Genomic DNA, 72089 nt, shown 5'->3' on the forward strand with positions numbered 1-72089 from the left:
CTCCCAGTTCAGGAAGCGGAAGTCCCAGATGAGGTCCCGGCAGATTCAGTTCCGGGCAAGGACTTTCCGCCTGGCTTTCGATGGCTGTGTCCCCACATCACAGGGAGTTCTGGTGTCTTTTCCTCTTCTCACACTCACAGGGACACAAATCCCATCACGGGGCCTCCCAATTATCTAATCTAAACCTGATGATCCCCAAAGGCTCCACCTCCAAATACCATCACATTGCAAGCTAGGGCCACAACATGTGAATTTTGGGGACACACACATTCAGTCCGTAACACACAATAATACTAAGGCCTCCAAGGGAAGTCAGAGAGGCCAAGCAGTCCCTTGGTGCTGAGGTTGACACATGTTGGTTGTCCTGGAGGCCGAAGAGCCCACACTGGGAGGACAGGCACAGGTGACAGGACAGGTGGGATGTGTGTGATGTGGCGGGGCACGGGTGTGGGCCGGTCAGCTGGGATGGGAGGAGGGCAGGGGCATTGTGACTGACACTGAGGACTTACAGCCCAGTGCTTCGGTCCCTGGCCCGGCTGAAGCCCACCATGAGCCTGGAGGACGGAGTGCGGCGGGCCATGCAGGAATGGCAGGGCACGAGCAATTATGACCGCATGAACTATTATGACATGGCAGCAAAGTGAGTCAGGGATGCAGGGCCTGAGGGGCTGTGGGGCGGGCTGAGGGTGGGTGAAAGGGGGAGGGGCTGGTGCGGTGGGCTCATCGGCAGGGATGCCGTGAGGAGGGGGATCCGCTAGGTCCGGCCCCTCCCTGGGGCCCTGCCTCCCCCGGGAAGCTCTCCATCCACCTGGGTGCTTGGGCTTCTCTCTCCTACCCACCCCGGAATCTCCGCCCTCCCCTGGCCTCGGGTCAAACCCTGCCCAGATGCTGAAACGGGGATGGGGAAGAGTAACCAGCACAGCCCAGTGGGGTTCGGCTCCAGCTGTGGGGACCCTGCAGGAGGGAAGCTAGTGACTACTGACAAAGTCGGGACCACGTCTCCTCATGAAAAGTGGCCAGAAATAGGTCACCTGCCATCCCAGAATGGGCTGGGGCAGAAGAGCTTGGGCAGGGGAAGCCAGCACCTCACACACCCCCAGACACGTCTCTGGCCTCCCTGCCTTTGCTGCACGGCAATCCACTCCGTGAACACCAATCACCCTCACAGAAAATGCCCCCTCTCCTCTCAGCTGAGCTCCCACTTCCTGCAACATCTCCGGGGCCCTTCTCTCCCAGGCTATTGTCAGGGGCTCACAGTACCAGCCCAGGATTCCCGGATCCGGGCAAGGATTCCTCATGTCATTTGCAGTCAGTCACATCCCTGACCTAGCTTCTGGCTGTCAGCTCTTCTGAGTGGCCCTGGGCAGGGATAGGAGGAGCAGGGTCCCCTGAGGGCCGGGCCTGGGTCACACAGGCCTTCATTCAGGAAGACCCCCTGGATGTTTTCTGCCCTGCAGGTGTAGGTGAGCCAGCGTACCCCTGCAACTGTTCCGCAGGTGGGGGAGCAGCCCGGCCCACCCAAAGCCCTTCCTCCCCCATCCCTGGCCAGGCCTCCCTCTCAGCATGGCTATGGCTCTCCCTCTGCCCGCCAGGTTCATGGAATTTGAAGCTGAGGAGGAGATGCAGCTCCGGGTGCTGCAGTGTGTGAAGGGGCCCCAGGGCCTGCCTCCTCCAGCCCCACCAAAGCTTGCTCCTCCAGGGCCACCAGTCCCCAACACTGTGCCACGGTCAGGTACGGCAACCATATTCCCACAGGAGCCAATACAAAGGCCTAAGGGGGCCTGCGGAGGCCTTGTGCCCTCATCTTGTCCCTTTCCTGTAAGGGGAGGGGGCGCTTGCTCTTTCAGCGAGAGCAGCCAGTGAGAACCTGGGGCTCCACTGCCCTGGATCAGGAACTAGGTATTGGCCTGGTCCAGTAGTTTCGTAGCTGCTATCGGCCTTGGCTGTCCAGGACCCAATGTACAGTCTTCCCAGGAAGCAGTGCTGGGTGGGGAGACGTCCCAGAATCTTGGTGGCTCCAAAGTCTTTCCAGGTAACTCAGTCTCACATGACCCACCTCGGGTAGTGTATCCTCCCACGGGGCCTGACGTGCAGCCTGGACCCATTTCATGGCCCTCAGTTCCAACCTCCCCCCAGTGTGGCTGGAGGTGGCCGCTACAGCCCAGCCACGCACCTGTCCTCCCTCCTGTCCTAGGGTGTGCTCCCAGGAAGGCTGGCCGCAGGGCACCATCCACTCGCCCGCTGTCATGCAGACCCCAGCAGCTGACCCAGGCCAAGGCACCCAAGGAGATCCCACCAGAAGCTGTCCAGGAGTATGTGGATATCATGGAGGCACTGCTGGGGCCTCATGCAAATTGGGAGGATGAAGATATCGAGGAGCAGCAGGAGCAGGACGGGACTGACCCGGACCCAGGTCTCCTGAGCTACATTAACAAGCTGTGCTCCCAGGAAGACTTCATCACCAAGGTGGGCTGGCTTGGAGCCCTCGTGTGGGGGAGGTTTTCTGGGGAACGGCAGTCCCAGCCCCATGGAATTCAGTTCTATTCATCCCTCAGCTACGGAGCAGTGTGTGTGTGAGAGACAGAGAAAGTCTGTGTGTAGCTGCTAGTGGCCATGAGTTAGAACGACCCTGCTGTGTGGACAGGAGAGACAGGCATTACTTTCTGCTTCTCCTCGAGGTCCCCCTGGCTGCAGTTCACTCCCTGCCAAAGACACTCATGCCCCTTTCCCCCTGCTCCAGGTGGAGGCCATCGTCCACCCCCGATTCCTGGCAGCTTTGCTTTCCCCAGACCCAAACTTGGATCCCTTGGCTCTGACTGAGGTGCTGGAGCAGGAAGAAGGACTCACCCTAGCACAGGTAACACACGGGAGACAGGGACACCAGGGCACCCAGGGGAGAAAGGGCCAGCAGATCTCCTAGGGGAGGGAAGGGCACCAGGCAAACGAGGGGGAACACGTGACCCTGTGCCCCTGAAGCCCACGTGATTTTGTCTAGTCTTACCCTGCTGGGGGTGCATGGCCTCCGGAGGGGAACCGCCTGGGTCAGAGGAGTAGGTGCAGAAGAGCAGGAACGAGAGGACAGAGCCAGGGAGGGAGGGCAGGGGGCGAAGCTGGAAGGAGGCCCAGCAGGGCACAGCACAGTCACAGTCCCTGCCTCTGACACCAAGCCAAGCCTCCTCTCACCTTCGCCACCTCCCGCCCAAATGCAGGGTTCTCCACCATCCTGCCAGCCCCTCCCCACACCTGGGGCAGAGCCAGTGAGTGCCACTTTGCTCCCCCCAGCTGGTGGAAAAGCGCCTCGCGGCCCCGAATGACGCAGGAGGTGTGGGGGCCACCCCAGCTCATGGCGCACCCCAATTGGAGTCACATCCTAAGACTGCAGCTGGCCAAGGAGGAGAGCGCGAAGACCGTGGCCCCCAAGGAGGGGTCATCACAGAAACCTGCCCAGCAGAGGCGGCTTCCCATGACCCTCGACCGCGCAGCCGAGACAACCCCGACCTGCCCAGGCCCAAGGAGCCTGCCCTCTGGCCAGATCATCAGGAGTCACGCAAGCTGAGGGCTGCCCATCTCAGCTCCCCTCCCCAGGGCCACAGACCCTCCTCGCCTGGTCTCCGGGGAGCCTGTCCTGTTATGCCTGCGCAGGGCCCGGCAGTCAGGTCCAGTGAAGTCGAGGAGGACCTCCCCAGCCTGGACTTCCTCCTGACCTTGCAGTACAGCCTGCAGCCCTGGGGGCTGTCCCTGAGCCCCGTCCCTGCTCGGCGTCTGGCTCGACCCTCACGTCCTCAAAAGCGGAGGGGCGACCCATTGGTCTCTGGGAGGAGGAAGAAGCAGCACTACAGCCAGTAGGGGCCGTGGGCCGGCCTCTCAGGGGTGCCAGTCCCTCTGGACTGGATTTGACCCTCACTGCATCCTGTGGCCCGAGGGATCCCGAGCTCCCATCACCCAGTGCTGACCCAGCTGCTCCTCAGCTACGGGCAGGGTGGGGGAGGCAGGACAGGGGAGAGAGGGTGGGGGGGTCTGGATGGGGAATTGGGGTGGGGGAGGGGGGCCTGTTTGGGGGATGAGGGTGGGGGAGAGGCGAGGCACAGGTCCGGGAGGCAGCACGTTGGGGGCGTTGTATGTAATGGGGGTTTGTATACAAGTGTGAATAAAAGTGGTATTGTTGGGAAATGCCCTGGGACTACTGCCTCTGTTCTCATGTCTGTGCCACTAAGTGGAGACAGGCCTGTGAGGAAGGAAGGATCTGGGAGATGCCAGGCTCCAAGGACCCACCGGTGCCCGACCATCAACTCCTTCTCTAGATTCTGAGATCTGATTCCTCCCCCAGGACCCATGTGGGATCCTTGACTAAAAGGGTGTCGGCCCCCACATGCAGAGCTGTGGTCATGGGGTGGGGGTGTCCCAGCAACAGTGGCAGGTGGGCAAAACCGTCCAGCACCACGGTGGCCTGGCTGTCTGCTAGGGGGAGGAAGGGGCCATGTCTGGGCGTCTCCTGCCCATCCACCCACGGAGCTCGCTGCTTAGCCCCCAGATGCTCCTCTGCACCTTTCCTCCCCTGTCCCACGTCAGCAGCATCCATGTCCCACCCGCCCCTGTGCCTTTGTGAAGTGTGAAGGAAGCTAACTCTTGGTGGCGGGTCAGCTGGCTGCTGCCCCTCCTATTCCCAGGTGGGTCTCCACATTGGAGAAGGCCTCAGAGCTTGGCTAGATTAAGACGGCGTGGTGTGAAGCCGCACACCACGGCCCTCAAGCCCAGAAGCTTCCAGAACATCATGCCATGCAGGTCCTCGTTGGGGGCATCCTCACGGGAACCCACTACTGTCCCTGCTGTCCAGCTCAGCGCACACATCAGGCGCTGAGGGAAAACGCGGGGATCGAAGGCTGGAGCCCTGGACCCACTCCTCACTAGTTCCCTGACTCTTCCACATTCAGAGCTGTCCTCAGGAGCCCCTCTTAGGTTTTAGGAATGTGGAGCAAGTCGTGTTTGGAGGGGACTTGGCCCATGCCCTAGTACGTGTGGGCACTCAGTCGAGCACAGGCATCATCTCGGTCACACCTCGGGGCTCCTGCTGCTACTCCTGTCCTCGCCACCTGACTGCTGTCTGTCCTGGGGCCCTTTTGTGGTTGAACAGTTCCCAGGAGGAGGCACAACCTCTGCTTCCCCAGCACCGTGCCCTGCCTCAACCTTACAATCTGCCCCTGACCCTGTACAGTGGGGCCAGCTGGAGGGCTGTTACAGTCACAATGTCGTGTCCCCCAAATCCGCATGTTGAAGCCCTAAGCCCCATCGTGATGGTATCTGGGGGTGGTGCCTTTGGGAGGTTGTTGGGGTAAGAGGAGATCAGAGGGTGGAGCCCTAATGACGGGGATTAGCGCCCTTATAAGAAGAGGAGGAGACACCAGAACTCTCTCTTCCCCATGTGATGACACAGCAGGAAAGGGAAATCAAAACGGAAAACCAACAATTATAACTCTCACCATGGTCCACAGATTCTCAGTAATGAATCTCGGTATTAATTCCATAGTATCTAACTTTCACCTATACTTTGGAGTAGTGTAAAATTCCCCGAACTAGAGGCAGGCTAGGTGTTGTGAGTGGTCATGTTTTCAAATGCAAGTTCAAGTTCTCCTGACTTTGGATTGGACTGAGGAGGAACATGGGCACTCGACAATAGCTAATGCACACTGCAAGGAGCCAGTTGGCCAAATCCCCATCTCTCTCCCGTAACTGCTTAATAGCCTTTACTTACTATGACGTGGTCTCAAGTGACTCCGGGGGTTCATAAAGGTAAATGAGAAGTAGTCACCCAACCTGGTGTGAGAATACTGCATGCAAATGACAGTCAGGAATCGAGGCTGTCTGGATCACAGCCCTCTGAAACCTCATTCACCGTGGCAACTGCATTATTTTAAATGGAGACAGCAAAGTAACTAGGTCCTACATCCAGAAGTCACAAGATTAGCTCACCGGTGAACCGGCAGTTTGAGAGTTGTGGGAGTTCCAAAGCTCCATAAAGACTTGGTACCTTCTACAGATTTGAGGTCTAGTTTGAAGTCAGGTAGTATAATGCCTCTGGTTTTATTTTATTTTTTTGCTCAGGACTGCTTTGGCTATTGGGGTCTTTTGTTGTTCCATATGAATTTAGGATTGTTTTTTCTATTTCTGTGAAGAATGTCATTGGTATTTTGATGGGGATTGCACCGAATCTGTAGATCACTTTTGGTATTATGGACATTTTCACAACATTAATTCTTCCAATCCATGAACAAGGAATGTCTTTCCACCTCTCTTGGTGTCCTCTTTCTTTCAGCAGAGTTTTGTAGTTCTCATTGTAGAGATCTTTCACCTCTTTGGTTAAATTTATTCCTACGTATTTTATTCTTCTCAGAGTTATTGTAAATGGGCTGGCTTTCTTCTTCTTCTTTTTTTTTTTTTTCCCCTGCTTATTTGTTGTTGCCGTATAAGAATATTCCCAATTTTTATGCATTGATTTTGTATCCTGCACAGTACTGAATTTGTTTAGGAGCTCTAGGAGTTTTTTGGTAGAGGTTATGGATTTTTCTATATGTAGGATCACGTCCAATCCTGTGAAACGTGACGTTTTGATTTTGTCTTTTCCACTGTGGATGCCCTTTCTTTCTTTCTCTTGCCTGATTGCTCTGGCTAGTACTTCCAATGCTATGTTAAATAGGAGTGGTGAGAGTGAGCATCCTTCTCTTATTCCTGTTCCTGAAGGAAAAGCTTTCAATTTTTCCCCATTCAGGACAATGTTGGCAGTGTGATTTTCATATATGGCTTTTATTGGGTTGACATATGTTCCTTCTATACCTACTTAGTTAAGGGTCTTTATCATGAAGGGATGATGCTGAATTTTCTTTTTTTCTTTTTTTTTTTTTTTTTTCGTGACCGGCACTCAGCCAGTGAGTGCACCGGTCAGTCCTATATAGGATCCGAACCCGCGGCAGGAGCGTCGCTGCACTGCCAGCGCAGCACACTACCAAGTGCGCCACGGGCTCGGCCCATGATGCTGAATTTTCTCAAATGCTTTTTCTGCATCTCTTGAGACAATCGTATAGTTTTTATCCTTGCTTTTGTTCATGTGGTGTATCACATTTATTGATATATGTATGTTGAACCATCCTTGCATCCCTGTGATGAAACCCACATGATCACAGTGTATAATCTTTGTGACGTGCTGTTGTATTCTGTTTGCTCATGTCTTGCTGGAGATTTTCGTGTCTATGTTCATCAAGGTTACTGACCTGTAATTTTCTTTTCGGTTGTTGTGTCTTTGTCTGATTTGGGGATCGGGATGATGCTGGCCTCATAGAATTAATTTAGGAGAACGGCCTCTGTTTCAATTTCTTGGAGTAGTCTGAAAAGGATGGTTGTTAATGCTTCTTTAAAACTTTGGTAGAATGCAGCAGTGAAGCCATCTGGTCCTGGGCTTTTCTGTGTTGGGGTACTGTTGATGACTGCATCATTCTCATTGCTTCTTATTGGTCTCTTCGGGTTCTGCATTTCTCCTTGGTTCAGTCTTAGTAGTTTACGGGTCTTCAGAAATCTATCCATTTCCTCCAGGTTTTCAAATTTGTTGGAGTATAGTTGTTCTGAACAATCTCTAATGATTCTTTGTATTTCTGTGGAATCGGTTGCAATGTCTCCCTTTCCATTTCTGATTTTTGTTATTCGGGCCTTCTCTCTTCTTTTCTAAGTAGTCTGGCCAACAGCTTGCGTAGTTTGTTTTTCCCCTGGGGAAAAAAAAAAAAAGCATTTTGCTTCATTGATTTTCTGCATCATTCTTTTGGTCTCTACTTCGTTTAGTTCGACTCTGTTCTTAATCATTGCTTTCCATCTACTAGTTTGGTGCTTAGATTGTTCTTGGTTTTCTACTTACTTGAGATTTAATGTTAGATTGTTTGAAGTGTTTCCATTCTTTTGATGTAAGCGCTTTTTACCGGCAACTCATCTTTGACAAGGCCACCAAGAATATACACTAGGGAAAGGACGGCACCTTCAATAAATAGTGCTGGGGAAACCGGACATCCATGCGTAGAAAAGTCAAACTAGGCCCATACCTTTCACCATACACAAAATCAACTCGAAATGGATTAAAGACTCAAATATAAGAACTGAAACTATAAAACTCCTAGATGAAAACACAGGGGACATACTTCAGGATGTAGGACTGGACAAAGACTTTATGAATAAAACCCCAAAAGCACAAGCAGTAAAAGTAAACATATTGCAATGTATCAAACCATAAAGCTTCTGCACAGCAAAAGAAGGCACACAGACAAGGGGCTAATATCCAGACATATAAGCAACTCAAACAACCCAAGAGCACATAAACAAGTTATTCAATATTAAAATGGGCAGAGACAGTTTTCAAAGAAAGACATGAATTTTCATGGCTTTCCAGCAAAGGGGATCGTAAGTAAGGCCAGTCCACGGGAGTCTGCAGAGGTCGCAGCAACAGACCGTAGCTGAGCGTACAAGGACTGCTTCCTACAGAATGATGTGCATACAGCAACCCAGCCCGCTGGAGGTGCTGAGACAATCCAAACCTATTTCCAGACACTCATTCCCCCTACCTCCCTTACAAACCCTGTATTTATCGGATTCCTTGTTCTGACCTACCTTCGGGAAGTGCAGCCACTCTACAGCAGGGTTGGCTGAGGGGCACAAAAACAGGTTTATTGATAAAGAAATGGAGTGAGTAGAACACCAGGTAGAAGCTTTGTGCTGTGAATCTGAGAAACAATTTGAAACTTGCCTCAGAGGCACACACCCACTGTGCTGCCCCTGTATAATCTGAGGGACCTTCAGAATCCTGCCTACCTGCCAGAACCCTGCACGGCATGTCTCCCCACCCCCACCAGCCCAACTGCCCCCACCCCTCCCCCACTGCAGAATTCTGGAGAGCTACATTCTAAGCCTGTTGACATTTAAAATTGGACCCTGAGCATCTGCAGTTGACAGTTTGCTGTCCGGGTCCTGCGCTAGACTTTTCTCACTGTGGAGACTGCCGTGCCACTGTGGTCAGTCCCCAAGCCTATGGGGATGGCTTCAAAGGGAGGTAAGTCTGCAGGGTCTGGGGTGTGTTATCACACCCGTCACCCCTCAAACCCATGGGAGTTCAAATGTGACACTTGCCCTGGGACAGCTGGTTGGGTGGAAATAGAGGAAGAGAGAGCACCGGACTTACCCAAGGACATCTCACCCGGGAGACGGGGGAAGCCACTGGCATCCTGAGGCTGCAGGGGGAAGGGGGCTTCTCACAGGTGGATCCAGATGCCTCAGGAGAAACCTACCGGGTGATGAGAAAGGACACAGCAGTTGTACTGACTCTTTCCAGAAGGGAAACAGGTGACTTATGTTTCTAAGTCAACACAGGTCAACGTGTGTTTGTAGGCAATGGTGGACTGTGTCGTGCTTGTGCCACAGGGGGGCTCAAGAAGAAAGCCTGAGTCCTGCGTCCTTTCTTCAGACACCTGGGGCTTGTGCTATGGTACTGTCCTGAGGGATACAAACCGGAGTATTCCAGATCTTAGAGGAGTAGCGGGGAGAAACGGTCTCAGCCAGAAAACCGTTCAGTGGAACAGTTCTCTCTGACCAAGATTACCGTGAAATATCCCCTCCGTCAGTGAGGCTGGAGGTCACTCTAACTGCAGCAGTCCAGTCTCGGCTCACGTCTGCCCAGAGATGGCTTCTCATTCGGTCCAGATCGCTGTTGTCTCTGTTCACCAGGGACAGGGCAGCCAGAAACTGCAAACAAGATGGGGCTTGCTCTTCGCGGAGCTGTTCTGAATTGCTGTCCCTTTGGGGGACGCTCGGGTCTTCAGACCCATTCATCTTCCACCCTGTCTCATGGCCTGTCCTCTGCCCTTCGTTTCATGTGGAGATGAAGACTTTGTTCATACTCCATGTCTAGCCCATCGTGAACAGGGGACAGATGAGGCGTGCTGTCGGCTTTACAGTGGAAGGTTCTGAAAGGCTGGTTTCCTTCCCGAGAGAGGAAGCAGAGCAGCACACCATTAGGAAGATCTTCTATTATTATGACTGTTGTTATTCAAAGTTAGGACATATGTCCTGATCAGTTAGGACCATGTCCTATGGACCTTGCTCTCCGTGACTACGGTTGACCTGAAACCCTAGTGAACAGGGATGTACCCAGACAACTTTCCTGTCACACTGGCTCATGCCTGGTTCTTTGTGGGCCATCACTGAGAGCTCAAAGGAGAAGGATCACAGAAGGTCTCCATTATCCACGGCCAACTCTAACCATCAGCAGCTATTCAAATCTCTACGAACCTCCACTGGGAGCCGCAGGGCTCCGCATTTCCTGGCCTTTCTAGTCCTCTGCAGCCCTCTCTGGCTGTGCAGTGACAGGGTCTCAGGGAATTCATCATCTAACTCACAGACCACCTCCTGAGAACAGAGCTGCCTCAGTGACAGCACGAACGAACCACTGTGCATGGGGACAAGTGTGCCCCGAACCTGGCCTCTGTTCCATGCTTGCTGTGGGTGGTACCAGGAGAAGCACATCCTCACTGGGCTGCTGCATTATGGGGTTCCCTCAGGGCTCCTGGGCGATAGTTGAGGCACAGATTTTGTTCAAGTTCATTTGTTTGGGTTGTGAGGGCTTTATGAGGAGCATCAGGAAAAGGAGCACTGAGAAAGAGAAGGGCTCATAACCTTGTGAATCTGCTGGCTTCACATAGGTCACGTGGGGGGCGCCTGCAACTGGCACTGGAGAAGGTGCCCTTCATGGGGGTGTGCACACTGAGGGGCGTTGTGCCGCCAAGCAGAGTCCACCCCAACTCACATCTAGGGGCAATCCCACGAGGCTGGCGGGTCCACGTGCCGGGGACACCCTGGGGAGCTTCTCAGAGGCAAGGGAAGCTTAGGTGTTACTTCTTGACTGACGGGGGTCAGAGGATCTCAGTGAATGAGAAGCAAGTTCTCTAGTAGAATGATCCCCAACCCAAGGGGGAGCATGACATTCACTTGGGGGCAAACTGCACAATTCCCCGTCCTATGGCCCTCAAATGCTGGGATGCCTCGCTCTGGTTCACACTGACTCTAAGGGAAGGGAGAGCCTCCGTCCTGGTGGCCGCGTCCCCTGCTCATTCGCCCCTCTCCTTTGTCTCCACAGCATCTGCAGTGCTGGGGCCCAGCGTGACCCTGAACCCTCCGTTCACTTCCTTCCGTCCGCTGTTTCCCACGCCTGCTTCCGGCCCAGTCCCCGGGCCGCCCTGCGAGCAGCCCCCACCTGCCCTAGTGATGTCAGCGTTGCCTCCTGGTGGCCCCCTGGTGCGGTCTGCTTTCCCCAGGATGCCTCAGGGGACCGGAGCCGCTGGCCATGGCCCGAGTGGGGCCGGGGCTTTCAACATCATTGTCCCAGTCAGGACGCAAGGGGCTCCAGCAGAGCCCTCTCACACTCAGACCACTGTCCTGGCTCAGGCCCCCCTCAACTGGAGTGCTCCAGGGGCCCTCTGCGGGGGTGCTCAGTGTCCTGCTCCCCTGCTGTTGGCAGCTCCCGCTGTAGGGACCGTGATGCCTGCTGCATCCATCGGGGGCACGTGGGCTGGAGAGGGGTACTGGTTCCCAGGCCAGCCCCTTCCAGCTCCCCTTCCAGCAGCCCAGCTGGGTCCGACCGTGGTCCCAGGGAATGACGGGCCACGTCCACATGGGGCTGGTGGGGAGGGCGGCAAGGCCCCCTCCCAGGCCAAGGCCGCGCCAGAGGACTCCTGTAACCCCAGGAGTGTTTACGACAACTTCCGACGCTGGCAGCGCTTCAAGTCCCTGGCCCGCGGGCACCTGCCCCAGAGTCCTGATGCTGAAGCTCTGTCCTGCTTCCTCATGTGAGTGCCCTCCTTGGGGGATGGAGCTAATCCCACCGCTCCCACATGAAGGGGAACGAAGGACGGACGAGGAGGGCAGCCTATTTAGGGGAACTTGGATGAAGGTCACGTGGGCGACGGCCCATGCATTCTCAGCAGTTTAACTAATGTCCCACTCCGGTTCACGACGTACATTCATGAGCCTTAGGTCGACTGATCCCCAACACCCTGTGAGTCCACCAAACTTGGTTTTTAACAGTTACCATAATATGCACAGAAGGTAAAGGCCAGAGTGAGTTTCCGGTGTGACATGAGCCACAACTTGGATTCAGGTCTCTGCCTTCACCCGTGATTCCTCCCCGTGTCCTCTCATGCCCAGCACAGGACCTGAGTGAGGATGGCTTCGGGACGTCACATGGAGGGACTGGGGGGAGAAGGCACAGGCCACAGGAGGAGCCTTACACATGTACCCCCTCACTCTTCTGGAAAATTCTAGCGAGGAGACTGAGGTAGTCAAGCCACACATTGGGACCTGGTTGGGCCCCCATCACTGGGTTTGGATCCTGCGCAGAGTCGCCTTCTTTATCCCTGAATGCCTCCTAGACAGAGAGACAATTCCGCTTCATTCGGAGGGTGGGAAGATTGTCTGACTCATGTCTGATGCACTCAGCAGGGTCTCTGGCATGTGCTGTCCCTCGTTATTGTTGTTTTCGTATTATGATGATGATTACTATTACCGTCAACACTAAGAACAGGCAACCTAGAAGAGGACAGTGTTCCCAAAGTCACATGTCCCACCACAGGGAGTGAGGGGACCGTGAGCCCAGGAGCCCAGGACCAGGGGCTGAGGTGATGGGAGGCAGCGACGTCCGTAGCCAGGAGCGTTTGTCTTTCCCTCCCCAACACCTGCCTCCTTCCACCTGCAGGCCCTCGTGTTCCTGGGGCCATCACATGGAGCACGTATCCTAGTCCACGGGACACGGGACATGGCTGCATACCTGCCCCGCTCCCACACTGGCTGCCCTCCACGGGAAGCTGCACACAGTGTATAAATTAAAGGGGCCCCCAAATCCTTGTCCCCAGTGATTTCAGTGTCCCGCACATGCTGAGCAGTCGGAGTTCCCCTTGGACCAAAGTCCCAGGTGCCCTAGGCTGTCCTGAGTCCCTAAATGGAGCCACCGCCCCCAGGCCTTGCCCGGTCAGCTCAGGCACCGGTCTCCTTTGGCTCTGGATCCCCGCGCCTGCTCTGCACGCTGAGGGACTCTGACGCTGTGTCCCCAAGGGCTGCCTCTCTAGAGAGTCACCAGGAGCTGATTAAGTGCTCAGTCCTGGGGCCTTGGAACGGCCATTCTAGGCAGTTCTCGGTCAGCTCAGGCTGCCATAACAAAACGCCACAGGACAGGTGCTTTAGACAACAGACTTTCACGTCTCCCAGTTCAGGAAGCGGAAGTCCCAGATGAGGTCCCGGCAGATTCAGTTCCGGGCAAGGACTTTCCGCCTGGCTTTCGATGGCTGTGTCCCCACATCACAGGGAGTTCTGGTGTCTTTTCCTCTTCTCACACTCACAGGGACACAAATCCCATCACGGGGCCTCCCAATTATCTAATCTAAACCTGATGATCCCCAAAGGCTCCACCTCCAAATACCATCACATTGCAAGCTAGGGCCACAACATGTGAATTTTGGGGACACACACATTCAGTCCGTAACACACAATAATACTAAGGCCTCCAAGGGAAGTCAGAGAGGCCAAGCAGTCCCTTGGTGCTGAGGTTGACACATGTTGGTTGTCCTGGAGGCCGAAGAGCCCACACTGGGAGGACAGGCACAGGTGACAGGACAGGTGGGATGTGTGTGATGTGGCGGGGCACGGGTGTGGGCCGGTCAGCTGGGATGGGAGGAGGGCAGGGGCATTGTGACTGACACTGAGGACTTACAGCCCAGTGCTTCGGTCCCTGGCCCGGCTGAAGCCCACCATGAGCCTGGAGGACGGAGTGCGGCGGGCCATGCAGGAATGGCAGGGCACGAGCAATTATGACCGCATGAACTATTATGACATGGCAGCAAAGTGAGTCAGGGATGCAGGGCCTGAGGGGCTGTGGGGCGGGCTGAGGGTGGGTGAAAGGGGGAGGGGCTGGTGCGGTGGGCTCATCGGCAGGGATGCCGTGAGGAGGGGGATCCGCTAGGTCCGGCCCCTCCCTGGGGCCCTGCCTCCCCCGGGAAGCTCTCCATCCACCTGGGTGCTTGGGCTTCTCTCTCCTACCCACCCCGGAATCTCCGCCCTCCCCTGGCCTCGGGTCAAACCCTGCCCAGATGCTGAAACGGGGATGGGGAAGAGTAACCAGCACAGCCCAGTGGGGTTCGGCTCCAGCTGTGGGGACCCTGCAGGAGGGAAGCTAGTGACTACTGACAAAGTCGGGACCACGTCTCCTCATGAAAAGTGGCCAGAAATAGGTCACCTGCCATCCCAGAATGGGCTGGGGCAGAAGAGCTTGGGCAGGGGAAGCCAGCACCTCACACACCCCCAGACACGTCTCTGGCCTCCCTGCCTTTGCTGCACGGCAATCCACTCCGTGAACACCAATCACCCTCACAGAAAATGCCCCCTCTCCTCTCAGCTGAGCTCCCACTTCCTGCAACATCTCCGGGGCCCTTCTCTCCCAGGCTATTGTCAGGGGCTCACAGTACCAGCCCAGGATTCCCGGATCCGGGCAAGGATTCCTCATGTCATTTGCAGTCAGTCACATCCCTGACCTAGCTTCTGGCTGTCAGCTCTTCTGAGTGGCCCTGGGCAGGGATAGGAGGAGCAGGGTCCCCTGAGGGCCGGGCCTGGGTCACACAGGCCTTCATTCAGGAAGACCCCCTGGATGTTTTCTGCCCTGCAGGTGTAGGTGAGCCAGCGTACCCCTGCAACTGTTCCGCAGGTGGGGGAGCAGCCCGGCCCACCCAAAGCCCTTCCTCCCCCATCCCTGGCCAGGCCTCCCTCTCAGCATGGCTATGGCTCTCCCTCTGCCCGCCAGGTTCATGGAATTTGAAGCTGAGGAGGAGATGCAGCTCCGGGTGCTGCAGTGTGTGAAGGGGCCCCAGGGCCTGCCTCCTCCAGCCCCACCAAAGCTTGCTCCTCCAGGGCCACCAGTCCCCAACACTGTGCCACGGTCAGGTACGGCAAGCATATTCCCACAGGAGCCAATACAAAGGCCTAAGGGGGCCTGCGGAGGCCTTGTGCCCTCATCTTGTCCCTTTCCTGTAAGGGGAGGGGGCGCTTGCTCTTTCAGCGAGAGCAGCCAGTGAGAACCTGGGGCTCCACTGCCCTGGATCAGGAACTAGGTATTGGCCTGGTCCAGTAGTTTCGTAGCTGCTATCGGCCTTGGCTGTCCAGGACCCAATGTACAGTCTTCCCAGGAAGCAGTGCTGGGTGGGGAGACGTCCCAGAATCTTGGTGGCTCCAAAGTCTTTCCAGGTAACTCAGTCTCACATGACCCACCTCGGGTAGTGTATCCTCCCACGGGGCCTGACGTGCAGCCTGGACCCATTTCATGGCCCTCAGTTCCAACCTCCCCCCAGTGTGGCTGGAGGTGGCCGCTACAGCCCAGCCACGCACCTGTCCTCCCTCCTGTCCTAGGGTGTGCTCCCAGGAAGGCTGGCCGCAGGGCACCATCCACTCGCCCGCTGTCATGCAGACCCCAGCAGCTGACCCAGGCCAAGGCACCCAAGGAGATCCCACCAGAAGCTGTCCAGGAGTATGTGGATATCATGGAGGCACTGCTGGGGCCTCATGCAAATTGGGAGGATGAAGATATCGAGGAGCAGCAGGAGCAGGACGGGACTGACCCGGACCCAGGTCTCCTGAGCTACATTAACAAGCTGTGCTCCCAGGAAGACTTCATCACCAAGGTGGGCTGGCTTGGAGCCCTCGTGTGGGGGAGGTTTTCTGGGGAACGGCAGTCCCAGCCCCATGGAATTCAGTTCTATTCATCCCTCAGCTACGGAGCAGTGTGTGTGTGAGAGACAGAGAAAGTCTGTGTGTAGCTGCTAGTGGCCATGAGTTAGAACGACCCTGCTGTGTGGACAGGAGAGACAGGCATTACTTTCTGCTTCTCCTCGAGGTCCCCCTGGCTGCAGTTCACTCCCTGCCAAAGACACTCATGCCCCTTTCCCCCTGCTCCAGGTGGAGGCCATCGTCCACCCCCGATTCCTGGCAGCTTTGCTTTCCCCAGACCCAAACTTGGATCCCTTGGCTCTGACTGAGGTGCTGGAGCAGGAAGAAGGACTCACCCTAGCACAGGTAACACACGGGAGACAGGGACACCAGGGCACCCAGGGGAGAAAGGGCCAGCAGATCTCCTAGGGGAGGGAAGGGCACCAGGCAAACGAGGGGGAACACGTGACCCTGTGCCCCTGAAGCCCACGTGATTTTGTCTAGTCTTACCCTGCTGGGGGTGCATGGCCTCCGGAGGGGAACCGCCTGGGTCAGAGGAGTAGGTGCAGAAGAGCAGGAACGAGAGGACAGAGCCAGGGAGGGAGGGCAGGGGGCGAAGCTGGAAGGAGGCCCAGCAGGGCACAGCACAGTCACAGTCCCTGCCTCTGACACCAAGCCAAGCCTCCTCTCACCTTCGCCACCTCCCGCCCAAATGCAGGGTTCTCCACCATCCTGCCAGCCCCTCCCCACACCTGGGGCAGAGCCAGTGAGTGCCACTTTGCTCCCCCCAGCTGGTGGAAAAGCGCCTCGCGGCCCCGAATGACGCAGGAGGTGTGGGGGCCACCCCAGCTCATGGCGCACCCCAATTGGAGTCACATCCTAAGACTGCAGCTGGCCAAGGAGGAGAGCGCGAAGACCGTGGCCCCCAAGGAGGGGTCATCACAGAAACCTGCCCAGCAGAGGCGGCTTCCCATGACCCTCGACCGCGCAGCCGAGACAACCCCGACCTGCCCAGGCCCAAGGAGCCTGCCCTCTGGCCAGATCATCAGGAGTCACGCAAGCTGAGGGCTGCCCATCTCAGCTCCCCTCCCCAGGGCCACAGACCCTCCTCGCCTGGTCTCCGGGGAGCCTGTCCTGTTATGCCTGCGCAGGGCCCGGCAGTCAGGTCCAGTGAAGTCGAGGAGGACCTCCCCAGCCTGGACTTCCTCCTGACCTTGCAGTACAGCCTGCAGCCCTGGGGGCTGTCCCTGAGCCCCGTCCCTGCTCGGCGTCTGGCTCGACCCTCACGTCCTCAAAAGCGGAGGGGCGACCCATTGGTCTCTGGGAGGAGGAAGAAGCAGCACTACAGCCAGTAGGGGCCGTGGGCCGGCCTCTCAGGGGTGCCAGTCCCTCTGGACTGGATTTGACCCTCACTGCATCCTGTGGCCCGAGGGATCCCGAGCTCCCATCACCCAGTGCTGACCCAGCTGCTCCTCAGCTACGGGCAGGGTGGGGGAGGCAGGACAGGGGAGAGAGGGTGGGGGGGTCTGGATGGGGAATTGGGGTGGGGGAGGGGGGCCTGTTTGGGGGATGAGGGTGGGGGAGAGGCGAGGCACAGGTCCGGGAGGCAGCACGTTGGGGGCGTTGTATGTAATGGGGGTTTGTATACAAGTGTGAATAAAAGTGGTATTGTTGGGAAATGCCCTGGGACTACTGCCTCTGTTCTCATGTCTGTGCCACTAAGTGGAGACAGGCCTGTGAGGAAGGAAGGATCTGGGAGATGCCAGGCTCCAAGGACCCACCGGTGCCCGACCATCAACTCCTTCTCTAGATTCTGAGATCTGATTCCTCCCCCAGGACCCATGTGGGATCCTTGACTAAAAGGGTGTCGGCCCCCACATGCAGAGCTGTGGTCATGGGGTGGGGGTGTCCCAGCAACAGTGGCAGGTGGGCAAAACCGTCCAGCACCACGGTGGCCTGGCTGTCTGCTAGGGGGAGGAAGGGGCCATGTCTGGGCGTCTCCTGCCCATCCACCCACGGAGCTCGCTGGTTAGCCCCCAGATGCTCCTCTGCACCTTTCCTCCCCTGTCCCACGTCAGCAGCATCCATGTCCCACCCGCCCCTGTGCCTTTGTGAAGTGTGAAGGAAGCTAACTCTTGGTGGCGGGTCAGCTGGCTGCTGCCCCTCCTATTCCCAGGTGGGTCTCCACATTGGAGAAGGCCTCAGAGCTTGGCTAGATTAAGACGGCGTGGTGTGAAGCCGCACACCACGGCCCTCAAGCCCAGAAGCTTCCAGAACATCATGCCATGCAGGTCCTCGTTGGGGGCATCCTCACGGGAACCCACTACTGTCCCTGCTGTCCAGCTCAGCGCACACATCAGGCGCTGAGGGAAAACGCGGGGATCGAAGGCTGGAGCCCTGGACCCACTCCTCACTAGTTCCCTGACTCTTCCACATTCAGAGCTGTCCTCAGGAGCCCCTCTTAGGTTTTAGGAATGTGGAGCAAGTCGTGTTTGGAGGGGACTTGGCCCATGCCCTAGTACGTGTGGGCACTCAGTCGAGCACAGGCATCATCTCGGTCACACCTCGGGGCTCCTGCTGCTACTCCTGTCCTCGCCACCTGACTGCTGTCTGTCCTGGGGCCCTTTTGTGGTTGAACAGTTCCCAGGAGGAGGCACAACCTCTGCTTCCCCAGCACCGTGCCCTGCCTCAACCTTACAATCTGCCCCTGACCCTGTACAGTGGGGCCAGCTGGAGGGCTGTTACAGTCACAATGTCGTGTCCCCCAAATCCGCATGTTGAAGCCCTAAGCCCCATCGTGATGGTATCTGGGGGTGGTGCCTTTGGGAGGTTGTTGGGGTAAGAGGAGATCAGAGGGTGGAGCCCTAATGACGGGGATTAGCGCCCTTATAAGAAGAGGAGGAGACACCAGAACTCTCTCTTCCCCATGTGATGACACAGCAGGAAAGGGAAATCAAAACGGAAAACCAACAATTATAACTCTCACCATGGTCCACAGATTCTCAGTAATGAATCTCGGTATTAATTCCATAGTATCTAACTTTCACCTATACTTTGGAGTAGTGTAAAATTCCCCGAACTAGAGGCAGGCTAGGTGTTGTGAGTGGTCATGTTTTCAAATGCAAGTTCAAGTTCTCCTGACTTTGGATTGGACTGAGGAGGAACATGGGCACTCGACAATAGCTAATGCACACTGCAAGGAGCCAGTTGGCCAAATCCCCATCTCTCTCCCGTAACTGCTTAATAGCCTTTACTTACTATGACGTGGTCTCAAGTGACTCCGGGGGTTCATAAAGGTAAATGAGAAGTAGTCACCCAACCTGGTGTGAGAATACTGCATGCAAATGACAGTCAGGAATCGAGGCTGTCTGGATCACAGCCCTCTGAAACCTCATTCACCGTGGCAACTGCATTATTTTAAATGGAGACAGCAAAGTAACTAGGTCCTACATCCAGAAGTCACAAGATTAGCTCACCGGTGAACCGGCAGTTTGAGAGTTGTGGGAGTTCCAAAGCTCCATAAAGACTTGGTACCTTCTACAGATTTGAGGTCTAGTTTGAAGTCAGGTAGTATAATGCCTCTGGTTTTATTTTATTTTTTTGCTCAGGACTGCTTTGGCTATTGGGGTCTTTTGTTGTTCCATATGAATTTAGGATTGTTTTTTCTATTTCTGTGAAGAATGTCATTGGTATTTTGATGGGGATTGCACCGAATCTGTAGATCACTTTTGGTATTATGGACATTTTCACAACATTAATTCTTCCAATCCATGAACAAGGAATGTCTTTCCACCTCTCTTGGTGTCCTCTTTCTTTCAGCAGAGTTTTGTAGTTCTCATTGTAGAGATCTTTCACCTCTTTGGTTAAATTTATTCCTACGTATTTTATTCTTCTCAGAGTTATTGTAAATGGGCTGGCTTTCTTCTTCTTCTTTTTTTTTTTTTTCCCCTGCTTATTTGTTGTTGCCGTATAAGAATATTCCCAATTTTTATGCATTGATTTTGTATCCTGCACAGTACTGAATTTGTTTAGGAGCTCTAGGAGTTTTTTGGTAGAGGTTATGGATTTTTCTATATGTAGGATCACGTCCAATCCTGTGAAACGTGACGTTTTGATTTTGTCTTTTCCACTGTGGATGCCCTTTCTTTCTTTCTCTTGCCTGATTGCTCTGGCTAGTACTTCCAATGCTATGTTAAATAGGAGTGGTGAGAGTGAGCATCCTTCTCTTATTCCTGTTCCTGAAGGAAAAGCTTTCAATTTTTCCCCATTCAGGACAATGTTGGCAGTGTGATTTTCATATATGGCTTTTATTGGGTTGACATATGTTCCTTCTATACCTACTTAGTTAAGGGTCTTTATCATGAAGGGATGATGCTGAATTTTCTTTTTTTCTTTTTTTTTTTTTTTTTTCGTGACCGGCACTCAGCCAGTGAGTGCACCGGTCAGTCCTATATAGGATCCGAACCCGCGGCAGGAGCGTCGCTGCACTGCCAGCGCAGCACACTACCAAGTGCGCCACGGGCTCGGCCCATGATGCTGAATTTTCTCAAATGCTTTTTCTGCATCTCTTGAGACAATCGTATAGTTTTTATCCTTGCTTTTGTTCATGTGGTGTATCACATTTATTGATATATGTATGTTGAACCATCCTTGCATCCCTGTGATGAAACCCACATGATCACAGTGTATAATCTTTGTGACGTGCTGTTGTATTCTGTTTGCTCATGTCTTGCTGGAGATTTTCGTGTCTATGTTCATCAAGGTTACTGACCTGTAATTTTCTTTTCGGTTGTTGTGTCTTTGTCTGATTTGGGGATCGGGATGATGCTGGCCTCATAGAATTAATTTAGGAGAACGGCCTCTGTTTCAATTTCTTGGAGTAGTCTGAAAAGGATGGTTGTTAATGCTTCTTTAAAACTTTGGTAGAATGCAGCAGTGAAGCCATCTGGTCCTGGGCTTTTCTGTGTTGGGGTACTGTTGATGACTGCATCATTCTCATTGCTTCTTATTGGTCTCTTCGGGTTCTGCATTTCTCCTTGGTTCAGTCTTAGTAGTTTACGGGTCTTCAGAAATCTATCCATTTCCTCCAGGTTTTCAAATTTGTTGGAGTATAGTTGTTCTGAACAATCTCTAATGATTCTTTGTATTTCTGTGGAATCGGTTGCAATGTCTCCCTTTCCATTTCTGATTTTTGTTATTCGGGCCTTCTCTCTTCTTTTCTAAGTAGTCTGGCCAACAGCTTGCGTAGTTTGTTTTTCCCCTGGGGAAAAAAAAAAAAAGCATTTTGCTTCATTGATTTTCTGCATCATTCTTTTGGTCTCTACTTCGTTTAGTTCGACTCTGTTCTTAATCATTGCTTTCCATCTACTAGTTTGGTGCTTAGATTGTTCTTGGTTTTCTACTTACTTGAGATTTAATGTTAGATTGTTTGAAGTGTTTCCATTCTTTTGATGTAAGCGCTTTTTACCGGCAACTCATCTTTGACAAGGCCACCAAGAATATACACTAGGGAAAGGACGGCACCTTCAATAAATAGTGCTGGGGAAACCGGACATCCATGCGTAGAAAAGTCAAACTAGGCCCATACCTTTCACCATACACAAAATCAACTCGAAATGGATTAAAGACTCAAATATAAGAACTGAAACTATAAAACTCCTAGATGAAAACACAGGGGACATACTTCAGGATGTAGGACTGGACAAAGACTTTATGAATAAAACCCCAAAAGCACAAGCAGTAAAAGTAAACATATTGCAATGTATCAAACCATAAAGCTTCTGCACAGCAAAAGAAGGCACACAGACAAGGGGCTAATATCCAGACATATAAGCAACTCAAACAACCCAAGAGCACATAAACAAGTTATTCAATATTAAAATGGGCAGAGACAGTTTTCAAAGAAAGACATGAATTTTCATGGCTTTCCAGCAAAGGGGATCGTAAGTAAGGCCAGTCCACGGGAGTCTGCAGAGGTCGCAGCAACAGACCGTAGCTGAGCGTACAAGGACTGCTTCCTACAGAATGATGTGCATACAGCAACCCAGCCCGCTGGAGGTGCTGAGACAATCCAAACCTATTTCCAGACACTCATTCCCCCTACCTCCCTTACAAACCCTGTATTTATCGGATTCCTTGTTCTGACCTACCTTCGGGAAGTGCAGCCACTCTACAGCAGGGTTGGCTGAGGGGCACAAAAACAGGTTTATTGATAAAGAAATGGAGTGAGTAGAACACCAGGTAGAAGCTTTGTGCTGTGAATCTGAGAAACAATTTGAAACTTGCCTCAGAGGCACACACCCACTGTGCTGCCCCTGTATAATCTGAGGGACCTTCAGAATCCTGCCTACCTGCCAGAACCCTGCACGGCATGTCTCCCCACCCCCACCAGCCCAACTGCCCCCACCCCTCCCCCACTGCAGAATTCTGGAGAGCTACATTCTAAGCCTGTTGACATTTAAAATTGGACCCTGAGCATCTGCAGTTGACAGTTTGCTGTCCGGGTCCTGCGCTAGACTTTTCTCACTGTGGAGACTGCCGTGCCACTGTGGTCAGTCCCCAAGCCTATGGGGATGGCTTCAAAGGGAGGTAAGTCTGCAGGGTCTGGGGTGTGTTATCACACCCGTCACCCCTCAAACCCATGGGAGTTCAAATGTGACACTTGCCCTGGGACAGCTGGTTGGGTGGAAATAGAGGAAGAGAGAGCACCGGACTTACCCAAGGACATCTCACCCGGGAGACGGGGGAAGCCACTGGCATCCTGAGGCTGCAGGGGGAAGGGGGCTTCTCACAGGTGGATCCAGATGCCTCAGGAGAAACCTACCGGGTGATGAGAAAGGACACAGCAGTTGTACTGACTCTTTCCAGAAGGGAAACAGGTGACTTATGTTTCTAAGTCAACACAGGTCAACGTGTGTTTGTAGGCAATGGTGGACTGTGTCGTGCTTGTGCCACAGGGGGGCTCAAGAAGAAAGCCTGAGTCCTGCGTCCTTTCTTCAGACACCTGGGGCTTGTGCTATGGTACTGTCCTGAGGGATACAAACCGGAGTATTCCAGATCTTAGAGGAGTAGCGGGGAGAAACGGTCTCAGCCAGAAAACCGTTCAGTGGAACAGTTCTCTCTGACCAAGATTACCGTGAAATATCCCCTCCGTCAGTGAGGCTGGAGGTCACTCTAACTGCAGCAGTCCAGTCTCGGCTCACGTCTGCCCAGAGATGGCTTCTCATTCGGTCCAGATCGCTGTTGTCTCTGTTCACCAGGGACAGGGCAGCCAGAAACTGCAAACAAGATGGGGCTTGCTCTTCGCGGAGCTGTTCTGAATTGCTGTCCCTTTGGGGGACGCTCGGGTCTTCAGACCCATTCATCTTCCACCCTGTCTCATGGCCTGTCCTCTGCCCTTCGTTTCATGTGGAGATGAAGACTTTGTTCATACTCCATGTCTAGCCCATCGTGAACAGGGGACAGATGAGGCGTGCTGTCGGCTTTACAGTGGAAGGTTCTGAAAGGCTGGTTTCCTTCCCGAGAGAGGAAGCAGAGCAGCACACCATTAGGAAGATCTTCTATTATTATGACTGTTGTTATTCAAAGTTAGGACATATGTCCTGATCAGTTAGGACCATGTCCTATGGACCTTGCTCTCCGTGACTACGGTTGACCTGAAACCCTAGTGAACAGGGATGTACCCAGACAACTTTCCTGTCACACTGGCTCATGCCTGGTTCTTTGTGGGCCATCACTGAGAGCTCAAAGGAGAAGGATCACAGAAGGTCTCCATTATCCACGGCCAACTCTAACCATCAGCAGCTATTCAAATCTCTACGAACCTCCACTGGGAGCCGCAGGGCTCCGCATTTCCTGGCCTTTCTAGTCCTCTGCAGCCCTCTCTGGCTGTGCAGTGACAGGGTCTCAGGGAATTCATCATCTAACTCACAGACCACCTCCTGAGAACAGAGCTGCCTCAGTGACAGCACGAACGAACCACTGTGCATGGGGACAAGTGTGCCCCGAACCTGGCCTCTGTTCCATGCTTGCTGTGGGTGGTACCAGGAGAAGCACATCCTCACTGGGCTGCTGCATTATGGGGTTCCCTCAGGGCTCCTGGGCGATAGTTGAGGCACAGATTTTGTTCAAGTTCATTTGTTTGGGTTGTGAGGGCTTTATGAGGAGCATCAGGAAAAGGAGCACTGAGAAAGAGAAGGGCTCATAACCTTGTGAATCTGCTGGCTTCACATAGGTCACGTGGGGGGCGCCTGCAACTGGCACTGGAGAAGGTGCCCTTCATGGGGGTGTGCACACTGAGGGGCGTTGTGCCGCCAAGCAGAGTCCACCCCAACTCACATCTAGGGGCAATCCCACGAGGCTGGCGGGTCCACGTGCCGGGGACACCCTGGGGAGCTTCTCAGAGGCAAGGGAAGCTTAGGTGTTACTTCTTGACTGACGGGGGTCAGAGGATCTCAGTGAATGAGAAGCAAGTTCTCTAGTAGAATGATCCCCAACCCAAGGGGGAGCATGACATTCACTTGGGGGCAAACTGCACAATTCCCCGTCCTATGGCCCTCAAATGCTGGGATGCCTCGCTCTGGTTCACACTGACTCTAAGGGAAGGGAGAGCCTCCGTCCTGGTGGCCGCGTCCCCTGCTCATTCGCCCCTCTCCTTTGTCTCCACAGCATCTGCAGTGCTGGGGCCCAGCGTGACCCTGAACCCTCCGTTCACTTCCTTCCGTCCGCTGTTTCCCACGCCTGCTTCCGGCCCAGTCCCCGGGCCGCCCTGCGAGCAGCCCCCACCTGCCCTAGTGATGTCAGCGTTGCCTCCTGGTGGCCCCCTGGTGCGGTCTGCTTTCCCCAGGATGCCTCAGGGGACCGGAGCCGCTGGCCATGGCCCGAGTGGGGCCGGGGCTTTCAACATCATTGTCCCAGTCAGGACGCAAGGGGCTCCAGCAGAGCCCTCTCACACTCAGACCACTGTCCTGGCTCAGGCCCCCCTCAACTGGAGTGCTCCAGGGGCCCTCTGCGGGGGTGCTCAGTGTCCTGCTCCCCTGCTGTTGGCAGCTCCCGCTGTAGGGACCGTGATGCCTGCTGCATCCATCGGGGGCACGTGGGCTGGAGAGGGGTACTGGTTCCCAGGCCAGCCCCTTCCAGCTCCCCTTCCAGCAGCCCAGCTGGGTCCGACCGTGGTCCCAGGGAATGACGGGCCACGTCCACATGGGGCTGGTGGGGAGGGCGGCAAGGCCCCCTCCCAGGCCAAGGCCGCGCCAGAGGACTCCTGTAACCCCAGGAGTGTTTACGACAACTTCCGACGCTGGCAGCGCTTCAAGTCCCTGGCCCGCGGGCACCTGCCCCAGAGTCCTGATGCTGAAGCTCTGTCCTGCTTCCTCATGTGAGTGCCCTCCTTGGGGGATGGAGCTAATCCCACCGCTCCCACATGAAGGGGAACGAAGGACGGACGAGGAGGGCAGCCTATTTAGGGGAACTTGGATGAAGGTCACGTGGGCGACGGCCCATGCATTCTCAGCAGTTTAACTAATGTCCCACTCCGGTTCACGACGTACATTCATGAGCCTTAGGTCGACTGATCCCCAACACCCTGTGAGTCCACCAAACTTGGTTTTTAACAGTTACCATAATATGCACAGAAGGTAAAGGCCAGAGTGAGTTTCCGGTGTGACATGAGCCACAACTTGGATTCAGGTCTCTGCCTTCACCCGTGATTCCTCCCCGTGTCCTCTCATGCCCAGCACAGGACCTGAGTGAGGATGGCTTCGGGACGTCACATGGAGGGACTGGGGGGAGAAGGCACAGGCCACAGGAGGAGCCTTACACATGTACCCCCTCACTCTTCTGGAAAATTCTAGCGAGGAGACTGAGGTAGTCAAGCCACACATTGGGACCTGGTTGGGCCCCCATCACTGGGTTTGGATCCTGCGCAGAGTCGCCTTCTTTATCCCTGAATGCCTCCTAGACAGAGAGACAATTCCGCTTCATTCGGAGGGTGGGAAGATTGTCTGACTCATGTCTGATGCACTCAGCAGGGTCTCTGGCATGTGCTGTCCCTCGTTATTGTTGTTTTCGTATTATGATGATGATTACTATTACCGTCAACACTAAGAACAGGCAACCTAGAAGAGGACAGTGTTCCCAAAGTCACATGTCCCACCACAGGGAGTGAGGGGACCGTGAGCCCAGGAGCCCAGGACCAGGGGCTGAGGTGATGGGAGGCAGCGACGTCCGTAGCCAGGAGCGTTTGTCTTTCCCTCCCCAACACCTGCCTCCTTCCACCTGCAGGCCCTCGTGTTCCTGGGGCCATCACATGGAGCACGTATCCTAGTCCACGGGACACGGGACATGGCTGCATACCTGCCCCGCTCCCACACTGGCTGCCCTCCACGGGAAGCTGCACACAGTGTATAAATTAAAGGGGCCCCCAAATCCTTGTCCCCAGTGATTTCAGTGTCCCGCACATGCTGAGCAGTCGGAGTTCCCCTTGGACCAAAGTCCCAGGTGCCCTAGGCTGTCCTGAGTCCCTAAATGGAGCCACCGCCCCCAGGCCTTGCCCGGTCAGCTCAGGCACCGGTCTCCTTTGGCTCTGGATCCCCGCGCCTGCTCTGCACGCTGAGGGACTCTGACGCTGTGTCCCCAAGGGCTGCCTCTCTAGAGAGTCACCAGGAGCTGATTAAGTGCTCAGTCCTGGGGCCTTGGAACGGCCATTCTAGGCAGTTCTCGGTCAGCTCAGGCTGCCATAACAAAACGCCACAGGACAGGTGCTTTAGACAACAGACTTTCACGTCTCCCAGTTCAGGAAGCGGAAGTCCCAGATGAGGTCCCGGCAGATTCAGTTCCGGGCAAGGACTTTCCGCCTGGCTTTCGATGGCTGTGTCCCCACATCACAGGGAGTTCTGGTGTCTTTTCCTCTTCTCACACTCACAGGGACACAAATCCCATCACGGGGCCTCCCAATTATCTAATCTAAACCTGATGATCCCCAAAGGCTCCACCTCCAAATACCATCACATTGCAAGCTAGGGCCACAACATGTGAATTTTGGGGACACACACATTCAGTCCGTAACACACAATAATACTAAGGCCTCCAAGGGAAGTCAGAGAGGCCAAGCAGTCCCTTGGTGCTGAGGTTGACACATGTTGGTTGTCCTGGAGGCCGAAGAGCCCACACTGGGAGGACAGGCACAGGTGACAGGACAGGTGGGATGTGTGTGATGTGGCGGGGCACGGGTGTGGGCCGGTCAGCTGGGATGGGAGGAGGGCAGGGGCATTGTGACTGACACTGAGGACTTACAGCCCAGTGCTTCGGTCCCTGGCCCGGCTGAAGCCCACCATGAGCCTGGAGGACGGAGTGCGGCGGGCCATGCAGGAATGGCAGGGCACGAGCAATTATGACCGCATGAACTATTATGACATGGCAGCAAAGTGAGTCAGGGATGCAGGGCCTGAGGGGCTGTGGGGCGGGCTGAGGGTGGGTGAAAGGGGGAGGGGCTGGTGCGGTGGGCTCATCGGCAGGGATGCCGTGAGGAGGGGGATCCGCTAGGTCCGGCCCCTCCCTGGGGCCCTGCCTCCCCCGGGAAGCTCTCCATCCACCTGGGTGCTTGGGCTTCTCTCTCCTACCCACCCCGGAATCTCCGCCCTCCCCTGGCCTCGGGTCAAACCCTGCCCAGATGCTGAAACGGGGATGGGGAAGAGTAACCAGCACAGCCCAGTGGGGTTCGGCTCCAGCTGTGGGGACCCTGCAGGAGGGAAGCTAGTGACTACTGACAAAGTCGGGACCACGTCTCCTCATGAAAAGTGGCCAGAAATAGGTCACCTGCCATCCCAGAATGGGCTGGGGCAGAAGAGCTTGGGCAGGGGAAGCCAGCACCTCACACACCCCCAGACACGTCTCTGGCCTCCCTGCCTTTGCTGCACGGCAATCCACTCCGTGAACACCAATCACCCTCACAGAAAATGCCCCCTCTCCTCTCAGCTGAGCTCCCACTTCCTGCAACATCTCCGGGGCCCTTCTCTCCCAGGCTATTGTCAGGGGCTCACAGTACCAGCCCAGGATTCCCGGATCCGGGCAAGGATTCCTCATGTCATTTGCAGTCAGTCACATCCCTGACCTAGCTTCTGGCTGTCAGCTCTTCTGAGTGGCCCTGGGCAGGGATAGGAGGAGCAGGGTCCCCTGAGGGCCGGGCCTGGGTCACACAGGCCTTCATTCAGGAAGACCCCCTGGATGTTTTCTGCCCTGCAGGTGTAGGTGAGCCAGCGTACCCCTGCAACTGTTCCGCAGGTGGGGGAGCAGCCCGGCCCACCCAAAGCCCTTCCTCCCCCATCCCTGGCCAGGCCTCCCTCTCAGCATGGCTATGGCTCTCCCTCTGCCCGCCAGGTTCATGGAATTTGAAGCTGAGGAGGAGATGCAGCTCCGGGTGCTGCAGTGTGTGAAGGGGCCCCAGGGCCTGCCTCCTCCAGCCCCACCAAAGCTTGCTCCTCCAGGGCCACCAGTCCCCAACACTGTGCCACGGTCAGGTACGGCAAGCATATTCCCACAGGAGCCAATACAAAGGCCTAAGGGGGCCTGCGGAGGCCTTGTGCCCTCATCTTGTCCCTTTCCTGTAAGGGGAGGGGGCGCTTGCTCTTTCAGCGAGAGCAGCCAGTGAGAACCTGGGGCTCCACTGCCCTGGATCAGGAACTAGGTATTGGCCTGGTCCAGTAGTTTCGTAGCTGCTATCGGCCTTGGCTGTCCAGGACCCAATGTACAGTCTTCCCAGGAAGCAGTGCTGGGTGGGGAGACGTCCCAGAATCTTGGTGGCTCCAAAGTCTTTCCAGGTAACTCAGTCTCACATGACCCACCTCGGGTAGTGTATCCTCCCACGGGGCCTGACGTGCAGCCTGGACCCATTTCATGGCCCTCAGTTCCAACCTCCCCCCAGTGTGGCTGGAGGTGGCCGCTACAGCCCAGCCACGCACCTGTCCTCCCTCCTGTCCTAGGGTGTGCTCCCAGGAAGGCTGGCCGCAGGGCACCATCCACTCGCCCGCTGTCATGCAGACCCCAGCAGCTGACCCAGGCCAAGGCACCCAAGGAGATCCCACCAGAAGCTGTCCAGGAGTATGTGGATATCATGGAGGCACTGCTGGGGCCTCATGCAAATTGGGAGGATGAAGATATCGAGGAGCAGCAGGAGCAGGACGGGACTGACCCGGACCCAGGTCTCCTGAGCTACATTAACAAGCTGTGCTCCCAGGAAGACTTCATCACCAAGGTGGGCTGGCTTGGAGCCCTCGTGTGGGGGAGGTTTTCTGGGGAACGGCAGTCCCAGCCCCATGGAATTCAGTTCTATTCATCCCTCAGCTACGGAGCAGTGTGTGTGTGAGAGACAGAGAAAGTCTGTGTGTAGCTGCTAGTGGCCATGAGTTAGAACGACCCTGCTGTGTGGACAGGAGAGACAGGCATTACTTTCTGCTTCTCCTCGAGGTCCCCCTGGCTGCAGTTCACTCCCTGCCAAAGACACTCATGCCCCTTTCCCCCTGCTCCAGGTGGAGGCCATCGTCCACCCCCGATTCCTGGCAGCTTTGCTTTCCCCAGACCCAAACTTGGATCCCTTGGCTCTGACTGAGGTGCTGGAGCAGGAAGAAGGACTCACCCTAGCACAGGTAACACACGGGAGACAGGGACACCAGGGCACCCAGGGGAGAAAGGGCCAGCAGATCTCCTAGGGGAGGGAAGGGCACCAGGCAAACGAGGGGGAACACGTGACCCTGTGCCCCTGAAGCCCACGTGATTTTGTCTAGTCTTACCCTGCTGGGGGTGCATGGCCTCCGGAGGGGAACCGCCTGGGTCAGAGGAGTAGGTGCAGAAGAGCAGGAACGAGAGGACAGAGCCAGGGAGGGAGGGCAGGGGGCGAAGCTGGAAGGAGGCCCAGCAGGGCACAGCACAGTCACAGTCCCTGCCTCTGACACCAAGCCAAGCCTCCTCTCACCTTCGCCACCTCCCGCCCAAATGCAGGGTTCTCCACCATCCTGCCAGCCCCTCCCCACACCTGGGGCAGAGCCAGTGAGTGCCACTTTGCTCCCCCCAGCTGGTGGAAAAGCGCCTCGCGGCCCCGAATGACGCAGGAGGTGTGGGGGCCACCCCAGCTCATGGCGCACCCCAATTGGAGTCACATCCTAAGACTGCAGCTGGCCAAGGAGGAGAGCGCGAAGACCGTGGCCCCCAAGGAGGGGTCATCACAGAAACCTGCCCAGCAGAGGCGGCTTCCCATGACCCTCGACCGCGCAGCCGAGACAACCCCGACCTGCCCAGGCCCAAGGAGCCTGCCCTCTGGCCAGATCATCAGGAGTCACGCAAGCTGAGGGCTGCCCATCTCAGCTCCCCTCCCCAGGGCCACAGACCCTCCTCGCCTGGTCTCCGGGGAGCCTGTCCTGTTATGCCTGCGCAGGGCCCGGCAGTCAGGTCCAGTGAAGTCGAGGAGGACCTCCCCAGCCTGGACTTCCTCCTGACCTTGCAGTACAGCCTGCAGCCCTGGGGGCTGTCCCTGAGCCCCGTCCCTGCTCGGCGTCTGGCTCGACCCTCACGTCCTCAAAAGCGGAGGGGCGACCCATTGGTCTCTGGGAGGAGGAAGAAGCAGCACTACAGCCAGTAGGGGCCGTGGGCCGGCCTCTCAGGGGTGCCAGTCCCTCTGGACTGGATTTGACCCTCACTGCATCCTGTGGCCCGAGGGATCCCGAGCTCCCATCACCCAGTGCTGACCCAGCTGCTCCTCAGCTACGGGCAGGGTGGGGGAGGCAGGACAGGGGAGAGAGGGTGGGGGGGTCTGGATGGGGAATTGGGGTGGGGGAGGGGGGCCTGTTTGGGGGATGAGGGTGGGGGAGAGGCGAGGCACAGGTCCGGGAGGCAGCACGTTGGGGGCGTTGTATGTAATGGGGGTTTGTATACAAGTGTGAATAAAAGTGGTATTGTTGGGAAATGCCCTGGGACTACTGCCTCTGTTCTCATGTCTGTGCCACTAAGTGGAGACAGGCCTGTGAGGAAGGAAGGATCTGGGAGATGCCAGGCTCCAAGGACCCACCGGTGCCCGACCATCAACTCCTTCTCTAGATTCTGAGATCTGATTCCTCCCCCAGGACCCATGTGGGATCCTTGACTAAAAGGGTGTCGGCCCCCACATGCAGAGCTGTGGTCATGGGGTGGGGGTGTCCCAGCAACAGTGGCAGGTGGGCAAAACCGTCCAGCACCACGGTGGCCTGGCTGTCTGCTAGGGGGAGGAAGGGGCCATGTCTGGGCGTCTCCTGCCCATCCACCCACGGAGCTCGCTGGTTAGCCCCCAGATGCTCCTCTGCACCTTTCCTCCCCTGTCCCACGTCAGCAGCATCCATGTCCCACCCGCCCCTGTGCCTTTGTGAAGTGTGAAGGAAGCTAACTCTTGGTGGCGGGTCAGCTGGCTGCTGCCCCTCCTATTCCCAGGTGGGTCTCCACATTGGAGAAGGCCTCAGAGCTTGGCTAGATTAAGACGGCGTGGTGTGAAGCCGCACACCACGGCCCTCAAGCCCAGAAGCTTCCAGAACATCATGCCATGCAGGTCCTCGTTGGGGGCATCCTCACGGGAACCCACTACTGTCCCTGCTGTCCAGCTCAGCGCACAGATCAGGCGCTGAGGGAAAACGCGGGGATCGAAGGCTGGAGCCCTGGACCCACTCCTCACTAGTTCCCTGACTCTTCCACATTCAGAGCTGTCCTCAGGAGCCCCTCTTAGGTTTTAGGAATGTGGAGCAAGTCGTGTTTGGAGGGGACTTGGCCCATGCCCTAGTACGTGTGGGCACTCAGTCGAGCACAGGCATCATCTCGGTCACACCTCGGGGCTCCTGCTGCTACTCCTGTCCTCGCCACCTGACTGCTGTCTGTCCTGGGGCCCTTTTGTGGTTGAACAGTTCCCAGGAGGAGGCACAACCTCTGCTTCCCCAGCACCGTGCCCTGCCTCAACCTTACAATCTGCCCCTGACCCTGTACAGTGGGGCCAGCTGGAGGGCTGTTACAGTCACAATGTCGTGTCCCCCAAATCCGCATGTTGAAGCCCTAAGCCCCATCGTGATGGTATCTGGGGGTGGTGCCTTTGGGAGGTTGTTGGGGTAAGAGGAGATCAGAGAGTGGAGCCCTAATGACGGGGATTAGCGCCCTTATAAGAAGAGGAGGAGACACCAGAACTCTCTCTTCCCTATGTGATGACACAGCAGGAAGGGGACTATCTGCAAGCCAAGAAGAGGGCCCTCACCAGAAACCGGCCTTGCTGGTACACTAAACCTCATACTTCCACTCTCCAGACTGTGAGAAAATAAATTTGTGTTGTTTAAGCCCCCGGCAATGGTGTTTTGCTAGAGCAGCCCAATCTGACTAAGACAAGGTCCATAATCTCCAGAACTTTCTTCCTGACAGGCAGCTGGAAATCGTGGGTCACGGGCCACCAGAAAAATGAAGAAAGGCTTAACATCTTACTAGTGTCAGTACATCTCCATCAGAGAAAAATAAACAAGACATGAAACTCTGCAAATATGGTGTATGAGATAGGGTTCGGGAAAGTGGTAAAACAAACTGATAGAGAATGATAAAAACTGGCCATGTCACTGCATCCAACCTCAAGGAAAATCATGATGCTTGTACACAGCAGACGCTTCATGTGTGCTCAGTGCTCTCCTCTATGCTTCACCTCCTCACTCATGGAGTCTCCACAAAGCCTGTGGGGAAGTGATACTTATTGTTCTGTGAGGAAAACTGGTCTCTGGAGGTCAAGTGACACTGGGAGCCAGTCACACTTTAGGAACTAGCATGGCCAGGTGGCTCCAGAGAGGTTTAGCTCCAGAGCCCTCTCGCTTTCCTGCTGGACAAGATCCCTGGAAGAGGCAGTGACATCCTAGGGAAACTCCAACTGACAGCACGAGCGAGACCCCCACCATTACTGAACACACTATGCTTTCTGACAGTGACAGGGGTGGACCATCTCTATGCAGCCACCCTCTTTTAGCCACACGTTTGTTCTAACTTCAGCGTTGCATGGTGGCCTACAGGTCCCTGTCCTGGGCAGTACTGGTGAGAGTCACGTAGTTTGGGGGACCTTGGCCAGGCTGCCCCATCCTGGCCTAGCAGCTGATGAATGGCTAGACTTGCCCACGTCTGCTCAGTCAGTCACTGGCCAGCCTGGGCACAGGTCTCACAGGAGGCTCGTGGCAGAGGTGACACTGGGTCAGGGGCTGATGCCGACACAGCGTGGCACGCTAATGCCCTTCTACAACCTCCCAAAGTACTTGTGTGAATATTCTGGGCTGTAAACAAAAGAGCTTGGCAAGTCCCCACTCGGGAGCTCCCATGACCTGTCAAGACCCTCACCCTACACAGACTCTCAAGAGTCCCCATCGCCTTAGCACATCCGCTATTAGGCACTTAATGAGCTGTTTACTGAATTCTGAGTTCTGATGCCACTGAGAATGCTTTATGTGCAAATCTGTGTTCTTTGAGTTCATTTTAGTCGAGTGTATCGTCATTAAGCCTATAGTAGCCAATGGTTCACTTCCCGTGCTCATCTCTGTTCTTTGAAGAACCAGGTCTCCCTCTAATACCATGATCCTTCCTTTAAAATATCTTACTTCATTCCAAAGATCAAGATTAAGGGAGTTGTACTAGGTGAACTTATAAACGTGTATGGTGATTTAAAAGACGTTCTCTGACAACAAACACAAATAACAGAATAATACCCAAGGTGAACATAGGATCCTGAAGTTCCTGAAAAATACAGAGGTATTGGTCATGGTAAATTTCTCCTGCCTCTTGCAATGTGCTCATATGAAACTGTCCAAACACAGATTCTTCTCCTCATTAAAATGCAGAAGCAGAGCCTCAGAACTGTCAATGGTACAAGCCAACTCACACCACTGGAGCCCTTTGGAACTCATCAGAAATGGCTGGGTGATACCAGGACATTTCCCATCCTCCTACTCCTGTGTCCTTCTTGCACACTGACCCTGGCTTTGCTGGATCCCTGTGTGCTGGCTCAGAGAGCAGCGTACAGTGGGACCCACAGCCTTCCCACTGTTCCTGTCTCTGTGAGCTTCTCCTCATAATCATGTCTCCAGCAGCCATAGGGTCATATTTTCTGGGCCTCCCTACTGGTTACGTTACTAGTGCAAAAGACTGAGAACTGCTACATAATATTAGTACTGGGAAAGTATACTTCATTGATATTTGAAGAACCTATAAAAAGTAACTAAGTAGAAACAAAAGTAACTAAGAAAACATAATTGCATTTTACTGTAATATGTCAATAGCCATAGGCTTCAAATTATATAAAAATGAAAATGAGATAAAGAAAGCCTCTGAACACTCGGAAATTAAATGCACACTTCTGAACAATTCATGATTAAAGAGGAAGTCCCAAAGAAAATTTAAAAACACATAGAAGTGAACGAAAATGAAAATAAACATATAAAACATGGTAAAGTCCAGATAAAGTATTACTATGAGGGAAATAAATGATGCTGAAGGCTTATATTTGAGAAAAAGAAAGGTCTGAAATCAATAATCCATGCCTTCACATAAGGAAACCAAACCAAAAAAACCCAAAAAACAAAAAACAAAAAAATGTGCAAAGTAAATCCAAACCATTCAGAAGAAAGGAAACACATAATAATACACTATGACCAGAGGAATTTATTCAAGGAATGCAAGCCTGGTTCAATATTCAAAACTCATCAGTGTAATCTACCGTATTAATCTCAAGAAGAAAATGCAAATGTTCACAAGTTAATGCAGAAAAAGCATGGACAAAATTCAACAAGCATTCATGTTAAAACTTCTCAGCAAAACTAGGAACAGAAGGGTACTACCTCAACCTAATAAAGAACATCTACAAAACATTTTATAGCCAACGTATACTTAATGGTGCAAGAATGAATGCTTTCCTTCTAAGTTCAAAACCAGCAAGCTACAGGGTGCAAGATCACATGGCAAACGAGGAAGCAAGAGAGAGGGGGGGAGGTGCCAGGGTTCTTTAAACAACCATTTCTCATGGGAACTAACAGAGCAAGAACTTACTCACTATCCCCTCCCAGGGCATTAATCTATTCATGAGAGATCCGGCCCCCCACAACCTAAACAGCTCCCAACGCTGCCACATTTGGCACCAGATTTCAACCTGAGTTTTGAGGGGATAACATACCCAAACTATCAGCAGCTGACAGGCTGACAGCTTGGCAAACTAAGGAGACAGGACTGTAATCCAGGAACTACAAAGGGGGGGTTGGTGGGGGAACTGGTAAATCCACCTCACTTTCAGTTAAATCCTCAATTGTTGAACTCAGAAGCTGCGGGAAAGGGGAAACAGCCAGTTTCTAAGAAGTGTAGTGTATCTAAACTTCAATTCATCTTTATCCCTAAAACTGAACCAAGGTGATCCCAGACTGCACACTCCCTCACATGCCTGGCAGAAGCAAGCACAAATCCTTTCTGAGAATATCACCCTAGATCCCAAATTATTCAACCAATACTTAAAATGTAATCTACTAGATGTGTGTGCATGCATGCACACAGACAGAAACTAGGCACACAAGGAGACAGAATGAATAAAAACCAGCAGAAACAACAAATAAGACAAGAGAAAAATAGACCCATAGGGCTGCCAGGTACTGGGGTTGCAAAATCACAATTTCAAGTAAGCTGGGAGAAGAATGGTACATGAATAAATAAAATTATTAAATGAAAAATAGAACACCAAGGTCAAGGATTTGGATCCCTGTACCAGTCAGCCACTGGAAAAAAAAAATAAATAAATAAATAAAATAGCTATAATTACTATGTTCAAAAAATTAAAACATAATATTGAATATTATGGAAGAAAACTATCAAAGAACCAGATATTCCACAAGTGAAAATATACAACAAACTTAATGAATGGGATTAACAGCAGGTTTACCTTGTTAAAAAATTTAGTGAACAAAGAATATCAGATGAAAACATCCAGAATCAAGCATGGAGAGAGTAAGAGACTGAAAAGATCTAACATGCATTTAAATGGATTCTCAGAAGGAGAAGGGGGAGGGTGAAAGGGGGTAGCGGACAACTTGAAAAGATAATGCCTGCAAACTCTTCACAACTAATGAAAGATATTCCCCTACAAATTCAATGAGACCTAAGAATTCCAAGCTGGATAAATGAGAAGAAACATGTACCTAGACACATCATAATAAAACTGCTGAAAACCAAAGACAGAAAGAAAACATAAAAAACCAGTAGTAGAAAAGAGATTCCATTCATAGAAATAAATATTAAAATGACAGGTTACTTCTTACAGAACAAACAGAACCTAAGGATACCATTTCAAAATTTCTTTTAACACATTAGAAGAAAACTGACAACTTTGACTTCTATATACATCAAAAATATCCTTCAAAAAGGAAAATCAACTTCAGACATTTCTAGACTAACACATACTCAGAGAATTCACTATTAGAAGTCACACAATAGGTAGAAAACAGAAAGGGTGTTCAATCAGGTGGAAGGAAAATGCTCCAAGGTGGAGGACCAAGTTACAACAAGGAATAAAGACCAATAAAAAGACTAAATTTTGTGAGTAAATCTGAATGGTTACCGACTGTTCAAATTAATAATGCCTTAAGATAAAAACATATACAGAATTAAGACAGCACTGTAATGGCATATAAGTAAAAATGAGCTAAATGGACTTTAAATATCCAGGAAAAGGGGGAAAGTACCAAATATTATTAGATTTTGACAAGTCCGAGACATATGTTTTGAGTAACTTCCAAATTAACAGAGAAAAATAGACAAATAAATAAGCATCCAAAAGAAGGCAAGAAAGAATGGGAAAAGGCACAATAAAACAGGTATAATAAGCAGAAAGCACTTACTAACAGATTTAAACCCAACTACTGTATGTCAGTTACTTTTGTTAAATGCCAATAGGTCAAATGCTCCAATCATAAGAAACACTGTCACAGTCAAGATTTTTAAAATTCTACTATGTATTATTGACAAGAGAATCAACCAAAATATAAGTATATGGAAAGATTGAAAATAAAGAGTCGGGCTGGAGACTCTGCACATACTAACGAAAGGAAAGATACTGCAGCAACATTAATATAAAGCTAAGTAAACTTTACCTCTAATAATACTTTTGCCCAAAAGGACACTTAACAGTGATTTTAAAGGACTCAAATTGATGACGATTTACAATTCTAAATATGTCTGCGCCTAATAACATACCCATATCCTCAAAATATATAAAACAAAAAGTATCAGAACTAGAAAAAAAACAGGCAAAGGCAAAATCAAAGTATTAACATCTCTCTCAGTAGAACCAACAGACCAAAAAAAGGATACAGAAGAATGCAACATGATTAACCAACTTGACCTAACTGACAAACATAGAACACTGCATCCAACAAATGCAGAAACACATTCTGTCCAAGCACACACAGAATATTTATAAAAAGTGTCCATATGATGGGCCATAAAGCAAGCTTTGAAGTAGTGCTATGTTTTCTGACCACAATGGAAGGAAAGGAAGGAAGGGTAGAAAGAAAGGAAGGAAAGGAAAGAGAGGGAGCTGAAGGAAAGAGAGGAACAGAGGAAGGGAGGAAGGCAAGCAGACAGACATGCAGGTACTTCAAAACATCTGTGGAAAAACAGCATTAAAAGATGATATGAATGTTTCCATGAACTTTTTGAAGTACCCTCAAAGGCAGAACATAGACGATTCTTAGGGCAGTCAAACTATTCTATATCATACTGTAACAGTGGACACACGCCATTACAGGTTTGTCAAAACCCACAAACAACAAGAGAGAACCGTAGTGCAAATTATAGACTTTGGATGATAGTGACATGTCAATGTGGGTTCATCAGTTGTAACAAGTACTGCACTTAGGTGCTGGATGCTCACAGGGAGGCTGTGCATATGTGGGGGCAAGGGACATATGGGCATTCTGTCTTTTCTGCTCAATTTTGCTCTGAACCTACAGTTGCTCTTAAAAAATAGTCTATTTTTCAAAAAGTTTGTCAGGATAGGTTAATACATATGCTGTGGCTACAGACAACCCCCAAAATCTCTGCTGCTTAAGACAAAAAAAAATTCTCTCCTCCCTCCACCTCCCTGTCCTTGCCCTACCACTACCCCTACCCCCACCCCACTCCCCAAGGCAAATCACATGGCCAGACCTAACTTAGAAGTCAGGAACCACAATAAGATACTACCACACACTCTCTGGAATGACTAAAATTAGAAAAACTAACAATACCGAATATTGGTGAGATGTGGAGCCACAGAATGCATTCACTGCAGTATGAATGAAAATTTGTATATCCATTTTAGAAAAGGGTTTGCATTGCCGAGCCCGGGGTGCACTCGGTAGAGTGCTGCGCTGGGAGCATGGCAACGCTCCCGCCGCGGGTTCGGATCCTATATAGGAATGACCGGTGCACTCACTGGCTGAGTGCCAGTCACGAAAAAAAAAAAAACGACAAAAAAAAAAAAAAAAAAGAAAAGGGTTTGCATTATCTACTAACACTGGTCACAGGCACAATATAATGATGACCCTGCAATTCCACTCCTAAGTCTACCCAACAGAAAATCACACAAGAAATATGCACATGAATGTTTACAGCAATGTCACTCACATTAGCCCTGTGAAGGTCACAAAAATGAGCCTCCAGACCACCTACCACGGGGAGTAAGACTGAGTGACTCGGGCTCTGCTGAATCCACCGCTGCTGTCCCTCTGGCCCCACACTTCCCTCAGGCTGTTTCTAGCCAGTGACTGACCACAGGTGGGGTACTAAAAAAAAAAAAGCAGGCCCATTCACCCAGGACAAGGGACTCCTCTAAAGGGCAACCAGCTGAATGACTCCTTATTGGCCTTGCCTAAACTTTCACACAACCTCACTGCACTTCTAAGACTTTTCCTACCTGTTTTCCCTCCTTCCTTTTCTTCTCCACAAGCATCACACGTGCATGGGTCTGATGGCTCCCTCACAAGTCCTTCCCCCAATAAATCTAAATCTAATCTTGAACTTGCAGTCTTCTTGTTCTTAGGGGAATTGAACTAACACAGTCTCAAACTGCGAACAACTCAATATTGATCAACAGGAGAATGAACAGCATGTCATAAGAAATGAGTAACAAACTACAACTACAAATAATCCTTTGGATAAAATTCATGATGAAATGAGTGGTAGTTACACAATTAGGGTCGGCCAAAAACCATGAATCTGTAACTACTCTGTATTTACAGTACATTTCACAATAAGAAAAAATATTTTTAAAGGAAAGGCAAAACTGAGAAGTCAACAGTGCTCAAACCAAAGGGGAATTTGCTACTATTCACTCAAAGTTTAAGAAGATATTGGAGCAAAGCAAACAATGCACTGTTACCATTTTCCACAATGCTCTCCTCCCCACATGCATCCCCAAGAAGTCATCAAGGTTAAAAGATTGCTATGAATCTAGTAACATATTTTTATGCAAACACTTAAAGGGGAAGGAAATCAACATTTACTGGCACCAGCTGCTATATTTCAGGAACTGTACTGTGTGGGGGAGATTGCACAGAGGAATCCAAGTCCAGCATCAGTGTCGCAGTTTTACAGCTCTTTATTTGGTGTTACAGCTCTTTGTTCGGTGTTACAGTGCCTTTTTGCTTGCAAGCAAGGACAGCGCTGGGGAGTGAAGACTCCTAGACCAGTGTCTCCCCGAACAAAGGGAAGAGGCAGTCTTATATAGCCAAAATTCGCACCCTAACTTCCCACCCAAGTTACCATTTAGGTCCTCTTAGGTAAATGTGGGATGCAATCCTGCTAATTTGTATTGGCCGGTTATGGGACACAGTCCATTGGTCAGCTCTGGAGCCTAATTTGCATCCAGACCTTAGGGTGGTGTGAGACTGTTGTCTCCAATTAGCACACAGATACAGGTGGGTGCAGGAAGCAGGCAAGCTAAGTTGCAGGAGCCAGAGTTTGCTATTAAGACAGTCAAGCATAAAATTTCTAAAATGGTTTCTCGAGTGGAAAAAAAAGGGAAAGTTTTAACAATTAGAAAATGTTCAGGGTTCTCTGCAACAATCAGAATTTCATCTAGTTCTTAAAATAGCCTTATACAATAGGTTTAACCCCAATTTACAACTAAGGAACTGAAGGTTTTCGAAAGGCCATGTGGCTATGAATCAGCAATGTGGCTTTGGACCACGAAGGAGTGGAGCCCCATTTCCACCCAGATTGTTCCTACCTGAAAGGCCATGCTGGATCCACGTCTAACGCCACAGTCCCCATTCTTTCCTCAATACCATGTCTTCCAAATTGAACAAAATGCTTGAGCAAAATAGTTGATTCTCTTCTTGTAACTTCTTTTCATCTGAGGAAAAGGAAAAAAAAACATTTAATTAAGCACCTAACCAATATAAAGAAGCATTTACATTTAAATGCTCTTTGTAAGCAAATTAAGATTCTGCTAATAGCTAACCCAAATGAAGTGCCCAAAGGTATTATTTTCAACCTCCAAAATCACCCACAGGATTAACTCTTCAGAAACAGCAGTAACCTTTTTTCCCACATATTTCTAACATACTGGGGGGGGGGGGGGGCGGGGGGGGGGAAATGCTAACAATTAAGGAGTGCAGCCAGTAGAGTTGGAACTGTGTGAGCAATCGGGTAATTCACTGGGAAGTAAAAACACTGGAATTAAACTTCTTCTATCCAACTTCAACTTAATAACTCTCATATCTTATCAGTACGGTATAGCCAAATTTGAGAACTGCCACAAAATGCAAAGGCACATGCAAACCACAACAATATTCTGACCTCTCAGTTCACAATGGAGAGGCACCATTATCTAAGGTGAGGCACCCTATAAGGACACCAAGGACCAGCAGTTCACAATGGCTACTCCAGGGAACAGCCACTGTTTCCGGGGTTTCATGGGTATTCATAGAGATCACACCAAAAACAAAACAAAAAGGCTTCTGTGGCTAAGTCTTCCAATATGGTAATGTGAATTGTGACCCTAAGAGGAGAAGGAAAGGACAAAGCATTGTTCCCCAAACTTATGTAACCAAGGAACCATTTTTTTCCTTGTAGCATCTCTTAGAACTAGTATCACAAAGAATGCCACCTTAAGCAACACTGCTTCAGATCTTCCGAAATTAAGTTACTGATATCTTATACTGTTATTTTGTTCTGAATTCGTCATTACAGGTACTATCAAAAACAGTACCAGTGAAATTCTAGTGTTAACAAAAGTCTTTTTAAAGAAATGTTAAATTAACCATAAAGAGATGACAGAGGCAGGTACATTTCTTCTGCGGTATCCGCAGGCGCTTGGTTCCAGGCCACCTTCCCACCCTCAAAATCCGTGGATGTTCAAATTCCTTATATCAAATGGCATTTACATACTTTAAGTCACTTCTAGATAATCATTTCTACGTTACTTATTATACCTAATACCATGTAAATGTTCTGCAAATAGTTGTTACACTTATCGATACTAGCTGTTTTATTTGTATTACTTTTTACTTATTAATATTTTCAGTCTGCGGTTGGCTGTATCTGTACTGGGGATACAGGACCCACAGGTATGGAAGGACAGCTGTACTGGCCCTTCTGGTGTTACAAAGCCTGACTCAACCATTGATCTAACTGGCCAGCCCCTGAACTGGCCCTTTTGCCTGACCCATTTCATGGCCATTTTAACGTATACCATTTCATTACTCAAAAAGATTAAAAATAAAAAGAACTCTTATTTCTCTTAAACTACTTACTACCCATAATTTTGACACATCGCACAATCTTAATGTACTATATTATACTTATATCATATATTATATATAGTCACATATATCATTACATCGAACCTGACAGTGGTCTGTAAATTACCAGCTAGTACAATTTTTTGGTCTTTGCCCCTTAACTAAAGCTGAGGGGAGGGAGGCGGAGGTTGGAAGAAGACTCTTCATTTCAGGTGACCTTTGCAAATTTTCACAACTTCTACAAGTGTTCACAAACTCAGTACGTCCAGGTACAAACTCCTTAATTTAGATTTGATTTTCACTGTCTAACAAAACCTGTGCAGGAAGCAATGACTGTCCTCTCCATCAATCCTTTCAGACTGCACAGAATTCCTTCCACAAAATTCCAACAGAATAAAGCTATACAGCTATTCTCACTTTGGCACGTGTGTCCTCTGACACCCGTCGCATGGTACTGAAATCCTCTGAAACACTTAGACGTCCCTGGGGATGACCCGGCCCGTGGGGTCCCGCCCTCAGTCCCGCCGCCGACCCAGGATTAGCCTCGCTCTCCCCGCCCTCCCGGGGCGCAGCACCCCCTCCCCGAGCCCGGCTGCGCCGTCCCCCGCCCCCGTGCCCGCCCGCCTCGGAACAAAACGCGCGCGGAGGGCGGGTGAGCCAGGACCGGGAGCGGCAGGGCAGGCACGGGGGCGACGGCGGGCACAGGAGCGCGTGCCCGCCCCGGACGACCGCGGCCCGGCCCGCAGGGGGCGATGAGCGAGCGCCGCCCGCCGGACAATGCGCCGCCGGGCCCGCGCCGCCGCGCTCACCTCAGCCCCCGGCCGCACCCGCGCCCCCGGCCACCCGCGCCTCTCACAGCCCACGCCCGCCCCTCACGAGCTCACCTGCCGGCCACCGAGGCCGCCGTCCGTGGAACCGCGAGGGCTCTGCCGTCGCTCCCTCGCCTCCCCACGTCCGCTCCCGCGCCGCCGCCGCCGCTGCCCGCTGCTCCCCAGAGCCACGCTGCACTCGCACGGTTCAACGAACTCCAACTGCCGCACAGCCGGGCGCCCGGCGTCGACGGTCGCACTGCGCAGGCGCGGCGGGGCGGGGCGGGGCGCGGCGGGGCGCGGCGCCGCTCACCAGCCGGGCGGAAGGCTGTTCGCTGGTCTCAGGCGCGCGCGGGGAAGCGGCGGAGTCCGTGCGCGGAGCCCAGGAGCCTGTGGAAGCGCCGCTTCTCCCAGAAGACAGGCGGTCTGGGAAGGGATGCGTTTCCGCGCAATAGGAGGACTTTCTAGAGAAGACCGGCCCCTTTTGTCCTGGGACGTAAGCAGCGAGGCGACCTGACTCGTGCACGCAGCGAGGATTGATGCAGCTGCATCACCTGTCTCCGCCGTGCGCGGGACAGGTGAGTTCTGAGCCACCCAGAACACCGCGGCTCGGCTCAGCCCCAGTGCTCCGGTTCAGGGCTACAGGATGCGAGTCCTTTAACAAATCGGATTTGCTTCTCGTGACGCCCTTGAAGAGACGCCTTACTCCACCGCTGCACTGCAGAGAGGTGGGCACCGCCACCCCCACCCCACCTGCGCCTCCTCCAGGAAGCCTTGCTCAGGTTAGCCGAAACCGCAGAGCCTCAGCTACAAACATCTGCCATTACACAGGTTGTGTGGGGACGCGATGTGGCTTCTGCAAGGCCAGAAACCTCCTTTTCCAGCCCCCACTGCAAATAGAAGAACTCACTGAGGTCTCCTCCAGGGTTAGGAGCTAGAAATTACCGCAATCGCAGGAGATTTGATTTGATTTTAGCTTCAGTTAAGATGCCTTTTGAGTTTTTGTCGGTCGTTTGCAAGATGAGAGGGAAAGGGAGCGTCAACTACAGTTTTAGTCCTGCAGAGTCGTGTGGGAGCCTTAGAGACTGAATCTCGGTCTGAATACCCCTTTCTCCCCCCTTCCTTTCCCCACGTGGTGCACACCAGTGTTCGCAGGGCTGCCGCTTCCCACGTGGTGCACACCAGTGTTTGCAGGGCTGCCGCGTCCCAAATGGTGCACACCAGTCTTTGCAAGGCTGCCGCGTCCCACGTGGTGCACACCAGTGTTTGCAGGGCTGCCGCGTCCCACGTGGTGCACACCAGTGTTTGCAAGGCTGCCGCGTCCCACATGGGCATACCTGTCTTTGCAAGGCTGCCGCGTCACCTCAGCCTCCTTCTCTGTAGGTTGCTGGAACACCCCACAGCCATGGCCCCTCACCCCAGGTAGCTCCCCTGCATCTGGCCCAGTGCTCTCCCCACAAGGCCACGAAGCCTGGCAGCAGTGAGTGCAAAATGCTCTCTGTACTTGAGTAGGGGGAGTAGAAAGGGAGAATACAGGAAGCAAAAAGAAAAGTAAAAAACCATCCTGCCACGTAGTTAAAATAACACTTTCCCGATCAAATCATTTAAAATGCCTTCCTTCCTCTTTCTATTACCTATGCACACGCTTGGGCCTAGATCTCCTCTAGAAATCTTCCCTAATGGCTGCGTTGCTGGAAATAGTTGATTCTCTGAATTTTCATTTTGCAGTTAACATTTGACACATTTTTTATTAACTTTTAAAAAAAAGTTGGTGTCTTGTCTTCCTAACAAATTGTGTGTCCCTTAAGTCTAGAGCCGTGTCCAACTTTTTTTATTCCTTCTTAAACCTAAATAATGCTGGGCATAGAAAGTAGCTTAGTAAAAAGTTTATCAAATGGTCTGTTTTATTGAATGTTTAAACTACTAGGCAAGTGTATGTTCTTTGAAATAATTCAGACAATATAAATGTGTATAAATTAGTCACCAGCCCTTTCTTCTTTATCCCTGGCAATGTTCCATACTTTGAGATAGACTTTTTGTGATATTAATATGGCCACTCCAGTCTTCTCTTATTTATTTATTTATTTATTTATTTATTTATTTTTATTTTTTGCATTTATTCAGAGTTTCTATTTCTTTTTCTTTTTTTTTTAATTTTTATTGAATCGAAATTGATTATACATATTTTGGGTGTTCAACATTGAGATATGTTGATCAAATCAGTAGTACTAGCATGTATATTGTTACAAATTGTTATTATTCTTTATGCCCCTTGTCCAATCTCTTCCCATCCCCCTCTTCCTCCCTCCTACCCACTCTAATTACCCTAGATTTCTTTTCTCCTTCTGAAAGAATAATGGTTACTCTGTTGATTTGTTCCCTAGATGATCTGTCCAATGCTGAGAGGTGTGATCAGGTCCCCCAATATTATCATACAGCAGATGCTTCTGTCATTCTGAAATGGGCTTTATGGAGAGAGACATCCTCTTCTTTTCTTTTCTCTGCTGGTGACTCTCCTTGTGTCAGTGCACTCCAGTGGCTGGTAGACCATCTGCGTGGTGGTTGTGGCGTCTAGCCGCTTTCACAGCAGCCATGGTTATTGTGGTGGCTATGGTGGGCCACCCACGTGGAAGTGAAGATTTTGGCATGCTCCTTGGTGCTGGCAGTATGCATGATTGTCAGGAGTGTCTGGTCCCCAGCTTCATACTTCGGGTCCCTGGGCGGGCCCCGAGGCACAGGCACAGTGTGCCTGGTTGTGGGAGGGGGTCCGGTCCCCTTCTCCATGCCTCAGATCCCCAGGTGGGCCTTGAGGAGCTGGCACAGTGTGCCTGGTTGTGGGAGGGGTCCAGTCCTCTTCTCCATGCCTCGGGTCCCCAGGCAGGCCTCAAGGCGCTGGCACAGTGCCTGGTTGTGGGAGGTAAATCCGGTCCCCAGTTCCATACCTTGGGTCTTCAGGCAGGCCCTGAGGCACTGGTGCACTGTGCATGGTTGTGAGATGGGTGTCCGGTCCTTTTCTCCATGCCTTGGGTCCCCAGATGGGCCCCAAGGCACTGGCACAGTGTACCTGGTTGTGGGAGGGGGGTCCACTCACCTTCTCCATGTGTCAGGTCCCCGGGTGGGCCCCTAGGCGCTGGATCAATGAGCCTGGTTGTAGGAGGGGCGTCCAGTCCTCTTCTCCATGCCTCAAGTCTCCAGGTGGGCCCCAAGGCACTAGTGTGGTGTGCCTGGGCCAGAACTAATTTTCTGTCCTTTGCTTACTTCTAACATGGGGGAACTTCCTGTGGGAACCAGTACTTGAGCTGTGTTGTCGAGCTAAATTGCTGCTCTGCTGCTGTTTCCCTAGGGGAGGCTTTTTGTGTAGCTCAGAGTTTAATGTTGACCTTATAGGTACTTCCAGCTCTCCAGAGACTCGATGCACCTGGGTTGTGTAGAAACTCTGATTTTGGCCCGAGGTTTTTCATCAAACTGCACCCCATGCAATTCTGCATTCCTGACCAGTCTCTTCTAAGGGGTCCTGTGCTGATTGGGGGGCAGATCGGCTGTCCTTGCTGTGTCCCAGAGTCATCCCAGTGGGCCCGTCTCCCCCACCTCCCATGCTCCAAACACTTCCCTTGGGACAGGCCATACACCAGTCCCTTTCGATGACTCACCGGCCTCTGAATGGCTCCCCTTTTTCAGCTGTTCTGGCTCATCACTCTTGCATGGGTCCATGGGAACCCTATTAGTGGTCTTGCTGTCCTGGGGGCCACCAAGGCCCTCTTATCCCCTGTTGCCTCCAAGCAACTCCATCCGAAGTGCACAGCTGCAGCTTCTGCCAGCTCATGCTCCATGCGCTCAGCAACTCCTGCCTTAAAGCAGCCGTGGCCCAAAACACTTCAAGCAGTTTTTTCTTATTCTCATTGTGGCTTCTCCCCCTTCATGAACTCCGTAGTTCTCTCCTCCTCTTCCCCTGAGCTCCAGCAGCCCCAGCTTGGCTGTTACATTTTTGTAGTTGTAAATTGGTTGATTTGTGGGAGAGAGTGACGCTGGGGACCGTCTATTCCGCCATCTTGACCAGAACTCTCCAGTCATCTTTTGACTAATGTTAGCATGGTATATCTTTTTTGGTCATTTTACTTTTAACCAATTTGTCTTTTTATATTTAAAGATAATTTCATGTGTTTCTTAGGTCTTGCTTTTTTTTTTCCCAATCTGACAATCTCTGACTTTTCATTGGAGTGTTTAAACCATTTATTTTAGAGGATTCATAAAGCAAATATACTTCACAGGGCCTGGTTTTCCAAAGCTTTGCAGTTTCAAATATTGACCTTCCAAAGGACAAGAAATTTTCCTCAAGCTATAAAGTCTCTGAGGCAAGATAAAGATTTGTAACAAAGCAGGGTTTCTGGCTCAAAGACAGACTAGTTACTGATATGTAAAGTTACTGGGAAGCTGCTGGAGGGAGAAGGAATGTTTGCTAGATCAAGCTTTTGTTGGTGGATCACTGAATTGTCTAGGGAATGTCATCTGACATGTTTTTACTGAATGTTACCAGCTTCTATTGTTAAACTGTAACCCCACCTATGTCTCTTCCTGAAACTTCCTGGGCTGGAGAATAAATGCAGGAAGAGAACCCCAATTCATGGTTAATTTCCTGAGGAAGGAATGCCTCTTGCTGGAGGGTTCCAGGGGAGATTAACCACTTTCGGGCTTCTCACTGCTCAGAAGAGATGGGCTTTGAGTAATCCTTTTTGGCTCCATCACCCAGGGGAAGAGGGGTGACAAATCCTTGGGGGGCAAAGCAACAATTTATATTTAATGTTATTATTGATATAGTTATGTTTAAGTCTATCATCTTGATATTTGCTTTCTATTTGTATATTTAGTCTGTTACCCTTTTTTCTTTTCTTGCCTTTTGGGGGATTAATTCAATGTTTTTTATGATTCTATTTTGTCATCTTTTTGGATTTTAGCTAAAACTCCTTGTTTTGTTATTTTACTAGTTGTTATAGGGTTTATAATATACATTTTTAACTTATCATAGTCCACCTTCAGATGATGTTATGTAAGTTCACTGACGGTATAAGAAGCTTAAATAGTACACTTCTGTCTGCCCCTTTCCACCTGCCTAGCCTTTATGGTTTTGTTGCCATACATTCACTTTTATATGTGTTATGAAACCTGTACTACATTGGTATTAGTCATGCTTGAACAATTCTATTTTTAAGAAATTTAAATAGTAAGAGTATTATCTTATACATTTACCAATGTATTTACCATTTCTGGTGCAGGTTATATCTTTCCGTCTGGTGCCGTTTTCGTTCTGCCTGGAAGACTATGTTTAACATTTCTTATAGTATGTATGTAATTGGAGTCCCTGAAGGAAAGAAATTGGGGGAAAGAGCAGAAATAGTATTTAAAGAAATGATGTTTAAACATTTTCCAAATTTGATAAGACTGTAAACCCACAGATCAAAGAACCTTTATGAGCCCCTTAGCACAAGGAACATGAAGATCACTTAACATTGTCCTACCATCCACTGATGCTCTTTTTGTGTTTTTCTTTCTAATTCTCTCTTTTTCATTTTGAGTAGCTCCTATTGCTGTGTCTTCCAGTTTACTAATCTTTTCTTCTGCAATACATAATTGGCATCAATCTACTCCAGTGTATTTTTTTTATCACAGACACCTAGTTTTCATATTTTGAAGTTCAATCTGTTCTTTTAAAAGAAATCTTTCATGTGTTTAGTTAAGTTTTTGAACCTCTGGGATATTGTGAAAGCAATTGTTTAAATATCTTTATCTGTGAATTCTAGCATCTGTGTCAGTTCTGGGTGCAAACATCTTTTTACTAAAATATTGGGGGTTTTAAAATATACATATATATATATAGGTTTTTTAAATTGCAAAAAGAACACTTAATATAAATTCATAAAATATAAGCAGAAATTTAGTGAAGGACATGAGCAGATAAGTCTCACACCCTGAAGAAACCCACATGGTTAATAAGTACATTCTGAGATCTGGTTTAGGGTGGGGACATGGCTGCTGTCCCTGGCCCCTGCTTCAGGACTCCCCAGACAACTCAGTTGGCTCCACTGCTTGCCTGGATGTGGGCAGGGTCATGGCTGAGGCCCTTGGCCCCCTTCTGAGATCCCTGGGAGACTCAGCTGGCTGCATTGATTGCCTGGATCTGTCATGTTAATGATATTAGGTCTTCCTACTCGTGAACATGAGATGTCTTTCCATTTATTTATGTGTTTAATTTCTTTCAGCAGTGATTTGTCATTTTTAAAAGTATACATGTCTTGCACTAACTTAAATTTACTCCTAAGTTTTTTTTCTTTTTGATACTATTGTAAATGGAATTGGTTTTTTGATTTCATTTTCAGATTGTTCATTGTTAATGTATAGAAATACAACTGATTTTCATGTATTGATCATGTATCTTGCAACTTTGTTGAATTTGTTTATTGGCTCCAGTACCTTTTGGAGATTCTTTAGGACTTTGTATGTATTAGATCATGTCATCTGCAAGTCGTTTTACTCCTTCCACTCCAGTTTAGATGTCTTTTATTTTTTTTTTTTTGCCTAATTTTCTGGCTAGAACTTCCAGTACACTGAATAGCAGTGACAAAAGCAAGCATTCCTGCCTTGTTCCTGATCTTCAGGGGAAAGCTTTCAGTTTTTAAACATTGAGTATATTAGTTGCAGGTTTTTCATAGATGTCCTTTATCACATTGTGGGAAATTCCCTTCTATTCCTAGTTTGTTGAATGTTTTTATCATGAAAGAGTGTTGGATTTTGCCAAATGCTTTTTCTGCATCAGTTGAGGTGATTGATCATGTATGTTTCTTTCCTTCATTCTATTAATGTAGTATATTACATTGAGTTCCATATATCAATATACTCTTGCATTACTGAGGTAAATCCCACTTGGTCATGGTGCATAATACCCTTAATATGCTGCTGGATTCAATGTTCTAGTGTTTTCTGATAGTTTTTTGCATCAATATTTGTAAGAGATATTGGTCTGTAGTTTTCTGTTTTGCTTGGCAGGGATCGAACCCTGGATCTTGGTGTTAATCAGCACCACACTCCAACCAACCGAGCTAACCAACCAGCCCAGTAGTTTTCTGTTCTTGTAATGTTTTTATCTGGCTTTGGTATCAGGGTAATGCTCGCCTCACAGAATGAGTTTAGAAATGTTTTCTCCTTATCTGTTTTCTGGAAGAGTGAGAAAGATTAGTACTAATACTTGTTTTAATTTTTGGTAGAATTTACTCTTGGATGTGACCAGCACCATTGCCCACACAATAAGCACAAAATAGCCACTGGCCTTGTCTTCCACTTCAGCACCAAACCCCTACCCCCTTCCCTTTATCAGAAGCCTCATGACTTAAACAGAAACCCTTTTGCTTCTGCAAGGGTGCAGTTCTCCACCCTGGTTGCATAGCTTCCACATTAGCATAATGCCCCTCCTTGATTATATCAGCCAGCCCTTGGAACCCTGTATAAGCTCTACACCCCCACACCTGGTGCTGTCCTCCATTTTGAGGGCAGCCCCAGGCTGCCCATCACTTTGAGTGCAGCCCAGCAGATTCTTTTCCTTTAATAAAGCTTGAACAGTACCTGGTGTCTCAGCTCACTTTCTTTCATTTACCACTGAAGCCATCTGGTCTCTTTATTCTTTTTATTATTTATTTTTATTTTTAAAATTTTTTTGACTGGTGAGGGGATCACAACCCTCAGCACGGTGTTGTCTGCACCACGCTCAGCCATTGAGCTAACGAGCCATCCCTATATAGGATCCGAACCCGTGGCCTTGGTGTTATCAGCACCACACTCTCCTGAGTGAGCCACGGGCCGGCCCCTGGTCTTTTTATTCTTAATAGCTACTGTATTAGAGTATCCCACACCAGTTATTTAAACAATTTAATGTAAAGAGTTATTACCTATACCGTTAAGTAGGCAACTGAAAGCGTGAAACGAGAATTCTAAAGCAGTGGGAGCGCCTCGCAAACATCAGCATGTGTCAGGGTCAACTAGGAGGCTTGCTGACTACAGATTTTTAGTCACACCGGCACATAACTCAGCAGGCCGGGCTGGTGCTAAAGAACCAGCGTTTCCCACAAGTTCCCAGGAGGTGCCAGTGTTGCTGAGCCTGGGACCACATTTTGAGAATTACTCTTCGAAGGTATCATGGGGATCACAACTGCAGTTTCACCGGGGCTGAGGAAACAAAGGGTGTTTATTTAAATTATTGAAACTTCTCTTAGAGAAGGGTTCCTGTGCGCTTGAGTCGGACTTCTGAAGAGGGGCCGCCAAGTGGCTGCCGGCGGGGCTTCTAGGCTCAGAGGAGGGGTCCGCAGGGGTGGGGCTGTGCTGGCTCGTGTGCCTGGTTCTGCGTGTTCTGGAGACACTGCTAACTCGGTTCAGCGGCAGCTGCGGAGGGAACTGCCCCTGCCAGGGTGAAGAAGCGTTCCTGGAATTGAGCCGAGACAAGTGGGAAGCAGACAGGAGGGGCCCGTCGGCGCCCCCTGCTCTTAGGTGCGCAGGCTCCCCGCAGCCCCGTCTGTTGGCAGAGCGCACAGAGCCTGCTGGCAAAGCACAGGAGGGAAGACGGGCGCTGAGAGACAGTAACAATCGGGCCCAAGCGGCTGCGCTCCGGCTGCACTCGTGGCCAGGCCTGGCGGGGGTGGGGGCGGGGGTGGGGGCGGGGGTGGCCGCCGAGGGGAGTTTCCAGGAGGTGGCTGTGTTGGACCCACGCAGCCGCAGCCGCCCGGGCGGAGCACGTCCCAAAGCCGGCTTCTCCCCGCCCTGGCGGCCGCTGACCTGAGACGCTTCTCGAGTGCAGAGCTGGAGCCCCGGAGCCCCTCCCTGGACAGCCATGTGGGCTTTGACAGCCTCGCCGACCAGCAAGTCGGTCCCTCAGGGCTTCAGCTTCCACATCCTGTGTGTGGGGGAGACTAGTGTGGGCAACACAGCCTTTGAGACCGCGGAAGCCAGCCACCGTGGGGCACGTGTGCGCCTGTGGCTGCAGACCTACGACCTCCAGGAGAGCAACGTGCAGCTCGAGGGGATCAGATCAATAAGGATGCGAGTGACAGGCCCATAGTCAACTACATCGACGTGCAGTTTGAAAACCATCTGCAGGAGGAGCTGAAGATCCGCAGCTCACTCTTCGACTACGATGACAGGAGGACCCACGTTTGCCTCTACTTCATCACACCCACAGGGCACTCCCTGAAGTCCCTGGATCTGGTGACCACGAAGAAACTAGACAGCAAGGTGAACAAGGCTGACACCATCTCCAAAGCCCCACAAGTTCAAGATCAAGATCATGGGCAAGCTTGTCAACAACAGGGGTGGGGGGAGTGGTGATCTACCAGTTTGCCACTGATGGTGAGGCTATTGCAGAGATTAATGCAGCCATGAAGCCATGAATGCATGTCTGCCCTTTGCTGTGGTGGGCAGCACCGAGGAGGTGAAGGAGGGGAACAAGCTGGTCCGAGCACGGAAGTACCCTTGGGGAGTGGTGCAGGTGGAGAATGAGACTGACTGCGACTTCGTGAAGCTCTGGGAGGTGTTGATCTGGATGAACATGGAGGACCTCGGTGAGCAGACCCACAGTCGGCACTACAGGCACTACCAGCGCTGCAAGCTGGAGGCGATGGGCTTCCAGGACAGTGATGGTGACAGCCAGCCCTTCAGCCTGCAAGCAATGGATGAGGCCAAGAGGAAGGAGGTCCTGAGTGAGCTGCAGAGGACGGAGGAAGAGATGAGATGGTGTTTGTCAACAGAGTGAAGGAGACAGAGCTGGAGCTGAAGGGGCAGGAAAGGGAGCTCCATGAAAAGTTTGAGCACCTGAAGCAGGTCCATCAAAAGGAGAAGCATAAGGGGGAGGAGAAGCACGGGGAGCTGGAGGAAGAGGCCAGCGCCTTCACCCGCAGGAAGGCTGCAGTTGAGGCCATGCAGCCTCAGGCCTCGCACACCACCTCACAGCAGCCCCTGAGAAGGACAAGACAAGAAAAATTAACTCACGCACAGACTTACATGTCAAGAGTGCACTTAGACTTCCATGTGTTAAGTTGCTTGAGTTACACCTTGTGGCCCTTCTCCCATAACATGGTGTGAGGGTGGACTGAGAGCCAGTACAGACTCCAGAGTTTACAGCCGGCTTTGCACCCCCCTCCCAATCTGGCTCTAGCTGCCATGGGCCTGGTGGGCCACCACTTTCTATGCAAACCCATAAGAGCCATGAATGCTGGAATCCAAAACTGACAAGGTTTATTTTTTTCAGAGCCAGCGGCTGGTCTTCCATGTACAGTGTCACTGTTGATGGAGCAGTTATGTGCTGCTCTAGTCAAGGCCCCATCTGCTGATGCTAGGTCTGACTGTTCAGCGTCAAGATGGCAATTCATGCGGTGCCCTAGGTGCAGCTGCATGGTCTGGTGTACATGCTGCAAAATTCACCTGATTCCCCTTCATTTTAATTTTTCTAACTTAGAGCTTAATTTCAATAACTTTAAAACACTTCTATATTTTTATTGGCACCAGCATAAAGACAAATAATATCCTTTCCCATTATTTTCATAAGTAACACAGATTCCCTGGTTTTTTAAAACTAAGAGTATCTCTAAACTTTTCTTATGCATAAAGCACCCCTATAATATACAGGGAGGGGTGGGTAATAAACATCCTGTAACATCAAAAAACAAATAAATAACTGAATCGCTGGGAACATTGACATGCCTGCTACACACACATGTGCTTTTGTGCAGCCCCCAACCAGCCCCATTTTCCGCCTAATGAGATGGAGCTATCTTATGTACAAATAAATGATGTGTTCACCCTCTCCTCAAAATGAGGCAACACAAAATCCTAGCAGCCTTGTATCCATCACTGCACTACATTGATTACTCCCTCCAGCATCAATCATTCTCATACAAAAAGGTAAAGTAAACCTCTAACAAAACTTGTATAAAATAGGGAGGAAAGTAAAAAAATATCCTAAATACACACAAACTGACAAGTAAGGAGGTATGTCCAGCTGCTCTGTCCTCTTTTCTTTGACTGGCTGGTCATGTGGCCATAGTGGTATTTGTAGCTTCTGCCTCTACCCATGCCATATTTCCTTGGCCCTCACCAGAGCCTCCATACCTTGGGTTTTTATTTTTTTACCAGATGGGTGACTCAAATCTCCATTCTTAAAGGACCTGAATCCTCAGTGGTCCTGCTTTTTGTTTTTGTTTTTGTTTGTTTTGCGTAGAAGTACTAAGAGGTGTCTCAAGAGAGTCCCCTGGGTTCCAGACATAGCCCTTCTTTCCCGCATTCGTGGCAGCAGCCTATTTTCTCCTTAGTAATCAGGATCAGTCATGCCAGCCAAGAGTAGCCCCTCATTTGCCTCCTGACTCAATGGCATGCGGAGGCCAAAACGGTTCAGTATCAGAAGGATTGTTTTCTCTTTCTCTTACTTGCAAAGCAGAAATTACTGTCAAATTGTATCTGTGAAGATTCATTTTGCCAAGGACAGTCAGTCTGTTTTCAATGCCATTTTGTCTCTGCTTAATTAAATTCAGACTAGGGTCTGCCCTAACCCATGAGGCTGGGTGGTTTCATCTCTACATTCCATCTGCCCTGGAGGGGTCACAGGGAGGGCTGTGAAGTGCATTCGCCTGTGGGCTGAGCACTGGGCTGGAAGCCAGGAGCAGCCAGAAGTTATGTGGGCTCTGGTCTGAGCAAGCTTAACACAATAAAATGGGGACAGACAGGCCCAGGGGCAAGGGCCCAAATACAAGGCACCGAAAGAGGGAGGTGTCCCCTTCCCTGTCTTTGGTGGAGGAAAAGCCCCGTTTGGGCAGACAGAGGAGTGCTAGGTGGAGCCTCCACCCAGAGAGTGTGGATTCGCTTTGTCCCTGACTGAATTTTCCACAACGTAGTTGCAGGCCACCATCCCTCGCTGGCTGGGACTCTCACCTCTGGCTCTTATTAAATGAAATATATACCTTCCATCCCTTAGCACATCTTTTTTCACACTATTTTGTACACTTAATCTGGATTGAATTCATGTCTGTTGTATTTACCACTGATTTTTTTTCATGTATTTTGTCATTCTGTTTGTGTCCCTGGCAGTGTGTAAGAAACGCCCTCACACGTCCAAGGCCAAAGGATGGACACGGAGACACGAGGTCCAGCGAAGTGAGACTTTAATTACGGCCTTGCAAGTTTCGGGTGTCTGATGGGCAGGCACACGGGAAAGGGCTGGAGCAGCAGTTTACTCCCTAGTGCGCAAGTCCCTGCCCCGCCTCCTCACTGGCTGAGAGGACTACGGGGTGCACAGTCTTCCCAGATGACGTCTAAGAGTACCCCACCTTACTACCCCCTTGGAGGAAATTTCTTTGTCTCTGGGCTCAGGACAAGCCCACAAAAAAGGCCCACCCAAGACCCTGTGAAAGGAGAAACGTTAGGAAATGAAGAGAACAATAAAGGGCTATTAACTCATTACCATCTCAAGGACAGCTTTATCTAGTCAAGGACCGTCCCCCAGGAATGGGCTGGACCAGTCAGACAACTTTTGGGCTGGGCCTGAATTATTTCCGAAAACGAATCACTTAGATTATTTTCTTACACAGTGGTTTACACTGGGTGTGTTGCCCTTCAGTAGCCTCAAGGTGCACGTGTGTATGTTGTGGGTCCAGGCACTGAGCCCATTGTGTCCTCCACTCAGAAGCCACAGTGTAGAGAACCCACCCTGTGTTCCCTGCCACCTTCTCTGAGATTCAGCACACTGCAGGCTTTGGACTTGAGCCTCTTCTAATGGTTTATGTTTCCACTGCCTCTTGTCCAGGAAGATGGCTCTATTGTCTGATCCTAGCTGTAGAGTTTGGGTTTTATTCTTTTTATGTCCCTGCTTTCTCAGTTCTGTGATTAAGGCAGAGGGAGTGAGCATCTTGACTAGTTCTCTCTGCCTCTCTTTCTAGCTTGGTTGTGTTTAAAAGCTTTTCCTTCTTTCTTTTTATTTTAGTTTATGCAATTCCTTTGTCTGCCTTGATGTTAGGACCAGAAATCTCCTACTCCAGAATTCATTTGTACTACAGCCATATTTCTGCTGGGTGACCCAAGCTACCAAGCTTCTCTGCAGGGACTCTCACACTCCCCTTGTACATTCACTGAGAAGAATTGGGCACATAGGTCTTTGTAGTACTAAGATACGTGGATCTCTAATGCCACAAGCCACTGTGGACTGTTTATATCTTGGTTAACAGTAGTATTTTTACCTCCAAGCTCTACTATTATGTATTATTTTCCTGGTCATAGCTTAGCTCACACCTTTAATTGTGTCTTTGGCTCCTTGCACTAACCTGTCAAATATATGTACTGCAGACATCTTTCTATCTCTATCTCTCTCTGAATATAGAAAAGACAACCACATGTACACACAGCAATGAAAACTGAGAAGGCATAAACAAAGTATACTTTTAAGCTAACTATGTCCTCAGCAAATCTAATCTAAAATGTTTAAAAATCTCCATAATCACATTATTTTACTTCCTGAGCATTACACATCTGAAGGAGTTGCTCTTCAGCATTGGTGAAGTGGGGTGTTGCTAGGTCTTTTCCTTCCTGTTTTTTAATATGTGCATATTCACATTATTGCTGTATTCAGTGTCTCACCAAGGCATCCATGTGATTATACTGCCAGGTGGTAAATGGCTGGAAGGCAGTGGCTGTTTCTTCCATTTAGGTTTCTAACAGCATGATTGGCTAGTCTGTGTTGGATGAGCTAAGGAGGCTGCCTCAGCCTCTGCCTTGACCTGGCTATTGTATTCTCGGGGTGCCCATCCCCCCTCCCCCCACAACCATACTATACAGTCCCAGGTGTGTAGGGGGATTGGGCCTGACTGTTTTGGGGGCAGCTCTCCTCTTTGAAGTGGAAGTGGACTTTATTAATAAAAACCAACATATAGGCCCCAAGGTACAGACAAGAAAGTAGAGAAGAGCTAGGCTAGAGAGGAATCAGTGGGAACCAAGGAGGTGAAATGCTAATGAATAGAGATTTATTTGAATAAGAATAAAACGTCTTGCGTTTTCTAAAATTTATAAAAAGGGACATAACTTGAAAAATGTATTGAAAAAACCCATGAGACTTAGGGGAAGAGTGACGTGGAGGTTGTTAGTCTTTTCATACTTCAGTACAAATTGTGTCTTTTCAACCCCACCTGTGATTAGCTTCATTAAACTGAATCGTTTAGAATGCTCAAGAATGCAGAATATGTAAAGATAAAACCATTACAAAATATTTTAATGCATTAGGTGTATTAGGATATTTAGTCCTTTAGTTACTGTGGTTTTGTTTATGGGCTATACATTTATAATTGCTTTGATGGTTATTGTTAACCATTTTCTTAAAAGGTATCACTCATCTTAGAATGCAAGATGACTATTTTGAGTCGTGTTCTAAACTGCACCGATCACTAGATGGCAGTGGTAGACAGCAGATTTTAAAGTTAAGCCCGGAGGAACAAATTTCAACTATACATTATTATTAATTATACTCACTATGCTGTACATTAGATCTCCAGAACTTATTCATCTTTTTGTTGTTGTTTACCTACAGTTCCAAACAAGAACTTATTCATCTTATAACTGAAAGTGTATACCCTTTGACTGAGATTTTTCCCATTTTCCTCACCCCCCCAGCACCTGCTAACCAATGCTCTGAGTTCAACTTTTGTAGATTCTGCTCATAAGTGACATCCTGTGGTATTTGCCTTTCTGCATCTGGCTAATTTCACTTAGCATAATGTCCTCCAGGTACATCCACATTGTTACAAATAGCAAGATTTCCTTCTTTTTTAAGGCTGAATATAATATCCGTGTGTGTGTGTGTGTGTGTGTGTGTGTGTGTGTGTGTGTGTGTGTGTGTGTGTGTGTGTGTGTGTGTGTGTGTGTCACATTTTCTTTATCCATTTATCTGTCGATGGATATTTACATTGTTTCCATATATCAGCTATTGTAAATAACGCTGAAACGAACACGGAGGTACAGCTTTGTCTTTGAGATAATGATTTCCTTACTTTGGCTATATACCCAGAAATAGGATTGCTAGATTATATGGTAGTTCTATTTTTAGTTTTCTGAGGAAACTCCATACCATTTGCCATAATAGCTGCACCAATTTACATTACCACCAACAGTTTGAGGGTTCCCATTTCTTCACATCCTCATCAACACTTGTGATTTTTTGATTAACAGCCATCTTAACAGGTGTGGGGTGGTTTTGATTTGCATTTCCCTGATGATTAGTGATGTTGCGCATCTTTTCATATACACTTTGGCCATTTGTATGTCTTCCTTGGAAAATGTTCAGGTCCTTTCCCATTTTTTAATCGTGCTATTTGTTGTTTTGCTGTTTGTTGTTTCCCTTATATATTTTGGATGTTAGTTGGCAAGTATTTTCTCTTATTTAGTAGGTTGCCTTTTCATTTTGCTGATGGCTTCCTTTTCTATGCATAAACTTCTTAATTTGATGCAATCCCAGTTGTTTGTTTTTTATTTTGTTGCCTGTGCTTTTGGTGTCATATTCAAAAAATCATTTCCATTACCAATGTCAAGGAGCTTTTCTCCTAGGTTTTCTATTATGATTTTTATAGTTTCAGGTCTTACGTTTAAGTTTTTAATCCATTTTGAGTTGATTTTTGTGTTTGAGAGAAGGGGCCAGTATTCTTTTGGAAAAAGAAATCTAGTTTTTGATAGGGATTGCATTGAATCTATAGATGCTTTGGGTAGCATGGACATTTTAACAATATTAATTCCTCCAATCCAAGAACATGAGATTTCTTTTCATTTCTTTGTGTTTCTTCAGTTTCTTTCCTCAATGTTTTATAGTTTTCAGTGTACAGATCTTTCACCTCCTTGGTTAAATGTATTCCTAAGTACTTTACTCTTTTTGATACTATTGCAAAAAGGATTTTTTTTAAATTTCTTTTTCAGATAGTTTGTTGTTAGTGTATAGAAATACAACTGATTTTTATGTTGGTTTTGTATTCTACAACTACACTGATTGTATTAGTTTTACCATTTTTTTGGTGGAGTCTTTAGGGTGTACTACATATAAGATCACGTCATCTGCAAACAGAGACAGTTTTATTTCTTCCTTTCCAATTCGAATGCCTTTTTTTTCCTTTTTCTTGCCTGATTGCTCTGTCTAGAATTTCCAGTACTAAGTTGAATAGAAGTTGTGAGAGTGGGCATCCTTATCTTCTTTGGAATTTTAAAGGAAAAGCTTTTAGCTTTTCAGTATTGAGTATGATGTTTGCTGTGGGCTTTCATTATGTTGAGGTACATTCCTTGTATACCAAATTTGTTGAGAGTTTTTAATCATGAATGGATGATTTTGTTGAATGCTTTTTCTTTTTTTTTTTCGTGACCGGCGCTCAGCCAGGGAGTGCACGGGTCATTCCTATATAGGATCCGAACCCGCGACGGGAGCGTCGCTGCGCTGCTAGCGCAGCACGCTACCGAGTGCGCCACGGGCTCAGCCCGAATGCTTTTTCTTTATCAGTTGAGATGATCATATGATTTTTAACTTCACTCTCTTAATGTATCACATTTATTGATTTGCACATGATGGACTATCTTTGCTTCCCAGGGTTAAGTCCCACTGGATCATGATCCTTTACTGTGCTGTTGAATTTAGTTTGCTAGTGTTTTGCTGAGAATTGTTTCATCTATGTTTGTCAGGGATATTTGCTTATAATTTTCTTTTCTTGTAGTGTTCTTGGCTAGCTGTGTATCAGGGTAATAATGGCCTTGTAAAATGAGTTTGGAAGTGTTCCCTCATCTTTAATTTTTTGGGAGAGTTTGAAAAGGATTGGTGTTGATTCTTTTTTAAATGTTTGGTAGAATTCACCAGTGAAGCCATCTGGTCCTAGTCTTTTATTTGTTGGGAGATTTTTGATTATTGATTTGATCTTACTCATTGGTCAGTTCAGATTTTCTGTTTCTTCATGATTCAGTCTTAGTAAGGTTTGTGTTTCTAGAAATTAATCATGTTCTTCTAGGTTATCTGATTTGTTGGTGTATAATTGTTCACAGTAGCCTCTTAAGATCCTTTGCATTTCTGTGGTATCAGTTGTAATGTCTCCTCTTTCATTTCTGATTTTATTTATTTGAGTCATCTTTTTTCTTTTTTCCTTTTTAAAAAATTTATTTATTATTTTAAATTCTAAGAGTTGTTGTGGAGCAGTTGGGGGAGGGGGGAGAGGAAAGGAGGAGATGGGGAGGAGGAGGGGGAAGAAGGGGGGTGAGGTAGAGGCCTCTGGCACCCCCTTCATTCTGACAGGGGAGCCCAGGGGCTTCTTGTGGCTGCTTGGTCATGGCTGGGCTGGATGCAGACATCAGGGGGGCATGGCTGAGGCCCTTGGCCCCCAACCGCCCCATCTTGGGATCCTGGGGGCTTCCAGTTCTTTAGGTTTTATAGGTGTTCTTTGGTGGTGTTAGACCTTTACAGGTTAATATCAGAACTTTGTCTCTGATCTGTAGGTGTTTTGTTTTTTCTTTCAGTTCTGTGTTGGATTATTTGCTATTCCCACCACTTCAACTCTGCACTGGAACTAATTTCTTGTCCTTTGGTTACTTCTAAAATGGGGGAACTTCCTGTGGGACGCAGCACTTGAGCCCTGTGGTTGAGCTAAATTGCTGCTTTGCTGCTGATTCTCTGGGGAAGGCATTTTGGGTAGCTCAGGTTTTAATTATTGACCTTGTAAGCACTTTTGGGTCTTGTGAGGTCTGGGTCACCTGGGTATTTGGAAACTCTGATCTGGGCCTGAGTCTTTTCAGCAAACAGCACCTCCTGCAATTCTGTGTTCCTGACCAGACTCCAATCAGCTTGTGCTGATTGGAGGTCAGATCAGCTGTCCATGCTGAGCCCCAGTGTTCCCCCAGTGGGCCAATCTCCCACAAACCCCACAATCCAAACATTTCCCATGGAATGGGCCATGCACAGTCCCTTGCGCTGACTCACTGGTCTCTGAATGGTTCCTTTTTTCAGTTGTCTACTCCTGTGTAGGTCCGTGGGAACTCTGTTAGTGGTCTTGGCCTACAGGCCACCAAGGCCCTCTTCTCCCCTGCAGCCTTCAAGCAACTTCATACAAAGGGTACAGCTGCAGCTTTTGCCAGTTTTTGCTCCCTGTGCTCACCAGGGCCAGCCTTGTAGTGGTTGGGGCTCGAAACAGTGGGAGCAGTCCTTTCTTTCTCTCATCATGGTTTCTCCTGCCTTCATGATCTCGATAAGTGTCTCCTCCTCTTCCCCTGAGCTCTGGCAGCCCCAGCTTGGCATTCGTTGCTTTTTAATAGTTTTTTAATTGTGGGAGAGGGTGATGCTGGGTACCGTCTATCCTGCCATCTTCTCTTTTTTTCCTTAACTAGCGAAAAGTTTTTCAATTTTGTTTATCCTTGCAAAAAACCAGCTCTCAGATTCATTAATTTTTTTCCTACTGCTCTTCCAGTCCCTATTTTATTTATTTCTGCTATAATGTTTATTATCTCCTTCCTTCTACTAACTTTGGGATGAGTTAACTTTGAGGTGTAATGAGTTAACTTAACATTGAGGTGTAATGTTAAGTTTCTTATTTAACATCTTTTTTCTTAATGTAGGAGTTTATAGCTACAAACTTTACTCTTTGAACTGCTGCATCCCATAAGTTTTGATATGTTGTGTTTCTGGTTTTGTTTTTCAAGGTATTTTTTATTTCTCTTTTGGATTCTTCTTTGACTCATTGGTTGTTCAGGAATGTGTTGTTTAATTTCCATACATTTATGAGTTTTCTAATTTTAATCCTGTTACTGATTTCTAGTTTCATACCATTGTGGTTGAAAAAGATATTTGATATGGCTTTAATCTTTTGGGGTCTATAATTTACAACTGTTTATCTCCATTTTGATGAATTGACCACCTTATCATTACATAATGACTTTCTTTGTCTCGTTACAGTTTTTTACTTAAAGTCTATTTTGTCTGCAAAAAGTACAGCTACCTCTGCTGTCTTTTGGCTTCCATTTGCATGGAATTTCTATCATCCCTTCACTTTCAGTGTATGGGTGTCCTGAAATCTACAGATGCTCTTTGACTTGGGGTTACATAAAAAAAAACCCAAATGAACAAAACAAGCAAACAAAAAACAATGGGATTATGTCCTGATAAATCTATCATAAGTTGAAAATATCATAAGTCAAAAATGCACTTAATATACCTAACCCACTGAATATTGTAGCATAGTATAGCCTGCCTTCAGCTACCTTTCTACTGAATGCATCTCACATTTTCGTCACCGTAAAGTGGAAAAATCATAAGTTGACCAACATAGTAAGTTTTAGATCACCTGTAAAGTCAGTTTTCTGAAGGCCTCATATAGTTGGGTCTAGTGTTTATATCCATTTAACCACTCTATGTCTTTTCATTGAATAATTTAATCCATTTACATTTAACGTAATTGTTGATAGGTGGGCAATTGCTACTGCTATTTTGTTCATTCTTTTCTGGCTATTTTATACATTTTTTCTTTCTTCCTCTACTGATGTATTCCTTTTGATTGATGATTTTTTTGAGTGTTATTACCTTCTCTTTCTCTTTGGTGTATCTACCACAGGATTTTTCTTTGTCATTACCATGAGACTTACATAAAACATCTTATAGTAACAATCTACTTTAAGCTAATAACAGCTTAATTTTAATTGCATACATAAACTTTGGACTTTTACATCTCACCCCCTCCACCATTTTACATTTTTGATGTCACACTTTACTTATAGTTGTGTATCGGTTAACAAAATATTACAGCTATAGTTATTTTAATACTTTTGTCTTTTAACTTTTATACTAGAGTTAAAAGTGATTTACACAAACCATTACGGTATTAGAGTATTCTGGTATAACTATATATTTACCTTTACCAGTGAATTTTATACTTTCATATGTTTTTGTGTTACTAATTAGTATTCTTTTCATCTTAGAGAACTCCTTTTAGCATTTCTCTTAAGTCTTATGGTAATGAACTCCCCCAGCTTTTGATTATTTGGAAAGTCTTTATCTCTCCTTCATTTCTGAAGAATGGTGTTGTCAGATAAAGTATTTTTGTTTGGCAGGTTTTTCTTTCAGAACTTGCAATATATCTTTCCACTCTGTCCTGGCCTGCAAGGTTTCTGCTGAAAATCCACTGGTAGCCTCACTGGAATTGCCTTGTATGTGATGAATTGCTTTTATTTTGTTGCTTTTAAAATTCTCTCTTTGTTTTCTGATAATTTGATTTTAATATGTCTTGAGATGACCTCCTTAGGTTGAGTCTGTTTGGTGATCTGTGAGCTTCATGGATCTGGATGCTCCCAGATTTGGGGAGTTTTTAGCCATTATTTCTTTAAATATGTATTCTGCCGCCTTCTCTCTCTCTCTCCTTCAAGTAGCTCCATAATACATATATTTTGTTTTGTTATGTGCTGTCTAATAAGTCCTGTAGGCTTTTTCACTTTTTTTTTTCTTTTTAACTTTCTGCTCCCCTGACTGACTGGATAATTGCAAATGACCTGTCTTTGAGTTCTTAGTTTCTTTCTTCTGCTTGATTGAATCTGCTGTTGAAGATCTCTGTTGCATTTTTCTCTTTTTTTCAATTATTTATTTATTTTTTTAACTTAAAAAAATTTTTTTATTGAATCATAATTGATTATACATATTTTGGGGGTTCAACATTGACATATGTTGATCATCTCTATTGTATTTTTTCATTTCATTTATTGTAATTTTTTTATTATTATTACAGGGTTTAACATCTTTTTCTTTCTTTCTTTTTTTTTTTTTTTTTGGCATCTGGCCAGTACAAGGATCCAAACACTTGACTTTGGTATTACAACACTATTCTCTAACCAAATGAGATAACCAGTCCATTTTATTCATTGTATTCTTCAGCTCCAGGATTCGTTTGGTTCTTTTTATTATTTATTTATTTTCATCTTTGTTTTCTTATATCTTGCGACACTTCCTTTTCAGGCAGTTTGTAGATCTCCATTTCTTTGTGGTTGGTTACTAGAAAATTATTGTGTTCTTTTGGCAGTGTCATGTTTCTTTGATTGTTCATGTTTCTTGTGGGCTTGCATTGATGTCTGCACATTTGAAGGAGCAGTCACCTCTTCCACACTTTATGGACTGGCTTCATTGTGGAAGGTCCCTCACCTGCAGGTGAGCACAAGGACACCAGCTGTGTGGAGTGTGGCAGCTCCAGTTTTGGGAAAGGCATAGTAGTATAATCTCCATGTTGCTCTATCTGCTGAGGTCAGCATCAAAAAATACAGCATGGGTCCTTGGTGGCCTAGGTGGCAGGTATCTGTCGTGGCAGTGAGGTTTGTTGGAGATCTTTGTGGCAAAAACTATGGGGTCCTTCAATTCTCCTTTTTTCCCATGTGGACAGGGGGTCTTAGCCTAGGGGATGTTCTAGGCATTGGGTCTGGCACATGGGAACACAGGCAGCCATGGCAGCACTGTGATCAAAGGCAGTAGATCCCAGTGGCATCAGGCACACAGGCACTCAGAGTGGCAGCAGAGCTGGGGTCTTGGGCTTGGGAAGGTAGAACTATCATGTTGCCTAGGTCCTGGGGTGTAAGCACACTTGCTACAGTGGTGGCCCTGGTGTTCTAGGTGTAAGCATGCACAGATTGCTTATAGACCCGGGGTCCCTGTCTGGGGTGTGACGTAGCAGCTCAGGCCCTGGTAGGCAGGGCACAGCAGTGGCCTGGGCCCCAAGTAGAGGGACAGAGTAGTGGGACCCAGAGATGGTATAGCTCTGTGGCAGGTGGAGCATAGCAGCAACTTGGGTCCCAGGGATGGCTGGATACAGCTGCAACTCAGAACCTGGGGGGGTAGGGCACCATACATCAGTAGTTCTGGCCCTGGGGACGGACACTGTAGCTCAGTCCTGGGGAGAGGAACACAGTGGTAGCGACTGCTCTTGGGGAAGTGCACCAGCATGGACTCTGGTCAACTACGTTTTAGCTGGGTTCAGCTTTAGTGAAGACTGCGGGGGTCTTGAGGTGATGAAGGCTGCAGGTATTTGAGGTGGTAATAAGGGCTACTCTGGTCCTCCAGCTCTCCTTCTCTCCATGGGAGGAAATCCCTCAAGGGATCTCCCTCTTGGCAGCAAGCTGCTCAGGACTCGGGGGAAATGTTGCCTGTACTTTTTTATGCAGCCATCCTTGGTTATTGTGTGCCACAGGGTTTCTACTGCTTCTTTGTTGTATTCCAAAGTTCTCCCAGAGCTATTTTCTTAGGTATATAGTTGTCTATCCTTTTTTTGTTGTTTTTGTTGGGGAAATAAGCACTGGGAATCTCCTCATCTGCTATCTTGCTGATGTCACCTGGAACCTTTACTTTTTTAAATTTAAAAAAATGGAAATGGGCATTTTTCAATACTATCATGCTAACACTCTTGAGCAATAATATTAAGACACTAAAAAGTCAAAGTTATCCTTTAAATTTTTTTCTGTGTTCTTTCCTGTGTTTAGTGTCAGCCATAACTTCATGTCAAATGTATATATTTTCCTAAAAAGAGGAGTAAGAGGGAAAAGTGGTACTACCTAACTTGAAAGGATACACATCTATTTCCCATTCTGACCGTTGTAATTCTAGAAGAAAGCATTCACCTCGTCTATCATGAAAGAGCTCTTAAATATTCCCTGTTCTTATCTTGCTTTTCTACCAGTGTGCCAAGCTGCTATAAGTCTGCTTAGGGGAGTTTTGAGCCTGGCCAATTGATGGTTATAAAAATAAGAGTTTAGAGGCTGGCTGGTTAGTTCAGGGGGTTAGAGCACAGCCTTGTAACACCAAGGTCAACAGTTCGGTCACCCATATGGGCCAGCCACCAAAAAAAATAAAAATAAAAAATAAATGAGAGTTTAGGACATCTGCAAAGATAATTAGATGCCAAAATTGCTTGTGAACTTCTTTTAACATGGCTATTGCCTTGCTATTGTAAGTATCCAAAAGCATTGTGTCTCAATAGATTTAGAATCTGTTGTCCAGCATTATTTAAAAACAAGAAAAGAATCAAACATCTTTTCTCTCAGAGTTTTCAACTGACTGGAATTCAGTTTATTATAATCTCCTCACATTTCATTTCCTTGAATACTGTATTAGTCTGCTTCTGTTGCTATAACAGAAATACCTGAGACTGGGTAATTTATAAAGAAGAGAGATTTATTTGGCTTACGATTCTGGGACAGCTGCATCTGGCACGGGCCTCAGGCTCCTTCCACTCATGGTAGAAAGCGGCAGGCAGCCAGCGGGTACAAGCAGATCACATGGCAAGAGGAAGCAGGGGTGGGGGAAGTGCCAGGGTCTTTTAAACAACCAGCTTTCATGAGAACTAATAGAGCGAGAACTCACTCAGGACCCTCACCCCCCAGGGAGAGCATTAATCCTTTCATGAGGGATCTGCCCCCATGACTCAAACAGCTTCCAGCACTGCCACATTGGGGATCAGATTTCTGCATGAGTTTTGGTGGGGACAACACATCCAAACTCTATCAAATACTGAATAAATCAACCAATGAATATACTTCATCTTCCAATTGGATGTGGGTCAGCACTGAGAATATTGCTGTGATCCGCATTCTTGGTGAAGGACTGATAAGCTCTCATAATTTTGTGGGTAAAAGTGAACCCAAAAAGAGCCATTCAAAGAAAAAAATTTATATTATTTCCATTCTGAAGAAGGGTGAATGGAGGGAGGACGAGACTCCAAATCAAGCAGCATCATCCCCCAAAATATAGGGACCCCAGAAAAGAGTAGTCTTTGAACATCTTACCAGTTTACCTAAAGATTCAAAGTATGTAGGGCAAAGGATGGGGCTGTCCCTGATAATATTCACACACGAAAATATCTCGGGAGAAAAACAGTCAATCATCAGCCCCACAGAGATAAAGACTCCCATTACCACATTCCAGGGAGGCTAACAGGTTGCAAGACTGCTGAAGTAGCCCTGCAAGCCTAAATGTCCACTAGACTCTTCAACTTTTGTCAGGATAGGTGGGCTCCCAAGAAACTATCCCAAATGCTAGAGTGACTCAGTGCAGCCCAGGGAATTCAATTATTTACTCATTGGACTTTCAGTTGTTGAGGGTTCTTTGTTAGGTATTACTCTAGGAAATAGGAGCTCAGGGTGACACAGTTCTCTGCCCTAAAAGAACTCATGATGCTCTCTCTGTGCCTTGCTCCTGACCTTTCCGCAGCATCTTCCCCTGAAATGTCTATCACTAAGCTGACCCAACCCTAGTTTTGATGAATATGATGAGATGATGATGTTGATGATTACAAAAGCATCTTCCATATGGCATTTTCTATATTTAGTCATTATTGTGCTTAATCTTTGCAAAAGCCTTATGAAGTGCGATTGGAGTAAATAAAGGTGAAAGATACTTGTTCAGTAGAGTAAGGCTTAGGTATAGATTGAAACCCAGTAGCTCCTTAACTGATTTCTCCAGAAGCCTTAAGCAAAACATTTAATTTTATTTTCCCTAAGAGGTGTTGCTCTCTTATAGGAAGAACTATTTTAATGTTTTGATACTTACATGGATTGAGTCTTCTGACTGAAACTTTGTTAGTTTCCCTTGTACACTGGGGTAGAACTTTGAAAGTATCTTATAACCTTGTTTTCAGTATTCTGCTTCAAATATATGAAAACTAATGTCATCTAAGACTATCAAGCAGGGTGACTACACATGGCTTTTGCAGAATAGTCAGTCAGCTTATATGGTAGCTCAGGGCTTAAAAAGAGAGTGTTCTCAGGAATAATGCCAATGGCCTTTTATGACCCAGCTGTAGAAATCAAAAGGCATAATTTCTGCCATATTCTATTGTTTGAAGCAGTTGCAAGCCCACCCAGATTCAAAGGGAAGAGTCATAGAGCCCATTTCTCAATGGGAAATGTATCAAAGAATTTGCAGCTAGGTTTGAAAACCACCACAGGCTGTAATAAAAGGAGTTTTAAGATGGAAATAACTTAACCAGATATGCACTTTAATCAGATCCACCTGGTTGTAATGAGAATGGATGTGGAGAGACTAGGGCGGGGGGTGGGGGGAGGGACAGCGATGAGAGACAAGAGAGAGGAAATAGAGAGAGAGAACAAGAGATGGTATTGACTTAGACAGGGGTGGTAGTGGTGGAGATAGAAGTAAGTGGACTCAGGAGATATTTAAGAGGTAAAATCAACAAGACATAAAACAATGATTATAACACTATTGTTTGACTTATAACATACAAATGTAATATATATGACAATAACGGCACAAAGGAGGAGGAAAGAAATTAAGTTATTTTGAAGTAAAGTTTTTAGGTTGCACTGAAACTAAGTTAGTATTAACATGAAGTAGATTTTGATAAGTTAAGATGAACATTGTAATCCCTAGAACAACCACTAAGAAAATAACTCACAAAGTTTAAAAATCAGCAAAGGAATTAAAATGGTACACTGTATCTATTTAATAGAAGAGAAGGTAGTAAAGAAGGAATAGAGGGGGGAAAAGACATGATGCTTTTTATAGAAAATAAATAGCAAAATGGCAAACATAAATCCCACTATATCAATATTACTCTGGAAAACAGTGTGGTACTTTCTTAGAAAATTAAACTGAAATCATATAACCCAGCAATTGTACTTTGCATATTTATCCTAGAGAAATGAAAATATACGTTCATACAAATCCCTGTACGTGAATGTTTATAGCAGTTTTATTTGTAACAGCCAAAATCTAGAATCAATCCAGATATCCCTCACCAGGTGAATGGTTAAACTGGTACATCCATACCATGGCGTACTTCTTGAAATTGAAAAGGAAAAAATTATTGATACAGGCAACAACTTGGATGAATCTTGAGGGAATCAGGCTAAGTGAAAAAAGTCAATCCCCAAAAGTTCTATATTTTATCATTCCTTTTATATAACATTTTTGAAACGATAAAATTTTAGAAATGGAAGACAGGTGTGTTTGCCAGGGGTTAAGGAGGAGGTAGGTGTGCATGGTTTTAAAAGGCCATCAAAGGCCAACACAAGAGATTTCTTATGATCGTGGAACTGTTCAGTGTCTTAACTGATACACAAAGCTATACATGCATACAAACCTACATATGTGTACGCACACACAAACAGTACAGGAAAACTGGGGCAATCTGAATAAGATCGGTGGATTGTATCAATATCAATATCCTGGTTATGTTTTACTATACATCTGCAAAATGTTACCATTAGGAGAAATGGTAAAATGTACAAGGAATCTCTCTGTATTATTTCTTTCAACTACATGTCAATATACATTATCTTGACAAAATTTTCAATTAAAAGATTATCAGGCAATAAATTTAAAAGATCCAACTATGTGTTTGTTGTCTACAAGAACACACCTTAGAGTCAAAGACACAAATAGTTTGGAAGTAAAAGGGTGGAAAAAGATATACCATACAATCAATAATTCCAAGAGAGCTGGAATGTCTATATTGATATCAGACAAAATAGAGGTAAGAACCAAAAAAAGTTACTAGAAGTAGAGTGAGCCATTTTTAAATGATGAAAGTGCCAATTCATCAAGAAGATTGTAAATATATATGCATCTAACAAAAGAGCCCCCAAATACATAAAGCAATACTAACAGAATTGAAGGGAGAAATAGACAATTCAACAATAAAAGTTGGAGACTTCAATAACCCACTTTCAGTAATGGATACAACAGCTAGACAGGAAATCAGCCAGTATATAGAAGACTTGAGTAATACTGTCAGCAAATTTGATCTAACTGACATCTGTACAACACTCCGCTCAAAACTACAGAATACACATTCTTCTCAAGTGTATTTTTCCAGGATGCTCCATCCTATATTAGGCTAAAAATAAGTCACAATAAGTTTCAAAGGATTGAAATCATACAAGTATGTTCTTGGTCCACAATAGAACCAAATTAGAAATCAAATAGAGGAAGAAAATTGGGGATCTGCAAATATTTGGAAAATTAAAAACACTTCTACATCACCAATGGGTCAAAGACAAAATGATAAAGACAACAACAACAACAAAAAAAAAAAACTTCAAAATATTTTAAGTTGAATGAAAAAAAAAAAAAAACCCAATACATCAAAAATTAATGGAATGTGGACTTCTGGTTTCTGGTTCAGCATGTGAGGAGTGTGGAAGTTGTCACTTCATCCTAACAACAAGTAAAAAGCTAAACAAACTGTAAAATCAACAACTCTCCTCAGATCCATCAGAAAAATGAGGTCACAGGGCAAGATGCTGCTCCCAAAATTGGTGAGACAGAGGCAGACACAGAGAATGAGAATCATAACTTGTACTAGAGCAGAAACTCACAAGCAGAAATCTCTGCAGGAACCAGTGCCCATGCAGGAAAACCTAAACTGTAATCCGTGAATTGCTGGAGGCTTAGTGTGGGCAAGAAATACTCATTACTGAAATTTGTCTGTCTTTTTGAATGCCTTTCTTCAGGTTTTGGTACAAATGTATTTGTTCTATTTAACAATTTGAAGCTTTCTTCGTTTTCTATGCTCTGGACTGATGTAAGTAGCTTTCAACTAACTGGTCCTTGAAGGTTTATAGAATTCTGTGAAACCTTCTATGCCTGATGTTATTTTGTGGGATAGTTAATATTTTTTTTTGTTTGTTCTATTAAAATTGGCTTATTTATCATAATGTGTCAATTTTGATAAATGTAATTTCCTAGGAACCTATCAATTTATCCACTTTTTTTTTCCTTTTTGCATAGAATTGTGAAAATAGTCTGTTTTTGTTTTGTTTTGTTTTACATTTCCTCTCTGGTCACTCTTTTTTTTTTTAGGTTAGTCAGTGGTTTGACTTTTTTTTTAATGAAGCAACACTTTGTTTACTTATTCATTTATGTATTTTTCATTACTGTCTTGGATTTATTAGTTTGGGATTTTCTTTATAATTTCTTCCCTTCTGCTTTCTATAGTTTACTTTTTTTCTAGCTTCTGAATGGGAATTTAATTTTAATTGATGTAAGACTTTAAGGCTATTAAATTTATTCTGACCACTTTAGTTACATATTGTAGTTTCTGGTAGGTGCTTTATCAAATTTTTTTTTTTTTTTTTTTTTTTTTTTTATTTTTATTTATATCAAATTTTTTAATTAGCACTATGATTTTGTATTTTTTCTTTGGTTAAAAGTTTCTTAGGGTTTTCACTTTTTTGGTTTTGGAAGCTGGCTGGTTTCAGAGAGTTGTAAAATTTCTAGGCATGTTACTTTTTAAATTTTATTTCTAGTTTTGCTGGATTGTAATAAAATAGTGTGCTATTTTAAGGAAATTACATTTTTTCATTGAAAGCTGTGATTAATTTTATGAACGTTCCACGTGCTTAAGAAGACAGTGTTTTCTATCAGAGTGTAAAGATCAATATTTGTGCATAAAACCTACCTTTGTTTGGTGTTTCTATCCTAACTCATTTTTTGTCCAGTGAACTGACATCTACATCATAGCTGAGTCTATCCAAGATTATTGTCCTTCCATTTGCTGAGGTTTACTTTTTTCTTTAGCATTCTGAAGCTTTTCTCAAACAGAGCTTACATGTTTCAATGTTAAGTTTATTCCTATTCTATTAGTGTCTACTGTGAAATGGGAGGTCTTTACTTCTATTTCATTTGATCGTTTTTATAATGCCCTCAATATAACTTTATTCCCACCTCCCCAAATGGATTCTATTTATACTTATGTGAAGAATGGTAATAGTGAAATAGTTGTAAGATAGGTCTTTGTAGAAACTTTTTAAGTACATAACAAAGGCATGTGGTCTGTGATTACAGTAATCTGACGGTTAATGGCAAATTGAGTTCAGCCTTAAATTCTACTTTGAGCCAAGGTTTTCCTCTCAGAAAGTGAGCATGACGCTGACCTAGACAGCTGCCTCCTTCCTCACTTTTCAGCTCTCTGGCGACATTGCCTGTTGAACTGTAATGCTTTACTTCAGCCCAGGGTTCGCAAGTTTGGGCCAATTCTCCCAACCCCCAAAGAACAGAGTGAACATCTACCCTCAGGGGGATGTGACAAAAGCAGGCACCCAATAATAAATTTTTCTTAAATATTGTTCGCTTAAAAATAAATTCGGATTTTGCATACAACCAAAATAAATGTTACTTATTTTTTAAAAAACAGTGTTCTAATTGATTTATTATTTGCTCCTCCAAAGCTGAAACAGGACTCCAGCGGTTAACGGTTAATCTCGTCTCCCGTACTATGACACACCTTCTGATGGTCGCACATACACACCACCCAGTCTACATCCTTGGAGTTTCCTATTCACCGGGCAGTCCAAACACTGAGTCTCACACGAAAACACACCACAGCCTCCTCAGCCTTACCCCGCCCCAAACACATATTCTTACGGGCCCAAGCTCGGGTCACAGCCTGTCTCGTGCTTCCAGGTCCCGCCCCTTGCCCAGCACCCACGTCCTTGCTCCAAATACCCACAAGCCGACGAGAAAGCCCTAAAAAGTGAGCACTTTTGTTTGAAACCGCACAAATGCAAGCTGGCCCAGACCCTCAGGATTCCTCGAGGGTGGCCAGGTAGGGTCACTAATGCTAAGGCGGGCCAGCTGCAGAGAAGAACGGTAACCACCACCCCCACCACTCCCGGAGCCTTTACGGCTCTGCGCAACATTTCCCAGGAGGCCCCGCCGCGTGAG

General features: G+C 48.2%; 1 pseudogene; it reads left to right on the forward strand.

Moving 5' to 3' along the window:
* The first annotated feature begins 27126 nt into the window (after positions 1-27126).
* Positions 27127-52722, forward strand: LOC134381107 (septin-8-like; annotated as a pseudogene).
* Positions 52723-72089: the final 19367 nt, after the last annotated feature.

Source organism: Cynocephalus volans, chromosome 6 (genome assembly GCF_027409185.1).
Source record: "Cynocephalus volans isolate mCynVol1 chromosome 6, mCynVol1.pri, whole genome shotgun sequence".
Classification (NCBI taxonomy): domain Eukaryota; kingdom Metazoa; phylum Chordata; class Mammalia; order Dermoptera; family Cynocephalidae; genus Cynocephalus; species Cynocephalus volans.